Source organism: Microcebus murinus, chromosome 10 (genome assembly GCF_040939455.1).
Source record: "Microcebus murinus isolate Inina chromosome 10, M.murinus_Inina_mat1.0, whole genome shotgun sequence".
In the NCBI taxonomy this organism is placed as follows: domain Eukaryota; kingdom Metazoa; phylum Chordata; class Mammalia; order Primates; family Cheirogaleidae; genus Microcebus; species Microcebus murinus.
In genome coordinates, this window is record NC_134113.1 from 70,039,235 (window position 1) to 70,111,323 (window position 72,089).

At 39.1% G+C, this 72,089-nt stretch overlaps 1 long non-coding RNA gene across 1 annotated transcript; it reads left to right on the forward strand.

Annotated features, from left to right (window-relative positions):
- The first annotated feature begins 12,478 nt into the window (after nucleotides 1-12,478).
- On the forward strand, nucleotides 12,479-54,762 carry LOC105880989 (uncharacterized). Its single transcript, XR_012921332.1, has 3 exons — nucleotides 12,479-12,605; nucleotides 42,020-42,218; nucleotides 53,188-54,762. It is a non-coding gene; the product is annotated as an uncharacterized LOC105880989 (long non-coding RNA).
- The last annotated feature ends 17,327 nt before the right edge of the window (nucleotides 54,763-72,089 follow it).

Here is a 72,089-nt window from a genome sequence, read left to right on the forward strand (position 1 = left end):
TGTGTGGCGATAGGAAGCTGAAATATTTACCATGGCGCTGACAGACAGTATGATTTTCAGAGGTGATGTTTGAGATGTTGTCTATTGTTTACCTAAGCCATTTTCACCTCTTCTTTCCAGCTAACAGAATCCTAGCTTGTACAGATAGGGACTTCACCAGGGATGAACCACAATGAATGTAAACCTCTAAACTCTTCCCTCTCTCTCGGATGTGACGTGTCTGATGATGGGCAGGTGACCTAGTTCAGTGTCAACATGGAGAAGTCTAGAGAGGGCCTCTTTTCCTGACTAAAATGACAAGACTACATAACAAGGAAAGCTTGTTATGTAGCTTCATACAGAAAGCCCTTCTTTCTGTATGGAATATGGCCCTGGTTCTTGAGGGACAACAGAGATTTTGTGACATGAGCAAAATTCCCAAGGATGAAAGCTAAAGATGATGAAACAGAAAGATAGGAAGGACCTGGTTTCTCGGTGAACAGCTAAACCTACTGTAGCAATTGTCTGCCACTTGAATTCTTATAATAAAAGAAAAATAACCCCCTTATTCTTTTAAGTTACTTACGTTAGGTTTGCTGTTTCTTGTAACTGAATGCCTGATGTAGGTGGGTTCTTCTGAAGTTTGTTATAAGACTCTATTGCTGACATGGTAAGCAACACGAGCCATGGGGTTGGCTCAAAAGTAGACCCTGAGACAAGAATTAGGGTGCAAGCAGTTCATTTGAGTGGGGAAGGAAACATTTGCAAGGGGTGAGAGAAGAGAGAAAGGAGGAAAACAGGCAAAAAAGGGCACATTATCAAGACAGCTGCCATTATGGAGAAACTCTACAAACTAATGGAAAACACATGCCTCAGGCATAAGGCATGTGTTGGTACACGTACTAACTTCTATCATTCATTAGTTGAGGGGTGCTCCCAGGAAATGGGAGTTCCCTGGAGTGTCTGTCTACCATGTAGGGAGAAAACTGGGCTTTAGCAGTCAGGCAAAGCCCTCAGGAGAAAAAATACAGGGACTAGTAGCTAGAAGTCCAGCTAGCAGACACTGAAAATCTAGGAGATATAGAAGGGGCACCAAGAGCATCTGCTATGGCTAATGAACTGTTATTAGAAATAAATACAGGCCGGGCGCGGTGGCTCACGCCTGTAATCCTAGCACTCTGGGAGGCTGAGGTGGGTGGATTGCTCGAGGTCAGGAGTTCGAAACCAGCCTGAGCAAGAGCGAGGCCCCGTCTCTACTATAAATAGAAAGAAACTAATTGGGCAAGTAACATATATATAGAAAAAAGTAGCCGGGCATGGTGGCGCATGCCTGTAGTCCCAGCCACTTGGGAAGTTGAGGCAGCAGGATTGCTTGAGCCCAGGAGTTTGAGGTTGCTGTGAGCTAGGCTGACGCCATAGCACTCACTCTTGCCTGGGCAACAAAGTGAGACTCTGTCTCAAAAAAAAAAAAAGAAAAAAGAAATAAATACAGGTGTAGAGTTAATAGTTGCAGTCACTGCCTTTGTCTATAATAAGAGACATTTTAGAGGCACCTATCAGACAAATGTGTCTTCCTGCTGGCACCAAGTCTAGGTCCAGTCAAACTCCTCCTTCCCTGATAGATCCCCATAAATGTGTCTCATAAGTCATTGACTATATTAATTCCTACAGTTAAAAATTGAGGATAAAATGGAAAAGGCACACATTCAACATGACCTCTGGCTATGACCTTGACTTATGTGGAGCAAGGAAGGGAAGAAGATTGGGATTTGAGTGGCTGGTGAACAGACAATATTCATTTTCCATTTGTATTCACTTGTATTTCCTCCATACTATTCCCATCCTGGTTTCAGGAAGGACTACCCTATTCTGTTTTAAAACTTTACTCTTCTATCTCTCCACCTCCCTCCAATACGTTGGGAAAACCTGAATCTGCTGTCTCATGATTTTGCTTCATATTAAAAATAAAAACATTTTTATATGCTCCACTTCACCTATATTTTATGGGATTTGCATTTTTTAAAGGTGGCTTGATAGAGTTAATAAAAGTAGCACTGGACTGGAAATTTTATGAGACCTGAATTCGCATACCAAATCTATAAATACACTAGTTGAATGATCATATGCAATTTACTTACCTTCTCTAAGGCTCACTTTTCTGATGAAGAAAATCCAGGGTTTGACAAAACCAACTGTGAAGATCTAATCCTTCAGTTGACTTGGAGCTTGGCTGCCTCTCTGTTGAGTTTATTTTATTGCTTGTCTTAGATTATTTTTCCTCTTAGAAAGCTGTCTATGGAGCTAGACTAACGAGGGAGTGAGATAGGAAGCAAGCCCCACGGTTCTATTGAGAAGAAACTAAGGGAATGCCTTCCTCAAATTCAAACCCTACTACTTGCTATTCCACTGGTATAGTTTCATTTTATCATGCTGTAAAGGCTTTGAAAGTTTTACTGAGTGTCACCTTGGAGAATTAGGCTTGCTCTTTAGTGAACGAATACCTTATCAGTTGACACTATAGTAGATGGTAGTATAGTCAGAGGAGGTGATGACAGGTAGGGAATGAAGACCAAGAGAGAGAAATGAATAATGAGGCTAATGGGGAAGATGGAGGATGTGGAAAGACAGGCTTTGCTTAATTTATCTTTTTTTTTCTTTTTCTGCCCGACACCTCCTTTATGCAATGCCCATCATAGCCCCATGTCATGTTGGACAGGTGATTCTAATGGAATAATGACATGCTATGGTATTTGTGAAGGCCCGAATTCAGTTGGCAAAAACTATGAGAATAAATCAAAACAAAAAATACATTAAATTCTCTTTTTCCTAAAACACAATTTGACTTTCATACTGAATAGATCCACATCTATACTTTAGACATTCCATCACCAAAATTTGATAGTAAATAAATTAACTTTTAAAAAAAAACACAACTTTCAGCAAAATGTATACATTTGTTAGTTTTAAAGTTATTGCCTAGTTCTCTCCTTTGATTATATAACTCCTGTCATTTTATATCTAAACCAGCTATATGTGCTTCAAAAGAGAATAGCCTGCTATTTAGGGCTTCCCAGCCATTGTCACAAGATCAGACCACCACTCAGCATGCTGTCACTCAGACAGAAAAGAAATGCCATCTTATCTGTGCAATTTGTCACCTGAATAGCTCTCTGAAACTGCTTTGCTTCACAGCTAGAGTGGAAGTTAATCCATCCAACAAGCCAGGCATCATTGTCCAAAAAAGGCCAGCTTGATGCACTCAGAGACCACAGGCACGTATGCAGCAGTTTTCTGACAGCCACCTTGATATCCTTCCAGCACCGTCACATTTGCACATGATACAAGGAACTCACTCAAGAACTGGTGGTAAATCTGTAGGCCGCCAGAAATTCCTATCTGCATTGAAAGAACAAAACCATGGAATGTCTCTTGGATCCAAGTTCTATTTATGCAGTTGGTGTGAATTTTTATTTGGCCTCTGTCCCCCAACTATAGTCTGAAATCTTAGAAACATTTGCTTCAGCAGGACAGCTGGCTCTTCAAATAGGAACACTCTCGAGCTCTAGGATCATGAATGTGGCATTTGTTTATTTCTTCAGAACAGCCCATCTGGATTCTTTACACTAAAGCAAGAGGCAAGCAGAAGACAAGTGAAGAGAAAGTAGACCCCCCCACACCCAGGAAAGGAAGCCCCATTTTCAGTCTGCCTGGGCAGTAGATTCACTCTGAGGCTGAAGGTTCAAGGAAGGACCCCTCACTTGCTGTGGTTGCGTATAAACAAATATTCACCTTCTTACATACATTTAAGTTGATATAATAATATTTTGACACTATTTTTTCTAAAAAAAAATTGTACAACTTGAAGAACCACAAACTTAGTTTCACCCCTTTTTCTGGGGAACCCTAGCAACTCAAAATGTCCTTTGTCACAATCTGATTCTTAAACTCCAATTTCCACATTGTCGTGTAGAAACAATAAGCTCTAGTGAGCAACTGAGTTGTAAAATTATCTGGAGTATTTTTTATTAACAGCAGTGATTGATAAGCACAATTGACAATCTAGCAAATCTTTAACACTTAAGAAAAGATATTCTTTATATACATTCATTTTACTTTGCTTACACAGATGGAGGCTTTTAAAGAATGTTACTTGTGAAAGAAATATGATTTTTAGATTATGTTATCCTATTTTATGTCATTAGACACCTGAGAACTCAATTTTATAGAGATTGGCAATATGGTTTTTATAAATATGTTCAGGTACTTATCTCCTAGACTATTGCAAATGAAACAAATAATAATTATAAATTTATCACAAAGTAAAGATAGAATGTAAAGAAATATATCAAAGGTAAGTTACAAAGTCTCAGTCTATCTTTTCAGATTGATTGTCAAATTCATCCTGGTGGGGAAATGATTAGTAAAAAAAAAAAGACATAATATCCTGACATTGAGCATATTTCATATTGAACAAGACTGTTTAAAATTCTTCACAGAGCAGGTTCAGGCTGCATTTTAATTAAATGCCATGCAGAAGTGCTCAGCTTTTGAACCATGCGATATTCCCAGGACAATAGTAAATTTCCAGGGAAAAATTGAGCTGCTATAAAGTTATTTCTGAAATTGTCATCTATTCTTTATTATTTCAATGTAATGACCTTGCCACTCAAAAAACATCCATGGAAATATTTTCTTCACTCACAAGTGATAACTTTGTTTGATAGCAAATGTCTTGACAGCATAATAACTAATATTTGCATCACATTATGTGATATTTAAAATGATTTCCTCATCATTCATCTCATTTAAACATCATATCAACCATACCAGTTTCATTATCCTTGGTTTTCAAATAAGAACACTGAGCCTCAGAGTGGTTAACTAATCCTAAATCTCAAATCACAGAGCCAGAATTTTAATCACAGTTCCAAAACTTTCTATTAAACCCCAAACTGCCTTTTGGTTAAATTATGCATAATCTTTTAGCAAAAACCAAAATGTTCAAAGCTTGTTGTCATAAGCACTGTTGACAGTTCTTTTATAAGGCTGTGTTATTTTTCTCCTTCATTGCCTCAAGTAGCAGGGCTTTAAAAATCACTTTTATTTCCACTGCTGATAGAGAAGTACCAAATGAAAAGAGCCAGGAAGCATAAAAACAAAATAAATGTCATATAACAATTAAAAGTCATAATTTTAGTGAAGCAGGGAGAATGGGGAGTTATTGTTTGGTGGGTACAGAATTTCATTTTTCCAAAATGAAAAGAGTTCTAGAGATGAATGGTAGAGATGTTCTAGAGATGAATAATTGCAAAGGAATGTGAATGTATTTAATGTCACTGAACTTTACATTTAAAGTGGTTAAGATGTAAATGTTATGTGTATTTAAACACAATTGAAAATAATTTTTAAAACATGAACAGAGGTTCATCTTTTAAAAATTTTGAACTGTTGAGGAGCCAGGACTAACTATTATACTAAAGGCCCTTGGAAATTTCTTTAAAAACTAAAAAGAAACTACCATATGGTCCAGCAATCCCACTACTGGGTATTTATCAAAAAACAACAACAACAAAATGGAAATCAGTACATCAAAGGGATGCTACACCCCTATGTTTATTGCAGCACTATTCACAATAGCAAAGATATGGAATCAACCAAATCATCCATCAACAGATAAATGGATAAAGAAAATGTGGTATATATACATAATGTGATACTATTCAACCATAAAAAGGAATGAAATCACATCACTTGCAGCAACATGGATGGAATTGGAGGTCATCATTTTAAATGAAATAAGTCAGGAACGGAAAGATAAATATCATGTTATTACTCATATGTGGGAGCTAAAAAAGTTGATCTCATAGAAGTAGAGAGCAGAATGGTAGATACCAGAGGCTGGGCAGGGTGTGTGTATGTGGGGGAGGGTTGATGAAGAGAGGTTGGTGAGTGGGTACAAACATACAGTTAGATATAGGAATAAGTTCTAATTTTTGATAGCAGACACCACTGGCTATAGTTAACAACAGTGTATTGTATATTTCAAAATAGCTAGAAGAGAGGATTTGAAATGTTCTCAACACAGAAATGATAAATACTTGAGGTGATGGAAACCCCCAAACACCCTGATTTGATCATTACCCCTTCTATACATGTAACAAAATATCATATGTATCCCATAAATACGTACAACTATTATGTAGCAATAAAAATTATATAGAGTAATAGCACAAACTTATTGCTTAAAAATTTGCACAGGTACTCAATAGAGATTGGGAAGAAGAGGCAGCAAAGCAATAGTGGTTACTTCTGGATCAAGGGTTAGTAAAATTATTTTGTAAAGGGCTAGTTAGTAAATATTTTAGGATTTGTGGGCTTCATAAGATCTCTGTCGCTTATTCCTCTTTGTGTGTATGTGTTTGTGTATTGATGGCAGTGGTGTTATTTATAACTCCTTAAAAATAAAAAAAATCATTCTTAGCTGGATTACTCACAAAAACAAGCCATGAACAGAATCTGGCTCTCTGGTAGACCCCTCAAATGATGGTGTTATGGGCAATTTTTATTTTCTTCGTCTATGCTTTTCTACATTTTCAAAATATGACACAATGAGCATGTAGTACATTTCTATAAATGGAAGATAAAACTTAGCCTTATGTTACAGTCTTAAAGATCACTTCATAGTCTGTGTGTAGTATCTGTTCCTTTCTCCTGAGAAGATCATAGAATTAATAGGGTATGATTATCATCTATTGTCCTTAAGGACATTACCCAAGGTCTGAGCCCCTCTCTCTGAGGAGATGGACGACACTGAGGTAGGAGAAAACAACAAATACTGACAGAATGTCCAGTGCAAAGCCCCTGTGGAGGTTGTACTGGTTTGCCTCCTGAACGCCATTAGGAAAAAGAAAAACATGGTGACTAGAATCAACTTTGAACCTGTGGCAAACGAGATAAGGATGTTGTGATATCACTAAGGGCCTGGGGGAAGGGGCTGGAGCAACAGCCCCGCCATGTCTGCAAGGGGTGGCTGCGAGTGGTGAGAAGGAAGCCAGGCCAGGTGAGGGAAGTCCAGGGACTTCCCGGCAGGCGGATGGCGGAAGCAATGGGCACAGCACCTGACTTGGGCTGAGCATTGCCTTACCTCACAAATATGCCGTCAAAGAAATAAACCAGAACAAAACCCTTTGACTGATCTCTGTCTCCTGGTGTCAAAACTTTCTTCCATTGTGATTAGAATACGGTCACTTCAGAGAGGGGAGTCCCTCTAGTTTTGGTGGTGTCTTGTCGGTCACAGTTCATTCTCCCGCTGCCCTCACAGAAGGTATGGACAACTCACTTTATTTTTAGTTTATATGAGTTTATTTTCTCTTCTTGAATCTCCTCATAAAGCTTCTCCTCAAAAGTTTTTCTTGCTTTCCTTTATGTTCTATGCTCAGTCCTCATTTTCTATTTTTTCTAATTATCCCAATACAAGTGATCAGAAATTCTTATACCCTGGGAATGAAATTCCTGTGCTTGCCAATCAAGTTTTACACAGACCCTTTTCTGAACACCTGAATTCCAGGGAAGGAAAATGTGACGAGAATGGAATGCTGTCTTTGAGAGCTTTGGGGAAGGTGAGAGTGATCCTCATGCTTTCACGGGATGCAGATGATGATGCAGATGTCTCTCACAGCTGAGAGTTAAATGACCTGACTGGGAAGATGACTAGGTGTTTTACTCTTTGCCCCCACAGACTGTTTGTAATATTAATCAAAATAATAGAGAAGATATTTATCTAGAGTGTCAGGTTTGCAGAGTCATGGCTTGTTAGCTGTTGAATTCTTACCCTTCAAGGGAGATGGGAGCATTGCCTGAAATAGCTCCTAAGTACATCACCCCTTATGTGCTTTGGTTGTGTAGGATCTGCACTAATCAAAAATGAGCTTTGGAAATGCTCCTGTGATCAGAGACTTTGGAGAGGATCGTGTTAATATGAAATAAATTAAAGCAGCTTCTAACCAAAGACATATCCTCATTTGTCTTCCTCTCTGACCATTCCGTTCCCATTAAATTGAACTCTCAATGCTTTTAAAAGAGCTTGCTCCTGGTCTTGCACTTGAAGAACATTCCTTTTGTCATTGCACTCTGGAGAGAGAGGGAGACGGTATTCAAGGCTAACTTGAGCAAATGCATCAGCCCCACAATCCTGCAGGCATGGGAGCTGGAAAGCTCTGAAGTGCACTGAGAACCCTAAGTGTAGTCTGATGGGCTGTGCTCAGGGTTTTACAGGCTCATTCACAATTTGGAAGTCATTATCTCAAGCACATCTCTGTTGTCATCTCATTAAATAGCAGCCTCATGCTCTGTATTTTTTTTCTTTTTCTTTTTTTTTTCACTTTGCAATAAAGCTTTGAAAGGGAAGTCAGTTTTATTCCTGACAGATACGCCTACAGAATAGACAGCACTTTACTACCTTTCTTTTCAATTAATCGCGGCTGTGCTGGCCTAATGGGACTGTGTTCTCTGGCAATGCTCCAGAGGACCCCAGGATTGACCCCACCTACCTGTCGTTTCCTTGGTGGTTTGATTATTTCCCTCTGGTTTCCCCTGGCAGCAGCAGCTCTATTAATTGGAGCCACCTGCTTGGTTGCATGTCCTCTTTTCCCCCAGAGGAGCTGCAACTCCACGTGCTGTTCCATCGTCAGCTCGCCACTGTCTCTGTTCAAATTAGGTTGCAGAAGAGGAGCACGGTGACAGCCTAAATTCAAATTGATCCTGCTATAGGTTTGCAGAACTTGCAACCGGAGCAAGCACACCCATAGTGCCCTGTATTACAAGTGTGCCTTGATTTAAACAAATTGAAGCATGCAAAAGTATAATGTAGAAAACTGAAAAATCCAAGGTGATGGTTCTTAGAAACATAATCTTTGAAATTGAAGAAACTTAAAAGCCACTTACTTCAACCTTTTATCTAGTATATGAATTCTTCTTACAAAATCCCCTGTAAGTGGCTCACAAGATAGTAATTGGTGCATTCAGTAACAAGGAACATATTCTCCCAAGAAGTAGTCCATGCCATTTTCAGAGAGAGAATGAGATTTCTTCCGCATGCTAAACCTAAATCTATTTCCCTATATTCAGCCCATTGGCTTGAATACCGACACCTGCGAGGATATAGAAAAAGAAAATTTCTCTCCCAAACTTCAACTATTTAAACACAACTGTAACGCTCCACAAATATTCTTTTCTCCAGGCTAAATATTCACAGTGTTTTCAACCTTTCTTTATAATATCATGATTTGCAGATCTTTGCTTCCTTCATCATTCTGGCTGTTTTTTCTTCTCTGACAAAATTCTCTCTGTTAAAGTATGAGTTCTAGAACCAAACCAGTGATCTGAATGCTGCATGTAGAAGGAACTGTATCATTTCCCTAAACCAGAAACTACCTTCTATGACTGTGGACTAAGATCTTATATGGGTTAGAGAAAGTCATGTTTGTTGTCCCAACAAACAAACCCCCAAATCTCAGCTGCAGTAAAGTTTATTTGTTCACCCCACAGTTGGATGAAGGGCTAGAGACCATTCTCTATCTTGTAGCAAAGCCACGGGGTCCACCTGGCCTCCAGACATATGCAAGCAGAATATGCTTACAGCAAATCTCTCCCTCCTGCTCTCTCTTTTACCTTTTCCTTCTCCCTCCTCCTCTTTTTCTTTTTCTCTTCTACTAATTCAATTAATCCTCTCAAGAACCCTGTAAGGAACATGCAACTATTGCCCACAATTTATTAAATGAAACACTGAGACTTGGCAAAGTGAAGTGTCTTCCTAAAATCATCCATTTAGTAAGTGGAAGAGCCAGTCTGAGACCTCAGCCTGCCCATGCCTGCCAGTGTTCTCAATAACTGCACAATGGGGAAAGTGCCCTTTAACCATGATTGGCAGCCAATTCATCACTTTAGAATTTTATTCTAACCTTAGAAAATCTTCTCCTCCCTTTTCTAATAACTGATATAAAATAGAATAGAGGAGCCTCATTTCTGTTGACAGCAGGGACCTAACACCTCTCTCTGTGTCAGTAGTTCCTGACTCAGTGGTTACCCTACACAGGTGCTAGGAGCCAAACACAAGGCACGCACTATGTGTATGCTACAGGTATCCGGGGCACAGAGGCCAGGTGGCCTTTCCAAGATGAAACTCATGTTTCCTGGCTCAAGTCCCAATCCAACCTCAGAACCTGGAAGTATAATGGCACTATTCTATATGCTTTTATGTAACTCAGTTCTCATGACATTTGTTTGCAGTACGTACGATAATTTTTTTCATTTACAATAAAGGAAAGTTGGTCTTGGAACATGCTAAATGACTTGCCTGTGTTCACGCAGCTAGTAAGTGGCAGAGCCCATTTAAACCTGGCGTCTTCCTCCTCAGCCACTCTACACTTTCTTCAGTGTAGCCTATCAGCAAATCAGCACTATTTTCTTGGAGATTTTCAAATTCAAGTCATCAAAGAGCTCTAATTATAACATGTACACAGCTTTGCCTGCAGGTCCATTGAAAATGATTCACTGATGATCTTCTTTTATTTTCCAGGGACCCCTCATCTTTGGAGATCATTCCCAGTGCCATAGTTCTATTGCTTCCTGATGACAGGTGCCATGGCCCTTGGATAACCTCTTCATAACACTCTTGTTATAAAAAGGAGCCTTCCTATCCTAGCAAGTGCAACATAAATCACAAGAGGTGTTTGCTCCCTACGGTTAACTCACCTCCTTTGGAGTCAGGCTGCCCCTGAGTGGCTACCAGGGCCCTGACCTGCCTCCAGTTGGGGGGCCTCATACTCACCAGCACCCTTATGCTCCTGGCTGTGAAAAGCATGGTGGGGCATAGTGGGGGAGGAGTGGTGATTTGATCCCTACAGCCTAGAAAGCTTTGCAATTGAAATTTAGGAAACAGTTATTCAGATTAAGGAGACTGGCAAGACTGGACAAGCCACCCAGCTGGGGTTACCACAGTGCCTGTGAAGTTAACCTCCTAATAGAAACAAACTTCCAAATCTAGTAAGCAAGGTGTGTCATCTCAACTCAAGAAGAATAGCCTTGGAAGTCAGTCACACTGACTGCCCACTCTGTTCACAGCCCTCTGCAGCCAGAGAAAGGCTGGAGAAAGTGCTAGAAGCTTCCTCCTCATTTACCTCCTTCTCCTGCACAATCACTCATCCACTCTGAGCTGCTTTGTTCCGGTACCCAAGGAAATCAAGTGGGTACAGGTTTTCCACCACATGAAAAGCTTTTGCAATATCTCTGAGTTCTGTATCTCCTAAGGAAATGGGCCTGTAAGGGAAAGAGACTTTTATAGAACTGTGAAATACTACATCTTGAATGGATGCACAGAATTACCTAATGCAATGCCTCATCTTTAGATGAGGAGACTAAAGTCCTTAGAGGCAACAACTTGCTGAGGCCACGCGCACATGCACTGTTTTTCTTACCACTTGTAGGCCAGGGAGGGAACTGCATTTTTTTCGCTCTGTGCCATTGTTTACCCAAATATGAAAATAAAGCTACTGACAAACTATAGAACAGAATCTGTTGAAATTGTTTCTCTGAAGAGTGGTAACAGCTCTTTGATGATCCGGAGGCACTTCGTAAGTCCAGTTTATCTAATGCCCAGAGTGTATTTGCAGGGTAGCAATTAAGTGTCTCCAGTCAAGGAACAGGGCTAACCTAATTAGCCACCAATGTCACCAAATACATGATTTAGGTTGGCAGGCAGGGGCTAGCCAGCCTAGCTATTGCTAGCCAGCCACCGATAGTAGTGTGGAGTACCCAGTGCAGAGGAGGGGACTTACCTCAGTGACATTTCAATTAAACACATCATCAACTCATACAGGCACTTGCAAATATGAGAATATAAATTTGAAATATGATACTTTCTTATAGGTAATTTTAGAGTTGAAATAGGAAGCTGAAACTTCATGTAACCACTGTTCTGTCCCCAGTGTATTCCTGGGATCTATCTCAGTGCCTTGCACTCAATACTGTTTACTGAATAAATGAAGCAGTGAGTGAAAATATGTTCTTATAAAAGCAATTACTGATAAAGCTACACAAATCTGTTACCTCAAATTCTCATTTGGTTTTAACTTCCCCATTGCAATTTAAAGCCTACCTTCATTTTCATGCATATCAATATCCCCAGCAAAGAGAAACCTGCATGAAAAAAAAAAAAAAGAAAAGAAAAACTGTGCATTTCCTCCGTGCTCCAGACTTTCCAAGTAATCTTGCCATTTGGAAGCCTATTCATAGTCTCTAAAGTACCGAAAGGCCTTGCAAAATGCTCATAGGTGAAACAGTAGAAAGCATCTAGAGCCAGCTGGGAGGGAGCCTTCTGCTTCCAAGAACAAAATCACACATTTGACAGGTGCTTCCTGTTTTTTCAAACACCTTGCCCACCTTCTGCCCACCAAGCGTGCATTCTGCAAAACGTGAGCCCAACAGGAAGCTGCCTGCAAATTCAGGTAGCTTCTCTGACTCTTAAAGAAGTCTTGCATATACTTTCAGAAAAATGCCAGCAGAGGCTGTAGTCATTTGGGAAGGAACAAGACTGGAAGAAAAACACACAGCAGACTAGCATAAAGAGGGTGAGAACATTTTTCTGTGAATATGTTATCTGCAAATTACATTTTTAAACAAATAAATGTGTTTTCTTTAGGCTTTGAGCTCCTGTGGGTGGAATTAGGAGAACTGACTGCAGGTGGGTGGTGTTTGTCATTTCTCCCATCTGAGGGAGGGGGAGGAAGGAGGAAGGCCAAGGTGGGAGTGCAGGAAGGAGGCCCCCAGGGCTGGAATGTCCCAACTGAGCTCAGGGGGGTGGATTACTATAAGAATTTTTCTGTTTCAGGAAGCTCACAAACCCTTCCTGAGGTTTCAGAATCCCCCTGAAATGAGCATGGAGAGCACTGATTAGGTTGTGGTAGTGTTCACAGTAAGTTTTGACCGTACTATTCTCAGGAACTTCTTCTTAACATAGTCACAGGTAGAAAAGTTGGGATGAGAATGCTAAGGACACTGCACTCATTTCAAATAAATTCAGAAAAGAAGTTGTTTAAGTGACAAGTGCCAGGTCACATATTATAGGTATTTGGATAATCTTGGGTAATAGATTGATTTTTGTTAATATAATTAAAATTCACAATAAAGGAAATTGGTAATGTCTGCTAATAGTACTGGTTCAGTTACCAATATGTGTTCTTATAGTTGCTTTTGTTTTGTTCCATTTCTTTCCAATCCACTTTGCCAAATTAAGTTAAATTGTGTAAATGTTATTGTTTATTAAATCTACTCTTTGATGCTCTTTTTTTTTTCCTAACATGAAATTAAAATCAATAGCCACAAAGTTAAGCTTCTTCCAGTTAACTATAAGAGCTACACAGAAGAACGTTTCTCTGCTGGGATTCAAATAAGTATCGTAAGCTATTCTGGTCAAAAGTGGTCCATGTAAATCCTACATACGACCACCCTTAGCAGTGAATTAAGGGAACAAATTTAAGAGCAATTAACTTTGCTTTGCTTGTATAGTAACAAAGTTACAAACACCTGAACATCTTACATAACAAATGGAAACCTTCTAATCCTTGTTAAAGGAAACTTTATACATCTAAGGGTTTGAAATACAGTAATGATTCCCTTAAACTGTAAAATATGTTCAACACTAGAATTTATTCCTCTTTCACTTGCCTTATGTGTTTTGATGTAGCACCATGTCACTGTGTGCGAATACCTGTTGAGGACCCAACATGTTACATGCTACAGATTTAAATAAGTCCCTGTCCTGAAGGAATCTGACATCCCCTCAAGACATAGATGTGCCCTGGTGAAAAGATCACCAAATAATGGCAGAGGAGGACTGGAGTTTAGTCTTGGTTCTGTTATTTACTAAGCATCTCAGACTTTCAATTTTTTCCTTAGCAAAAGGAAGGAATTATACTATGTGTTCTGCAAAACCTCTTCTAGCTTTAAAATGTATTGATTCCTAGGTTTTAAGTGGCAAATGAGTTGCCATAATAGTTCTGAGAGGGAAGAGACTAGATAGTGTTGGAGCATCTTGGAAAGGCTTTGTGGGGCTGAGAGATGTGGGCTGAGTCTGGAAAGGGACCAAATCTAAGAAGGCAGAGATGAGGGACAGGAGGTCACGGGGCACAGTCAGGAAACCAGGGGATGCTCAAATATGGCTAGATCCAGACAGACCCACAAGGCACATCTGAGTATCACAGAAAATCCTGTCCATTGTCACCTTAATGAGAGAGGGTATTAATTAATGGTCACTTGTGGAAAAATTTTAGTAGCTGAGACTGATGACCCAATGAACATGGCGTCCTCAGAGGAAAGCCAAGATGGGCTTGATTTTAAACTCTGAACTCTTGCCCAAGGTTCTTCAGTTGCATACAGATGAGTCTTCAGTTAGTACTCTCGACTGCAACTATGCCCTCAATTGACCCTTCTTTTAAATAGCTTGGTGTCCCTTAAAGAAGCTAAGAAAATAAGGGTTCCTGAAAGAAAATTATGCAAAATCATAGGATAACAAGACCATTTGTCTCTGAGCATTGGAGGGACTCACTAAGGGTAGAGTGACACTATCCACCAACTAGGAAAGTTGTGGCTTCCTACTTTCAAGTAGGTCCATATGACTCCTGCTCTTTGCCCTTTGACCCCATGCTGTTCTCTCCACCCGTTTCTTTATGGTCTCTCATGCCTCCAGGCCAATTCAGCCCCAGGGCTAGCTGTCTCCAGTGTGTCATCTGGGGTTACCAGGCCCATCATTTCTTTGTTCATCTGGTATATCCTTTGCTGTCCAACAATCTCACTGTTTGTTCTTCCCAGTTCTACTCCTGAACATTACAGTGGAAAGTTAGAACTGTGCTAAGTACGTCCCCCATAAATTTGTTCTTTTAAAACCCAATTGGGCTATCATTCCCACTCATCCACTGAAAAAAATTCCCATAATCACCTGTAAATATTCACCACTATTCATTTTATTCTTCAAATTCTTATTGCCTTGCCTTTTACTCTATGAAGATATCCTCCATCTTGTCTTCTTGAGGATTTGGATATTACCTCATATAAATTCCCTCAACATTCCCCACTGTTTCATCTCGTGTTTATGCTGTAGCTTCATCCAGGTGCCTACTTAGCTAGCATTTAAAAGATGTTTATTATGAGCCAGGTCCTTGAGTATATACTATCATTAAATCTTTTCAACAACTTTATGAGGTAAATATTTATTTCACAGATGAATAAGCTGTGTGCCCAAGATCACTCAGCCAATAAAGAACAAAGCCAGGATTTGAATTCAGGTAGTCTCAGTCCAGAGCCCCTGGTCCCAGGTTGGGGGTTAGGTGGGCAGTATGTGGTGGGGAGGGTCCCAGGTGGGGGTTAGGTGGGAGTATATATAACCTCATATCCAAGACTAACATGTCTCTTCTACCTCAAACTTCTATCCCATCTTCACTCACCTACTCAAGAAACTTGCATCAGTTAGCTTTGGCTGTGTAACAAACCACCCCAATCTTAGTAACTTAGAACAGACATCATATATCATAGAACAGCTGAGATCAGCTAAGCCTGTTGCATATGAGCAGAACTATCTGCATAACCAAAAATTAACTTCCACATAGAAAACAGTGATAATTAAATAATAAGTGAAATAGTTTAAAAATGTGCAGGAACCACTGAAATTGCATAGAACTGAGGCAAACATGAGAAATGTTGGCATATGGCAATAATAAGAAAGCAGACTGGCTTTTCGTCTGTTATATTTTTCTTTTTGAGTTCTCTACAGACCGTGCACCCCCTTATTACCTGTGCCCAAGGGAGACACTCCCACTACCCAGCCCTGGTGCCCCAGTGCTCCAGAATCCATGTCTCTCTCCTGAGTCTTAGCAAGGATGCAGAACGTTTATACTGTAAACTTCCATCATCATTTTTATCTCATTATGTTAAAAAACAAAAATCAAATTTTAAAATGCCTTAATTTGTCCTCATGGACTCTGGAGCCAGGTTTCAAGGTTCGCTGCTTAACTAAACCTTTTTGTGTTTCCATTTCCTCCTTTGTAAAATGGTGACAATAAAAGCCCATATCTCATAGGATTTAGGGGGCAGAGGATTAAATGAATTAGTACATATGTGGTGCTTAGGTATATGCCTGGCACATAGTAAACACTCAAAATTCATCCATGCTTCATACCGCTGGGTTTTGTCGGATCTTATTCTTCCATGCCCCACTCCTCATATCCTAGAAGCTGAGTCATCTCCAGTCTACTTTCTTCTTTTATATTCCAATTATCACTTCCTAGTTGTTTCATTAGTTCCCGATTGTAGTATTATAACAGTCTCCTTTGTCCTACCCTTAATTTGTTTCTACATTCCCTGAACATTTACTTAAAAGTCAACTGTGTGTCAGGCACTATGCTAGAGATGGAAGCAATGAGCCTTTGGGAACTTGCAATCAAGCAAGGGAAGAAAGATTCACGAACAGAGAAGGAAAATAAATACATTTTGCAGATGCCATAAGAGAAGTTTCTGCAGGGCACAGTGATGGAACAAGGGAGAAAAAAGTTAGGAATGCCTCAAGATAGAAGCAGCAGGAGATAAAGGAAAGTTTCATGGCCTCTGGAGTCAATCCAACCTGGACCCCCATTCCAGTTCTGCCACCTCTTAGCTCTGTGAACTTGCAAAGTTTGCTTTTTTTTTTAAATGAATATCTCAAGCATAGAGAAAAGTATCTAGAATAAAATAATAAATATTAATGTACATATATCAGCCAGCTTTGGTCAATGTTAACATTTTCTCATAGTTATTTCAGATTTTTCCTAGGAAATAAAGTGTTAAGGATAGACTTTAAGCTAGTTATGTACCACCTTTCAATCAAATTCTCTTCCCCACTCCCTCCCTCTTTCCTCTCTCTCCAGGAGTAAACACTATTTTGAATTTGATGCTTATTAATGTTTCTATATTTATTCTCCATAGATATCTATAAATAATATGCAGTATTATTGTTCCTAAACTTTACATGAATGGTATCATACTTTGTATCTTTTCATATCTTGCTTTGGCATTAACCACTAAATTTTTGAGGTTTATCCATGTTGATACACATAATTTTTTAAAATTATTTGTGCTTTTATTTTTGTTGTTGTTGTTTTCTTCTTTTTTTTTATTTCGGCATATTATAGGGGTACAGATTTTAAGGTTTCAATAAATGCCCTTTCCCCCCTCCCCCCACAAGTCTGAGTCTCAAGCATGACCATCCCCCAGATGGTGCACATCTCACTCATTATGTATGTATATACCCGCCCCCCTTACCCCTCCCACCTGCCCAATACCCTATTACTGTAGTTCCTATGTGTCCACTTAGGTGCTGCTCAGTTAATACCAGTTTGCTGGTGAGTATATGTGGTGCTTGTTTTTCCATTCTTGGTATACTTCACTTAGTAGTATGGGTTCCAGCTCTAACCAGGAAAATATAAGATGTGCTATATCACCGCTGTTTTTAACTTATTTATTTTCACCATTATATAGTATTTTGCTGGATAATTATTCTAAAATGTATCAATCTAGTGTCTCTCTCTCTCTCTCTCTCTCTCTCTCTCTCTCTCTTGAGTCTTGTTCTGTCACCCAGGCTAGAGTGCAGTGGCGTTATTACAGCTCACCACAACCTCAAGCTCCTGGGCTCATGTGATCCTCCTGCTTCAGGCTCCCAAGTAGCTGGGACTATAGGTGCACACCACTGTGCCTGGCTAATTTTTCTATTTTTTGTAGAGACAGGGTCTTGCCATGCTGTTCAGGCTGGTCTCATATTCCTGGCTTCAAGTGATCCTCCCACTTCACCCTCCCAAAGTGCTGGGATTATAGGTATGAACCACTGTGCCTGGCCATCTATTCTCTTATGAGTGGACACTTAAGTTGTTTCTAATATTTCTCTATCTTAATGTTGTAACAATGCACATGCTCCTTCTATACATGGGTCAAAGTTTCCCTAGGAGCTGTCGGAGGACAATATATTAATACTTTTAGCTTTACAAGATATTATATAACTGCTCTGTGCTTTCCTAACACTGTGTGAGAGTTTCCAATTCTCCACATCCTTGCCCACACATGGTATTTTAATCCTTTTCAATTTGATAAGTATAAAAGAGTCTATACTAGTTTAATTTGCATTTCTGTGCTATAAAAGACTTTTATGTGCCATTGTATAGAATACTAAAGTGAAATATTTATTTCTCTTGCTACATTCTCCAGTCTAATTTCTTTTAGGACTAATGTAATTCCTTTTAGTTTATGGTATTTGGGCTACCAAATTAGTCACCATTTTTCTCTGAGTAAATATATCTCAAAGCAGGTGTTGACTTTGCACAGGAACAAAGAAAGGTAAATTATTCACATAAGTGGAAATAATATCACTGTGCCAAGTTCACGGTTCAGGAAACATCCCCTGATTTTTCCTTCCAGGTTTCTTTCCCTTTAGTCCTCCCACCAGTTGATAATCATCATCAACAGCCAAAATACTGCATGTAAAATTATATTTGTGATATTCGCAGCTTGGCTTACGAAAATGAAATAGCTGAAAACCTAACAAAGGTGTCCTCTTGTCACTTTCCTGCCCTTGTGCAGTGGTGAGGGATTTTCAGACACGATTAGGTCCCGTTAGACTTGAATCACCTTGGAAAAAGTTCAGATAAGCATCCAAGTTCTGGGGCCTTTTACAAAAAAAGAATTTCTTTTTCTTTATTTTTTAATTTCAAGATTTCATTGGGCAGATAAAGGATGCTCCATTTCTTTAGGAAACTCACTCTCTGTTATTATGCAGTTCATGATGTACTTTCCTCTCTTACTCAGACAGGATTTAGAAGAGCAATCTGGTGTTCATCTCAGTCTAAATAGCAAAACATCCAGGACTGTCAGATCATTAACTAGAACAGTATATAGTTATACAGCAGACATCATAATGTCTTTTAAAAAGGTCATTAAGGAATCTTGAATGATCTGAAAAATGTTCAAGAGATAAGGCTCAGTCAGTGGAAATAAACTATATATATGTGTGCATACCAATAACAGTCATATATCTATCTTTCAATCTATTTATCATCCATCTACCAAGACAAAGGAAATACACCAAAATATTAACAGTCATTATGTTCCAGTGAAGAGACTATGAATTATTAGAGACTTAAATATATATTTCTGATTTTCCAACAGTTCTACGATGAATGCATATTATTTTTGTAATCATAAATGTTAGAACAAAAAGTACTTTTATTAATAAAAAAATATAATGTGATAAAAGTTCTAGGAAGCCTTATTCTTACGGTATAGAAGCTTGATGCAGAAATTTAATATATACAATTATTTTTGTTTTTACTTTCTCTTTATTTTTCTTTTTGCAATCTTTTGCTGAGTAGGCTCTGATGAATAATAATGGAATTGTAATTTTCCAGATTATTTTTTTAAACATATACTCAATAAATTCAGACATGTACCAGCAAGTTTAGAAACCTGCTGGTGTTTATTTCCATGATAGACAGAGGTCTTGGTAAAAAAAGAAAAATAAGGTTATTATTTTCTTAGGGTTGATGGTTGTTACCATCATGTCCCCCCAAAAAACCCACCTCTCATGGCATGGCAGAATATTTTAACCTCCAAGTATTGGGAGGCATTCCAGGAAAGGAAGGCATTCATCATCACACCACGGAAGAGTTGGAGTAGACAAACCAGATTGGGATTGTCCTTGGGGCTAACCAAGAACTCGGTTGCAATTTCATATGGTTGACAACAGACTTCCTAACCCTCCTTCAGAGAAGAGCCACGGCCCTCAGGAAAGGAAGCTATAAAAGAGAATTAGTTATTTGCTTTTATTAACCAGTGTTGATATAAAGCAAATGAGTCACAAAGCACCCAGTCTCATTAATATCCACTAACGCATCATTACATCCATCTGGAAGCACAGTAAGGAAGAAAAACAGTAGGTGGGTGACATTGTGGGGTTCTCCTCCCCCTCTTGAGTTCCTGTTACATTGGAATCACAATCATACATTTATTTCCTAGCCAAACAAATTCAGAGATTTTTAAAATATGTTGCCATCTCTTAACTTGTTAAAACCCCTATCTACAATTGCCTAAGACCAGAGGGAGTATTTTAATAAACCTTACAAAGCAATTGAGCAAGTGTTTATGAAATGGCCACACAATGTGTCTAGCACTATGCTAAACATTGTGAGGCTAAAGAGATAAGACACTCCCTCCAAACAATGATCTTAGGATCTTGTTTAGAAGATACAATAGACATACATGTAGCGCATGAACAACATTACGTATTCTAGGAGGTGCAGTAGGATGATGGAAAAAGTGATCTATTGTGATTTAAAAGTGTGGATTCTGGAATTAGGTCCTCTGAATTCTAATTTCAGTTCCTTTTATTATTGGCTGTGTCTAAGGGACCTTGGGCAAGTTGCCTAACCTCTTTGTGCCACAGTTTGTTCATTGATAAAGTGGAGAAATTAATATCTGCTTCATAAAATAAACTGTATGCAATACACTTAAAAGAGTATCTAATACATAGGTAGAACTCAAGAAACAATAGCTCTTATTACTGCCAAATGTCAAGAAAACTAGTTTAGAGAATACATATGATACTTGTAAAATATTTATTGCTGACGTTGGACTAGGCTTTTGACAGAAAGTGATTCCTTTTAGAAATAGTGGGGTCAGATTTTCAAAGAAAATTTTCAGGTTGCATTTTATAGAAGGGCTGGTCCACTGCAGTGTTATTGTCTATCCAACAGGTCTCCTTCTACTCTACTCAGTTCCTTGTGATGAATACACAGGGCGGCAAGTAGACAAATAAAAGGAGGATGCAGAATGAACAGGATTTCCTTCTTTTTCAAATGGAAGCTAACAGAGAAGCTCAGGCAGCTCATGTCTTGAGGAGAGAGTATTATAAGGTGGTTAATAGCATAAGACCTTGATTTGATTTAAAAGTCAATATTGTCCATTGCTTGCTCTGTGACCTCGGCAAATCAATATGTCTGGTCTCAATATCTTTATTTTAAGATGGTAATAAAATTATGTCTACCTTGTATTAGTCAGAATTGGCTAACCATCATAACAAATAAACCAAATCTTAAAGAGTTAACACAATAATAATGTATTTCTTGCTCAAGTCAAGAAAGGGCATTGATTCAAATGATGGAATAAGTTCTAAAGTTAGCAGGATAAAAATACTACATACAGAAATTATTATTTCATATACATAAATAATAGTTAGAAGATACATTGATTATAATAGGAAAAATTCTGATTTATAATAACAAAGAAGATTAAATATTTTGGAATAAACTGAAAAGGAAGTGTGCAAAAGCTATATGAGAAAAATATTCTTGAAAGATATAATAGTAGACTTCAACAAACGGAAAGACATTCCCAGTTTTTCAGTAGCATGAATGGTTAAACATAAATTGTTGATTCTTTCTAAGCTAATTTGTAAACTTAACACAATCCCGATAAAAACATGAATAGGCTTTTTTATGAAGGTAGACAAGCTGACATTAAAAATCATGGAAAAACAAACAGTCAAGAATAGCCCAGAAAACACTAAAAAAAAAATGAGGGAGAAGGACTATCTCTATCAGACATTAAAATATACTATGAAGTCTTCATAATTATTAATAAAACAGTGTGATACTGGTGCATAAATAGGAAATCAGGCCAAAAGAATAGATCATAAATCCCAGAAATAGACCCAAGTACATATGAAAATTTAGTATATGATAAAAGTGGTGTCACAAAATTACTGGGGCAAAAAATTTGACCAGTTTTGGAACAAGTGGGTAACTATTTGGAGTAAAAAAAGCTGAGATCCATACCTCACACCATACATAAGCACAAACTCCAAGTGGAACAGAGATATAAATTTAAAACGAAAAAATAATTTTGAGAAAAATACTAGAAGAAAACATGAGTGAATTCCTCTTTAATCTTGGTATAGAAAAATATTTCCTAATTATAGTCAAAATCCACAGGCAATTAAAAAATGATTGACAACTGGCTACATAAAAATAAACATTTATCTGAATGACAAAACATACCGTAAACAAAGGCAAAGACAACTAACAAACTTTGAAAACATGTTTGCAACATCAGTCTTTCTATAAAGTACAAATATTGCTAATATACAAAGAACTCTTAAAAATTGAGGAGGATTTTAAAAATAACATTGAAATAGGGAAAAAACAAGACCAGATAATTCACAAAAAGAGATATAAAAATAACATTAAAGATAGCAAAAGATGCTTAGCCTCATTTATAACTAACTAAATGCAAATTAAAACTATACTAGTATATTATTTTTCACCTATCACATTGGTAAAAATTTAAAACTATGACAACACAGTCTGTAGGGGAAAAGGCATTCTCCATACATCATTGGTACAAATGCAAATTGGTACAAGCCTTTTAGAGGAAAATCTGACAATACCTAAGAAAACTATGTATGCACTTGCCTTGTAACTCAGCAATTCCACTTCCAGGAATTCGCCCAGAAGATACCTCCGATAATACAAAAATACATTAGTACAGGGTTATTAATTGTGACATTGTTGTTGCAAAATATTGGAAACAACATAAACGTCCAAAAATAGGAGAGTGGTTAAACAAATTTTGTACTTCTATACAGCTGTAAGAGAAAAATAATTAGAAGAACTCTATGAGCTACCTTGGATTGTTTTCTAGGATATATTACGTTAAAAAAAAAAAAGGCAAAGTCCAGAAGAGTATCTATTATGTGCCATCTTTCATGAAAGAAAAAGAAATGAAATATACATATATCTGCTCATTTGTGCCAAAAGAAATATAAAAAGTTTAACCCAAAATCTAAGATTGCTCATATATAGGGATGGGGGGCATGAAAGGAGTAATGGGGGTGGGAAAGGAACACTTCTCTGAGTATAACTCTTTGTACAGTCCGACTTTCAGAAACCATGATATTGTTTTATATACCAAAAATATAAATAAATGATTAAAATCAAGCAGGATGAGGGGAGAACCCAAAATTCAATACTATCTTATTATGATAGTTTCTGGATTGTTTTTTTTTTATTTCGAAGTAGTTTCAGACTAACAAAAAGTTTCAAAAATAATACAAAGAATTCCCATGTACTCTCTATCCAGTTTCTCCAACTGTTAATGTCTTACTTACCCACAGTTTAATTTTCAAAATCAAGAAACTAGTGTTAATACTATACTCTTAACTAATCTACATACCATATCCAACTTTTGCCAATTGTTGCATTAATGCCCATTTTATAATCCAGGATCCAGGTTATGATTAAGTTATTAGTGATTAAATTCAATTTATACATATTTGGTAAGCATTCACAAAAGTGTTATTGTGGGCTTCTCAGTATATCATACCATGGGGTTCATTTCATTGATACTTCTTATTATTGGTGATGTTACCTTTAAACACTTGGTTAAGGTAGTGTCTACCAGACATCTCCACTATAAAGTAACTATTTTCACCTTTGTACTTAATAAGTATTTTGCAGAAAGATGCTTTAGGACTATGCAAATATCCTATTTCTTATCTAGCCTTCAGGACTATGTAAATATCCTAAAGTGTATTATGTAATAAAAAACTATGTAATAAAAAATATTAAAGAGAAAAGTCATTTAAACATCTTTCCACCAATGGTTACAAAATTTTATTTTAAAAGAGACAACTTTATTCTCAAAATAAAAATGTTAAATACATTTTGCTTTATGAAAAGCTAAAAGGTATACAAGGAAAGATGTGTGTATTACATAAACTCTCCCCCACTTAATATTGTCCTTGTCTCTGACTCATTTCAATTTTCTAACTACTGCTCATATATTCAGAGGATATGATCTGGGTAATGAGGTAATTTTTTTGTAAATTAAGCCTAGCGATAGTTTTACCTCAGTGAATTTTAGCATCTTAGTCTAATTTCATGTACAGGTATATACTTTTGTAGGCAACAAATTTTAGAAAGCTTCACTTCTGTCCAAAAAGATCAGGTATTAAGACCTGGCATCCCTATTCTATAAAGGATAGGCCTGTTTTACAGACCACGAGAGTCATGATACTCTATGCATACCTCAAATTTTTAGTATCAAATAAACTATGTTGGAACACTTTCTTTAAAAAGTGTCTATATACATATTTTTGCAAAATGTATATATATATTTCAAAATGCATATATATAATGTATATCTGTATATATACATTTTTCAGTAAGTTGATAATTATGATGAATGCTTTATATTTTTTTCAAACAAAAGGTCTTATATATTCATTACTGAACTAACCTAGTGCAGAGCATAGAAGCAAAGAGAAAAATCATTTCCCAATAAAATGTGTCCAGCTGCCAGATAGTGGTGATGTTTTTAGCTTGATATGGTAAGATGCTAGTGACCCTGAGACAGTATAAATATGTGTGCCATCTCACGTGCAAGTCCTTATAGACCCAGCTTGGTCCTTCTCTGGTTGTACATGATCTTATTACCAGTAGTTGTACCTGATCTTATTGTTGTAGTTGTACCTGATTTTATTGTAGTTGTACCTGATCTTATTACCAGTTTTTATTTCACTGGGAAATGGGATGATTTTGCTTTTGTTTCTTGGCCAGGAAGTTCTTGATCCTGAAAGACTTGTGAGAAGGTACAGCAAGGAATGGAGTCAACTGCACACACCAAGATGGCAGAGAAAGGGAAAGAGAGCTATCTTTATTTTATTTTAATGAAATGTTTTGCTTTTGGAGCATTCAAAGAAAAATGCAAGAGGTCACCTCCTTTTACCACCAGAGGGCATGAGACATTACAAAACAGAGTAAACAAAGCTCACTTGCTTGTGAGATTCTCTGATTTCATGGTTTGAAATCTGTAGGTGGCTACTTCAAGAAATGAACTCATGTAGAAGATAAATAACCTATGTGCAATGAAGATAGGAAGAGGTTAGAGGGAAAAACAATCATTTTTTTTATGAGAATGAAATCCTAAACCATGTTCTCAAAAGTGCTCACCTATTTACATCTGCTAATTACATTATTGATTTATGTTAAGCATTGAAGTCAGTGTTAAATCGTGATGTTTCTTTTCCTGGTGATGTCTGAGAAAAAATATTGGCTGCTTATCTAGAAAAAAGAGGAATAAGCTAGCCCAGCGTTAATGAGGCCAAGGCCTTGAGTTCCATATGTGTGTGGGTCAGTAAAGCTCTCTCCAAATCAGAGCCACACCCCTCTCCTACAAAGGCAATGGCCTAGTGGGTCCAGGGGGCGTGGTGAGAGCACATGCGCACAGCACAGCTCCGCGCTGCCCTGGGGAATTGAGAATCACAGTGCACGTTCCACTGAGGTTGGGTCAGCGGGCTCCCCCAGACACAGACAGTATTTTGATCTCGGGTTTAGAAATTATTTGGAGTCAGAGAATTCAAATTGCTCCTGTTCCTCTGTCCACCCTCCACCCAATTGTTTCCCATTTCACTTCTATTTTCTTCCCCACCTAAGCTCCAACACTTTATTTCTTTGATCAGCTGCATACATAAAAAGGGTGGTACATTATTGATTTTAAAAATTATTATTTATAAAATTATTATTTTAAAAATGGTTTAACAATTATTTCAATTCTGCCAGTAGTTTTGCCAACACAGAAACAGTTTGGATGGGCAGGTGATACTCTTCTTGGATGTGGACCTGAATGGTCTGTTCCCATCCTCCACATGAGCTGACACCTTACCCATCACAGTGAGATGAGATCATTTTCTCCCCCTTGCTTAAAAATCCCCGACTCATCTCATAGATGAGGACTGTTGAGGGGAACTCTGCATCTTTTGGAATTGATATGTCACTATAGTCAAAACAGCCCTCCTTGGTTTAAGGATGATCATGACTGACGCTGCATTTGTGCAGCAGAAAAAAACAGCCACCTGCCTTCACATGCTGCTTCCAGATCTCTCTAGACAGGTCAAAGTAAACTGGAGAACTGAGATAATTATCCTGACAATTTAGCCAAAATACTCTATAATTATTCTAGATATAAAGGCTAAGTGTAGGAAAGGTGGATGTGCATTATTTAGTATGTTGGTCTACACTATTCTAAGATATTTGAGATAATCGTTCTATTTCTTCTTCACTTTTCTATAAAAATCCCAGATATAGCTTCATTGTATTAAATGTTTTATACTTTCCTAAAATTGCTAATGTCCGTTATTTCATTTCTACTACCCTGTGGCCAGCTTTTTAATCAGTCTTTTGTTATAAGATTTATTTTCCTCTTTAGAAATGGGTGGTGCTGAGCCCCAGTTGTTCAATGGATACATGAAAATCATCTTCTGAATCTTCCAATTCTGACTATTCTAATTACCATGATATCTTCAGGAGCATAAATGCAGTTGAGTGGGTTCCAGAAGAAAAGCTTAGACATATCATGTTTTCCTCGACCCAGGCCCTGATCAGTGTGGGCCCATAGAATTGGATACTATTATTTTGCATTGAGCACCTGACTAACCTGTGTGATGACACACAGAAATAGAACTCACCTTCTCACCTTCTGTCACACTCCTCTGTGTGCCCATGTGCCTTTCAGCGGTCCCCCACCACATTCTCCCCTTCCTGCACTTGGGTAGGATGGATTTCTTCCTTGAATGCCTGCCTTGCTCCAATCATTAAGTTGGGAAATAGTTGGAGCTATGTTAGTTTACATGTACCATCAGTTTGCAGGCTTTGCTGACATTCAAGAACAGAAGGCTGGGATATGCAGGGAGGAGCCCTGCCCTATGGAACTGGATTGACTACGAGATCATGCTCCCTCACACCTGGGTGGGCAGGATTTTGCCCCTCAAGTGACAAGGGTAAAAACTGTAACTACTGCTTCTTAGAGAAAGATCATAAACGCCCACCTCACTGGGTACCAAGGCGTGGAAACATACTTTTAAACTGGTCAATATTAGGTATTTAAGTCTCTTCGTTTTCGAATGGGCTCTTGTATGATGCATGTGCTTTTGGATAAATGCTGAATCTTTCCAGCTTCTTCTATTTTCCTTGCTCTTTCCAAAGATGGAGCAGCTGGCACTGATGTGACCATGGTGTCAAGGGCAAGGTGTGCCGGAGCCCTCTGGATCCTCAGTGAATGGTCTGGTCCTTCCCCAGCTGGGGTGTCACTCGATCCACATGGGTCTCGGGGCATTTTGCTGGCACCACTTCTGGTCCTGATCATTTGCCTCTGTTTGTGCCTTTCCACACTGAAGCCTTTTTGTGTGTCCTCAGACCTCTGCCACTTCTCTGGTCTTAGCACCAGCGCAGCCACTCGTGAAGGCTTAAGGGGCCTTCCAGAACCCACAGGAGTCAAAGTTCACCTCATGCATTTGGCCCCTCAACACAGAGAAATCCTCACCTGTTGACAAACAGACTTTCAACACAGCCCTTTCCTCCAAGAGTGCTAAACAGTGGTAGGGGAAACACTGGACTCGTCTTTGAACTTCTCTTAGCAGGATGCATGTACTAAAAGCCTGCTTCGCCAATTCTCTTTCCCGTCTCCCTACTGCAGTCCATTGCCATCAAAGGATAAACATCTCACTTCTTTTTAATACCTATAAGGAACTTCTTTTTATATCCTCTTTACCTATCTTCTTTTTATATTCTTTCTTAGGTGGCATGTGTAGTCTCCTTTCCAAAAGACATCGTGGTGCACAGGTTGCATAAAGAAAAATCTAGTTCACCCACAAAGAAATATGTGTCTGGAGAGATTCCAAAAATATTAACCCTGTTACAATTAATTTCTCTAAGTCTCAGTTTCCTCAGATAAGAAAAAGAAAAATAGGGTTAATAATACCTGGGCCTATTCTCTGTCTCCCTTTTGAAATCAATTTGGGTTAAAACTGCAGGAAGTGGCATTAGTGCAGAGGTGTCTGTTTCATGGAGGGTTTGCACCCTCAGAAGGCCTGCACTAGCATACAATTCTGCCTACCCACTTAGCCATGAGACAGCATGGGCTCATTCTCTCTCTCTCTCGCTCTCTTTCTCTCTCTCTCTCTCTCTCTCTCTCTCTCTCTCTCTCTCACACACACACACACACACACACACAACCATACACACACACAAAGAACCATTTTCCCCTTGCACCCTCCTCTTTGGAAATGTTTTCCAATCTGTGTTAGGTCCAAACAGCTAAAGGATGATCCTCAAAATTTCAATATAATTACAAGTCCAATATGTTGACTTTTCTTAAATTGTTCAAAAATCCTAAAAAATGACAAATAATTATTCATTTAGTTATTCCATAAATTATTCTGGGTGCTTGGATACATCAGTGATCACAAGAGACATGGACCCTTGCTCTTGTATTAGACAGGGATGGAAAAGGGTAGGGAGAAGGGCGCAGACAATGAGCAATGTACTGAGTGAATAGTATTGTATTTATTTAATATTAATAACAGAAAAAGCAGAACACAAATTAACACAACAATTAAAATACTTGTTGTTATAGTTTTTCTTAGCATATAAAAAATAATTGATTCATATATTCATATTTTTCAATTAGCTTATGCCATCCTGGAGTAGAAAAGAAATATTATCTTATATCAGCTAAGATTACAGATTATGGGTTACTGATCAATTAGTTCTCAGTCAGGACCTGGGGCCTGGCAGATGCTTCCAGAGGAATTCAGACTTCATCTAGTAACCATCTCTCTGCCCTCCCCTCCTCCCTCCCTCTTTTTTAGAGTCAACAGTTTTGGGGGGTAAATCATTGGAAGGAGAAGTCAGTGACAAAAGACAAGGACAGTGGTTTGTTTGATTAGAGTCTGAGAGATTCTGGTTTGTCACGCTACGGAGTTAGATTTTTACCCAGTAGGTGATCATTTTACCCAGTAGGACTAAAGTGACAAGGTGGTTTTAAGAAATGCCCAGAAAACTAATCAGCAGAGTATAATTACAAAATAATTTCAAAAAAAATTAATTTATGCCACCAACCTTTCTTTCTTATAAAAAGAGTTCTAGGAAAATGTTAAAGAAGGAAATTTTTATGTGTCACAAAACTTTTAAAAATAAATCCTTGATACAATGTTTTTATAAACTGAGTCAAGACCCAGCAAAAATACCATCTCATTGTCTCAGTAAGATGGTATTTATCCATCTCTGTCCCTCACAGGAAAAGGTATCAGACAGAGCCATGTGCCATTGTCTGGGCAGAATTCTTAGATGGCTCCATGATGTCTGCCCCTGATGTCACCTCCATGATGACATTACAGGTGAAAGTGAAGGTATAATTGCAGATACAATTAAAGTCCCAAATCAGTTGAAAAGTTAATAAAAAGCCAGATTATCCTTTGGTGATCTGAGTTAATCAGATCGAAGCCTTTTCAAAGAGGGTTTTGAACTTCACTGAGTCAGAAGGAGAGTCTTCTGCTGGCTTTGAAGAAACAAGCCTTGGTTCTACAGCTGGAAGGAAATGAATTCTGTCATCAAGCCCGTGAGCTGGGAAGAGGGCTATGAAACGCAGATGCGACTCTAGCCCTGGCTGATACCTCGATTGCAGCTTTGTGAGATCCTGAGCAGAAGATCCAGTTAGGTGGAGCCTGGACTCCTGATCCATGGAAACTGGGAGATAATAAGAGTATGTTGTTTTAAGCTCCTACATTTGTGATAATTTGTTATAAAGCAACAGAAAACTAATACACTGTTAGAATGACAAGGAAAAATCACATGGAATCTATACTTATCTGTAAAAATAGTGAGGGTGATGGTTAAAGACACAGATCCTAAAGACAGGCTACATGGGTTCACGTCCCAACACCACCACCTATTTGCTGTGTGACCTTGGGCATGTTCCCACATGTTTCCATGCCTTAATTGCCATATTATGAAATAAGAATAACACAGGGCTTAACTCGTGGAATTATTCTGAGGATTAAAGGGCTCAATTTATGCAAAATCCCTACTAGAGCAACCAGCACACAGTAAACACTCTATAAAACATTAGCTATCCTTATATGATGCTGCTCAACTAATTATCAGTGGATGGAGATATCAAATACTTTCCTCATATATGCCCTTAGCAAATAAGAATGCCATCCTATTATATACATTCCAGGCATTGGGTGAAGAGATCAAATTTATTACTGTGTTGAGTTTCAATATAATAAATTTCAGTCAGAAAAAAATAATGAATAAAATAATGTAAGAAATATGATCTCAATTTTAAGCTACAAAAATTGCTGGTAGAGACCTAACCATGTATGAAAATCTCTTAATACCCTCCCATAAGATTTAAGATCAATAATAGTTCCAAACTAATCACTGTAACTCCTAAACAGCTGCTGAAATCTTGTAACTGCCTTATGCTATTTCCAAGAAATTGCACAATGCAAAAACTCTATAAAATAAAATCAAGTAAAAATACTTTGGGCAAGACTATTTAGCTGTGATAGAGAGAAAGATGGACAGGCAGACAGAGATGATTGATAGATAGGAAGGAAGGAAGGAAGGAAGGAAGGAAGGAAGGAAGGAAGGAAGGGAGGGAGGGAGGGAGGGAGGGAGGGAGGGAGGGAGGGAGGGAGGGAGGGAGGGAAGGAAGGAAGGAAGGAAGGAGGGAAGGAAGGAAGGAAATAGATGAATTGGAGTCCTGATCATAGGATGATACATCATGAGTTCCCTGGGTCAGATGGATTAAATTTTAAAGAAATAAGTGAAGTTTCTTCTGAGTCAATAAAAACTGTCGAACTATAACCTTTTTTTTTTAATTCAGGCCAACTGAAAATGGAAAATCTTTTCCCTTTCTAACTATAATTAAAGTATTTAACTGGGCAAAAAAAACAGTTAGTTGTGGTTATGAAGTGCAGTATTGCTAAAGACCATACATATCAGAATTGCATAGAGAAACTTTTGAAAATTAGAATTACATAGGCTTGATCCCTGAGATTCTGACCTAGAAGGTCTTGAGTACAGACACAGAAATTATTCTTAAAAAGCTCCTCATTAGTTAAGGTAAGGTAAGCTGTATTAACAGATTTCAAAGTGTCAGTAAATTAACATGATAGAAATTAATTTCTTGCTCCTAAGACAGTTCAGGATAAAGTTGGTAAGAGGCTCCTCTTCCTGGAGTCATTCAGTCGCCCAGACTCCTCATCTGTGGCTCTTTTTAATCAGTGAAGGTATCTATCAGCAGAAGAGATGAACTCTGTTTAGCATTTCTCAAAGTTGGGTGATATACCTGCTTTAAAGAAAAATACTTTTCATTAAGCCACAAGAATATATCCACAGTTCCCTGGTCATCAGACTCCAATTTGAGGAATACACCCCTAGTCGAAATAACTCATATCAAAATGTGTCTCTGCATGCCTCATCTTCTTGGTCATCTCCATCAGTTTTCAACTTCCCCAATTTTAAACCTCACCCCTTACCTGCTTGCCACACTCACACATTTTTTTGTGCTGTCTTCCCTAGTGAGCATCTCAGACCATGCTCCCCTCCATCTGACTTCCCTGATCCTGGCCAACTTTCCCTCTTAGGCCTCCTTCTAGTTTAATGAACTTTACTGACCTGATAAACTGCTCAGAGCCTGGCTCCCATGTGCTTGGCTCTCAACATGGTAGTCAGTGTCCTAACTTCTGTAGGTTCCCTCCTTCTGTGTTCTTGGGCTAGACCTGCAGTCCCCATCCCCCAGGACTGCAGACCGGTCCATGGCCTGTTAGGAACTGGGCCACATAGCAAGAGGTGAGCGGTGGGTAAGTAGGCGAGGGAGCAAAGCTTCATCTGTATTTACAGCTGCTCCCTGTTGCTTGCATCACTGCCTGAGCTCTGTCTCCCCCCAAGCCCATCCATGGAAAAAGTGTCTTCCATGAAACCAGTCCCCAGTGCCAAAAAGGTTGGGGACCGCTAGTCTAGACCACATATAAGGGACACGAGAGGAAAAGGACATTTAGGGTAACTTCCATGAACTGGACCTCAAGGAATCATTTCATTTATTACTCATGTGCTCTTGGGAAATCACTAGATCATTGCAGCTTCCTTTTCCTCCTCTACAAAATGGGGATGGCAACAATTTCCCACATTCATTTAGTAGTCACTGTTCATCTAGTTCCTTCCTATGTTCCTGGTTCTCTGTCAAGGATTAGATGTATTATTTAATCTTCACAACATTGCTATATGGTTTGTTTTTAGAGAAAACGGAGGCAAAAAAAGGTTAAGTAAGTGGTTCAGTCAATTTGGGTGTAGTCCTTGGATCTTCAGAATTTTCCAGTGATACTGACTCTGTTGATTTACTAGTTTCCTAAAGCACAGTAGCAACAGAAAACTGTCTTGACTAGAGGCACATAAAAAATTGACACCATAGTCTTTTCGTGCACTCAGTTTAGCAGCACTTGTGTGGTGGTTCTTTTCACACAGGCTATTTTGCAGAGTCATATAACATATACTTCAGCTTGACCTAGTTTAATCAAACTGTGGCTTGTGGTTCAATTATTCAACAATTGATTACTAAGAATTTAAATAGTTTTTAACAACCACTATCAATGCAGTCTTTCTTTTGTGGTCTCTCTCAGAAACTAATGTTGCTATTTCTCACCATCATGTATCTATACTGTATCTTCTCCCAAAACAGCTGAAAATACAAAAACATCATGTACATATACTGTATCTTCTCCCAAAACAGCTGAAAATACATAGGGAGCTACATTCCTAAGGACATATTTCGAATGGTGTGGATTTAAAGAAGGATCATGGAATGGATCTTGATACCTGCTAATTCATGCACCAAACATCATCCCTTATGTTTATTATCTCTAGTTTACTGGTAATAGCACTGGAGCCTTGATTTTGCTCAATAATATTAACCTATATTGCTTACTTTCCACTTAATGAGCAAACGCAAGTGGAGAGAACAGCAGACCCAACCTAGGAGGGCTGGTGTCGAGAGAACAGTCAGATCACAGCATGCTGGGACTCACTGATTGTGGTTCTTTCCATAGCTAGTACCATAGAGCCGAAGCGAGAGGATCGTGCCACTGGGGTCTCACAGAGGCAGTCCAACCTTATGAGAGCCAACAATCAGCCCTGCTCTGCTGAGCACACTCCTACTCAGCCTACAAGCAGAAGGCATTTCTAATAGAGAAAGACCAGAGAGCACAGAAAAGATTCTCCAACAGATCCCATTGCAAGAATGAGCTCTTGCCTTCCAGTTTCCTGTGTAGGTTTCACAGGCCTCCTCCAGCTACCCTGGAATGTTAGAATAAGAAATCTGCTTTGAGTTTGAAAAAGTTTGATGTTCCTTTATGTGGGAGTGTTAAATTCATCATAAGTAGGGGGAAAACAAGCCAGCCTCCTGCTCTCAGTAATGTAATGTGGAAATGTAGCACATCCTACTCTGACATTTCTTTTCTGCCTCCCTTAGCCCTAGCCACTAGACTGTGGTTTACAGGTTGTTTTGTTCTTTCTTTCTAATTGGTTTTATTCTACGTAGCAAGTGTCTAAATCACTTTACCCAAGAATCTAATATTTTTGAAGTAATAGGAGAAGCTGGTGTCGGCGACCTGCCAGGACTGGATAGATGAGTTTGTGAATGTTCCACCTTCATGATTTGCGCCATGGGAGGCCCTCTCCTGTCCCACCTGCACTCAGGGGAGTTCCTCTGAGTTCTGTCCATGGCAGCCACTGGCCCAGGAAAAGAAAGGAGTAAATGCAGATGCATTATCCTCAACAGAGAGGCTGTTATTGAAGGAGGGAAGAGGCTATACTCAACCAAGGGAATGCTGCCTCCACTTCTCCCTAAAGTAAGGGCAAGGAAGGAGCAAGCGTGTGCAGTCAGCTTCCTTCTCCTGAACACATTTCAAGGGAAGCCAGGTCAAAGCCACAGCCCTAGACGGGGCCAGAGGTTGGAGTGGGTGAAGAGCTGGTTTCCTCCGGTCGGTTTAAATTCTGTGAACCCAATTAAATTTAGCAAGCCTGTGTGTAGACATCACTAATGATACATATTATCATCATTTCACAGGCACAGCACAGTTCCAGCCTGTGGGCACTTTAATTAAGGAAAGGCAGCGAACAGTGCGTAGCGCAGGGTGGGCAGGCCTTTGCCATCACACGAAGGAGGATGACCACACGTGTGTTATATAAAAGCCATGACAGCTTTGCTCTTTCTGTGCTACACCCCCTTTTGGTTTTGTTTAGCTCGACTTTGAGGATAGAGAAGACATGAGGTGACAAAAGAGGGAGGTTAAATGGCATGAGGCAGAGAAATGAAAACAAAATAGAAAGGAACTATCAAGGAGGAAAACGGGTAGAACTGGCATGGCCAGGCTCTGTCCGGGATATCTCAGCTTCCCCACAATGCAGACGCTTTTGCCATTTCGCCTGGGATTTATTCCCTGTGCACAGCTGAACGTGAAATGGCTGTCCTGTGTTATTGGATTGGTTAGGAGCATGTATTTCTAGCACTGAGACAAACATTTCTGTGCAATTTGGACCTGAGAGCCAGGGTTTAGGATTTGGGATTTATGGGGAAACAACCCCAACCCCACTGCTTCCCAACATGATAGTAGAGGTTGGGGCTGTGGGGTGAAGCATTGCATTGTACCCCCATCCCCCCAGCCCCCGCCTTCCTCTGCAGCAGCTACACAAAGCTGAGCAGGAATTCTCAGAGTCTTCAACAGAGGAATGTGCACTACTACACTCCCCGAAGGCGCTACCATAGGGCACATGTCACTAATAGATTTAACCTTTGAACTCCTCCCCTTTATCTTACCTACCACTCTATTAACACCTTCTAGAATAGTGTTAGGCAGAGTCCACTTGGAGAAACTCTAAGTAGGATGATTAATTTTATGTGTCCACTTGGCTGATCCATGATGCCAGGTACTTGGTCAGTCAGTATTCTAGATGTTTCTATGAGGGAGTTTTTGGATGAGATATATATTTAAATCAGCGGACGTTGAGTAAAATAGATTGTTCTCCATAACATGGGTGGGCCTCATCCAATCAGTTGGAGCCCTGAATAGAACAAAAGGTTGACCCTCCCCTGAGCAAGAAGGAATTTTGCTGGCAGACATCAGTCTGCCAACCTTCCCCATCAGACATTGGACTTGCCAAGTCTCCACAGTCACACAAGTCATTTTCTTAAAATAAATTTCTTTACACACACACAAACACACACACACACACACACACACACACACACACACACACACACCCTATTGTTCTGTTTCTTCAAAGAACTCTAATACACTAAGCTAATGTAAATTTGGAGAGCAGAATGGAGTCTATTTCCAGGTGGTCAGACTAATTGTAATTCGTGGCATAAAGAGCAATAGACACATACAAATTTCAAATATCCTACACAAACAGACTGAGATGAAGGGCAGTTAGAAACCCAGGCACTAAGATCAAATACGAAACATGTCGGAACAAACGTAATGAGTCTTAATCAAAGCAAAAGCACCAACATATGAAAGAAGGGACCAAAACACCAAATGAAAAAGCTCAGGACTCTTACAGAGGCCATAACAGAGGCGAGCCAGACAGGCACGACGCTTGTGGTTGGCAGTGCAGCAGAGGCTTTGGCTCAGGGCTGGGTTATGTGTTTGCATTCTAAAAGTAAAGCCACAGAAAGAGGCACATGGGTTCACATGCTTTGTGTGATAAAAGCGGAAGGAAAATTGCCAACAAGCCACCCCTGAAGCACAGAGTCTCTGGAAGCTTTGGAAGGGAAGGGTGGGAGATGAAGTCTCAGGACACTTGCTAATCTTTGCACTGAGGGTGACAAGAGGCATACGGAGCAAGAATCCCACCTTCTGGGCAGAGGCTCTGCTGTTCTTTCTCTTCTCACGTGCTGCTGTGAAGGCTCCAGAGTCCTCGTGGCTGCTGGTGGTGATTCCCAAGGGTCCCAAACGTCACCATTCTCCCTCCCTGTGTCTCTGGTCAACCCATTCATTACCTCACTCACTGATGACATTTATCTGATTTCAATACCATGTGTTCTCCTAAAAAAGACTTGATGTTTACAATAAAAACATAAGGACATATATTTAAAAGGACATATATTTTAAAAGAGTCAGAGACCAAAGCCAATAAATAAAGAGAAAAGGGAAGATCACCTTCTGTTTTGAGAAAAAAGCAGTAGAAAGAACAGCAAAGTTTGAAATCAATTCAACAAGCATTTACTGCAGACTTGTTTCCAAATCCAACTTCACCAGCACAGCCCAGCGGGTGAGAGGGGTGCCACCTACTAGCTGTGGCCTTAGGCCAAGTTTCTGCACTGCTTGGTGCCTTTGTTTTCCTACCTGTAAAATGTAATAGGAAAACAATTTCCCAGGAGTTGACACAACTTTACGTTATTGCCTATTCCTCTCATTTCTAATCTAGTGAAAATTTTTGAAAGAAAAGTCTAGGATAGGGGAAGGAAGTCAGCATTTATTGTGCACCTACTGTATGTTAACACTCTATAAGTTAACTCATTAAGTCATCATAGACTTGTGAGAAAACATTTTTATCAATTATAATGGATGAAAATGGAGTCTTAGTGGCCCCAAGGCTTAGATCAGAAGCTGCAAGTGATCTAAAATCTACTCTCTTGTGTAGCATGCCATGGAGTGATGCTCCATAGAACAGGATTCCTGGGCTACGTGCCTCAGAATCACTCAAAATGCTTGTTAAACCGAAGACTCCTGCCCTCATGGAGACCCATTTAATTACAATCTCTTGATGATAGTGGTTTTAATAAGCCATCCGCCACCATGATTCCTCTGCACACTCAAGGACCACTGGCTCATCAGTTGGGAATCAGGCCTGATCCTTATTTTGCTGTGTTCTAGATATGTGACCTCGTGCATATTACTTAACCTCTCTGAGTCACTGTGCGTCATCCAAAACATAGAGATAACAGAACGTCATAAGGTTGCTGCAATGATTAAATAATAAACGCCAAGTGCCAAGTTCAGGGTCTGGTACACAGTAATTATTATCTTTTCCTCCACATGACAGTAACTTTATTTCCTCTCTGCTTTCTCATTCAACTTCACAGTCCATGATATTTGATTTCTGGAGATGAATTGAATGTGGAAGATGAAGGAAGAGGTGCCACAAATTACTCCCAAGGCTCAGGTTTAAGCAACGGGCTGGATAGTGAAGTCATTTGCCAAGAGGAGGCACTTAATCACTCTCTGAGGACAGGGCCAGGATCTTCATATTTCTAGAAATCTCCCAGGTGACTCTGATAGTTGACAAGAGTCAATCTAGAGATGTGGCATACAGAATAATGGTTACGTTTAATGTTTAATAATTTTATCTTTCTTTGGAGGTAGCTTGCCTTGCTGAAATCTTGTCGCTTACTGGCTATATCACTGGACATGTTAATTTTGTCTTCTGTAAAATGAAAATAACAATAGAACCTACCTCATAGGGCTATTGTAAGGTGTTAATCTCAGAAAATAGTTTGAATACTTCTAAACTGCTATTCTTAGGTCAGTCAATTGAATAAACTGATGATTTCACAACTCTAAGCTTTAGCTCTTGTCCTCCCCTTTGCTTGATGTGTTCATCTCCCCTTTTTCCATGTGGTAATTTCTCTTCAGAGATAGCTTTTCTCTTCAGAGATAGCTTTCTTCTTACAGCTCCCTCAAACCACCATCTGCCCCAGTCAATCATCCGGGCCATCTCCCTGCTGGCATGGGCTCACAATTGTCGCCGGGTATTTCCACTATAGAACTGAACAAACTGTGTTAGAGTTTCTTAGTTATTTTTTTGTCTCCTGGACAAGACTTGGAACTTCTGAAGACTGCTGACCTCATCTTCTATAAGTTTATAACCACAAACCTAAGCTGTTGTCATAGCTTGAGGCCTAGAAAGAATTTGTTGGATTTAATTGAATTTCACTAAATTAAAAGCATGACACCCTCAGGGAACTCATCTCACAATCTAAGACTCTTGCTTAATTAATGTAGCATACAAATGCAGATACAGCAAGCTACACTCAGTGTATATTAAAAAATTCACCCTAACGGCTATATAGGCCCAATCTTAAGCCTAAACCAGTCATGCCAAACATAACACCTTTCTTATCTTCCTCTCACCTCTGCTTTGCTCTTCCTGAACAATGTGGGGCCCAGGCCTTTCTGAGGAACAGAAGAAGGGGGTTGGAGTGGGTGGGGAGGAAGAGACACTCCTACAACTTTAGAAAACCTTCCTTCACCCCACGAAGGTGGAGAGAACTGCTGTATGTGCTGTATGGACAAGCATGCTAAGGCTGTTTGGGTCCTTTCTAACTACGTGGCTGTGTATAGAAGGTCCAAACACCCATAGAGAAATAACAGCGATATCACAGGCACAGCAAACCATGCTGGAACAACTTTTGTAAGAGGACCCATGGTAATTCCTACTCTTCTACAAAAGCAGAATTTGAACTTTCTCATACTAATGCTTGTGGAGCCTTCAACTCCAGAAAGTGTGCAGGAGGCACTGGCCATACAGTTTAAACCGCAATAATTTGATAAGGGGGTTGAGTCCCTGAGAGAAAAGTTGAAAAGGAACTTTCCACTCTATTTTTTAATCTCAAGGCAAACAGGCCTAGCAGGAGGTGATTTGACATGCATAAAAGGACAGTCTTTGGAGCCCAACAGACCTGAGTCCAAATCCTGACTCACTGACTCTTTAGTTCTGTGATCATTGAAGTTAATGATGATGATGACAATAGCTAACACTTGCATATGCTTACTACATGTTGGGCTCTGTTAAGTGCTTTACATATATTAACTTATTTTATTCTTAAGAAAAATAGAACCCATGAGGAAGATAATACCATCGTATTTTACAGTGAAGGCATCTCAGGCACAAAAAGGTGTAGTAACTGGTACCGGCTGGCAAACGGCACGGTCAGACTTCGAACCCACGCAGTCGGGCTCCAGACACCCACACTGGTACCAACTGGCCTTCCCTGCCTCCCACCTGCGCCAGGGGCTCAACGTCTGACTTTCAGAAACTATGATGAGGCCTACCACAGTGGGGCCTAAAGGAGGTAATGTAAGAAAACCCCTCACCACCAGAGGGACACCCGGACTAGAGTAGGTGGCTTTAATTTCAACTTGTACATTCATGATGTACTATCAGATTTCTAAGTAAATTTCAATAAAATTCTGTGTTATCTAGAGTGCCCAAGCATCGCAAATGTATGGGCAGACTGAACAACTTGGAGACTTTAAAATTGACATCCTAGGATCTTTGATTTGATCCAGAAGCAGTCTTAGTCTGGGAAGCCCGCCATCTCAGTATTTCTAAGTGAACTATGGCCTTCGTGACAGGACAGCAGCCACCAGTGTCTATCACACAGCTGGGGGTATCAGTCAAAAGCTATGAAAGCCCAGAAGGAGACCAGTGATTGAGAACTGGAGGCGCCAGTTTGCTAAGTCCTTCAAAGATCACCAAGACATGTCCAGGAAGAAAAGAGGGAAGGCCAAGCTACTCTGCATCATCAGAGCCAGAAAGGCATGAGAACGCACACAAGAGTAGAAACAGGTGAATACTGAGCCGCAGCAGGGGTGAATGAAGGATGCCTGGGAAGTGGGACTTGGGAAAGATTGCACAGGGCCTTGAATGTCACACTGTGGAAAGTGGACTTCATTCTGCAAGCTGTGGGGAGACATCGAGAGGTTTTGAAAGGCAAGAACATCACCAGGCCTGTGCTTTAGTAAGAAAATCTGTTTAGTGTTCCGTGTGGATTAAAATGGAGAACGCAGGTAATCAGAGAGACTGATTTTGATGTACAGACTACAAGGGTCTATTTGGTTTTCTTGTATACCAATATATTCAAAACATACACTGAAACATACCAATATATTAAAATATTGAGGGAGAAGGGCCAAAAGTTATCTGTCACTGGACTAAACGTGAAAATAAATCTTTACAGCCTCTAAGGAGGATTAAGCTAAGAATTTGGCATTGTTAACGAAACTGCCTCATAACATTTCAGGCACACAAAGAAATGTAATTGTAGAATTACACACATATTTCCACCAGAGAACGGAATCTGGGCAGAGCGAGTGAAGTAAACAAAGTGTTCAGTGCTTAAGAACACTTCACCTTACTCTTCATCAAGAAGAAACAACCTTGTTTCCTTTGAATCAACTCTATATTTTCTTAAAGAGAACTGGTGGGAAACTCACCTATTGATATGACAACGAAAACAGCAACCCAATAGGAAAACTGGTGTTACATCAAAGCGGCACTTAACTATACTTTGGCCCACACCCCCCAAACAGTAAGGTGAGAGCTGTTCAAAGAATCAAGTCTGAGTAATAGAAAAGAGTTCACCACTTCCCCATTATGCACATTTGAGCATGGGGGTGGGAGGCTGGGGGATTTAATCGATTGTCCACACTGCTCATTTGTTCTCCTGCCAAACACCATTTCTCCAAGTTCCCTACCAAGACCCTCCTCCTAAGTGACGCATCCCTTTATTGGTCATCCTTTCTCATGTTGGTCCTCCTCAGCAATTGTGTGGACTGTCAATCTGTTTTTCTCAAACATGGCCTTTCAACTTCTCCTTGTATCTTTTATATATACATAGTTTGTTTTCCCAATTTAACTACAAGTATTTTTAAAAATGGGAATATTTGAGTCTATTTCTGTAATTTTTTTCAACAACAGCGATAGTGACAGCAAAGACTTTTTTTTTAATGCTAACCATGCGTTCAGCATTGTTTCAACAGCTTTATTCGCATTAACTGATTTAATCATTACAATGATGGCATGAGGTCAATACTGCTGTTTGTCGGTTTGCACTTAAGGAAACTGAGGCATAAGAAGGCTAATTCACTTTATTACAGTCACATAACCAGTAAGTGTCAGGCAGTTTGACACCAGAGCTGTGCTTCAGTGTATCCTTTAACATATACTATTTTCTTGAATTCAAATTCTGAAAGGAAAACAGAATTGAAAATCAGAGACCCTAGCTAGAAATGACAGATAAGATATGGGATCAAGCAAGGTTTGGCTTTAAAAAAAAATAAAGAAATCACCTTCACAAGGTGTCTGCAGGATTTTGTGGCCCATCACAGCACCAGGACATCTTTGACATCTATACCAAGGAAAACATGGCTTTGGATCCTTAGATGGAATCCATTGCATGGCCTCTATCTTGATGTACTGTCACTGGGATCTAAAGATTAATGTGAGTGAAATAGATACAGTGGTAGTAAGTAGAAGAAACATTCCCAAAAAAATATACCAACTCCTTTCTGAAACTGTGAATTCTCCTACCACTTTCTGGTTAGCTACTGGCTGTGGTTGATGTATAAAACAAGAGAGGAATGGAGTGACCTCCACAGCCCCAGAGTTCAGAGCACAGAACAGGACATCATCAGATCTGGAACCATTCTTTGATACCAAGTGCCCCTGTCAACCACACCGTAAGTACCTGTCTTGCTTTGGGTCCTTTAAGTCAGCACAGTATACCCCACTGGCAAGCTGTGAATGCTACAGGTACTGTCTCAGTTTAGCTCTGATCTTTTAGCTTTGTGTTTTTATTTGGTCTACCACCATTGTGTTTCAACTTCAATTTCTCCAGTATATGACTCTGTTTTGGTATCTCCTCTCCAGCTCTCAGGATCCCAGGATACTCTCTTCTCTAGTTCTATCCCTATGACCACTTGGTTCACTTGACCAACTACCCATCTTCTCATGGATGGAGAGTTTGACCATAGGTAACATCACATCAGAGAACAAACTCATCTCTACCTTTACTCATCTCTACTTTTACCTCACCCGTAACATATCATGTATAAGGCTTATTCTGGGCATAGTTGGTGGTATGGAGGTTTTTATACATTTGAGATCCTATTTGGTGAGCATATGGTAACAACATAAAAAATGTGCCATCAGACCATTGTTCAACAATTTACAAGGATAGCTACAACAATTCTTCCAATTCTTGTGCATATGTCTCTTTGGAATGCAGCTTTGCCAGTCCTCCTATCAGGACATACACTCTATTTCCTCTCCCCTCGATATAGGCCGGCCCTGTGACTTGCCTTCACCACAGAAAGCAAAAGAAAGGACATCATATGACCTCAGAATGCCAGTCATCAAGCCTTTCTGCTTTTGCTTTCAAGCTCTTGCTGCCATGAGGACACCATATAATGAAGCCTGGACCAGCCTCCATGAGGATGAGAGACTACTCCCAGCCATCAGAGTGAGCCAGCCTCCAGCCAGGTGAGTGAGGCCATCCAGCCTCAGTGAGCTGTCTGATGATTTCAGCCAGATGAGTGGCCCCAGGCAAGACTAGCAAAAGAATCGCCAGGCTGAGCCCAGCCCAAGTTGCTAAGGCACAGCAATTTAGGAGAAGATAAATTGCTTTTTAAAACAGGTTTTCTTATGAAGAAATAGCTTGCTGATAAGAACTCCAAATCCTAATTGAGACAAGAAGACCAATACCTTTTTATTATCATGATTCAAACATATTTTCTTTTTTTTTAATTTCAGCATATTATGGGGGTAAAGATTTTAAGGTTTCAATAAATGCCCATTTCCCCCCCTCCCCCCACAAGTCTGATTCTCCAGCATGACCATCCCCCAGATGGTGCACATCTCACTCATTATGTATGTATATACCCGCCCCCCTCCCCCCTCCCACCTGCCCAATACCCTATTACTGTAGTACCTATGTGTCCACTTAGGTGCTACTCAGTTAATACCAGTTTGCTGGAGAATATATCTGGTGCTTGTTTTTCCATTCTTGGGATATTTCACTTAGTAGTATGGGTTCCAGCTCTAACCAGGAAAATATAAGATGTGCTATATCACCATTGTTTCTTAGAGCTGAATAGTACTCCATGGTATACATATACCACATTTTATTAATCCATTCTTGGATTGATGGGCACTTGGGCTGTTTCTACAGCCTTGCAATTATGAATTGTGCTGCTATAAACATTCGAGTGCAGGTGTCTTTTTGGTAGAGTGTCACTGGATCATTTGGGTTGATGCCCAGCAATGGGATTGCTGGATCAAATGGTAGATTCACTTGTATCGCTTTAAGGTATCTCCATATTGCTTTCCACAGAGGTTGAACTAGTTTGAAGTCCCACCAGCAGTGTAGGAGTTAAACATATTTTCTTAATAGTCATCATTAAAGCTTTATATATCTAACTGCACACCCACTACTACCACTATTATACTACTGCGTGCACATGCACACACACACACATGCACACACACATTCTTCAATCTTTCACCTACTTGCTCATGTGTTCTTTAGGGCTTTTCATTTCTGGGTGTCCATATGGTTGTATTTCCAGCTCAGTCCATTTAACTAACTCCATTCCCATAATATCCAGCTTCTCATGTTTATGAAGAATAGCTATCCCTTACTATGTGCCAGGAACCATTCCTCACTATCCCCTTACCAGGCAGATCACCATTACACTGTTCATTTTATATGTAATATAACTCAGGTGCCATAGATGGTCATCCCACTAATTTCATGTACCCTCATTTAAGTCAACCTGCCAGCAGGTTTTGAAACACAAGATTATCCCTTCCTTCTTAAGATATTTTCTTCACTTGGTTTCCAACCATCCACCCTCCTGATTTTCTTCTAACTTTGGTTTCTCAGTCTCCTTTGATGACTCTTCCTCCACCTCTCTTAATGTTGTCATGTCCCAAGTTTTTATGTTTCACATTATTTTTTTGTATCTATAACCACTGAACAGGTGACTTTATCTAGCCAGCCCTAAAGTTCAGAATCAATTGCAAGATAGAGATGGGAGTCAAAGAGAGGAGATAAAAATGTTACCTTTATTACCTATTTTTAAAATGTTTATATCAGAGGATATGGTTGAGTCACTGACTAACCCATTCTAACCCAGGAACACTTGGACAACCACAGCCCTCCTCCAGGGCAAATCAGCTCATGAAACACTCACAGCATGGAGGGTTAGAACATATATATTCTCTAAAAGCAGATATCCCAAAAAGAGACATGAAAATGAATGAAGCATGAATATTGGGTTCTTTCTTCCAACCTGGCCAATCCTTCCCTGGGGAAGTAACTCAGGGAACAGTAAGAAGTTAAGATTGTATCACTGATGGACATTCCTCATAGGAACATAAAGACTGGAGAATATATTTTCTCCCTATAACAAATACCATCTTTATGTTGATGACTTTCCATTATGTGTCCAGCCCCAACATCTTCCCTGAACTTCAGAATTATATGTCCACACCTGCCTACTCAGCCCCTTTGCTTGAAAGTCCAACAGGCATTGGAAACTCAACATGTCAAAGAGAAAATGCTACATTTTTTTTCACTATCCCTTCACTTCTGTATTAGTTTGCTGAGGCTACCATAACAAAATAAGGCTGGGTGGCTTAAACAATAGAAACTTATTCTCTCACAGCTCTAGAGGCTGGAAGTCCAATATCAAGAGCCAGAAGGTCTGGTTTCTCCTGAGATCTGTCTCCTTGGCTTGCAGATGGCCACCTTCTCACTGTGCGTGCACATCGCTGGTGCCTCTCTCTTCGTATAAGGACACCAGCCACACTGAATTAGAGTCCCACTCTCCTGATCTCATTTAGCCCTCTAAATTAGAGTCCCACTCTCCTGATCTCATTTAGCCCTCTGAATTACCTCTTTAAAACCCCTATCTCTGTAGCCACATTGGGGATGAGGGCTTCAGTGCAAGAATTTCAGGGTAGGGGCACAATTCAGTTCATAACAACCCTTCTCACAATCTTCCCCCTTTTAGGAAATGGCACCAACATTGGTTAATTGCTTAGGCAAAATTTTAGGCATCATCTAAAATTCTTCTTTCCCTCACACCCCATATCCAGTCCATTAGCAAATAATGCTTACTCTACCAATTCCATATCCCACCATCTCCACTATAGACCCCAGGTTCTCTCATCCTCTTCTGCCTGCTCTACTGCAATAGTCTCCTGAGTGGTTTCATTTCCTCCTTTCTTTTTTTTTTTTTTTTTTTTTTTTTTTTTTTGAGACAGAGTCTCACTTTGTTGTCCAGGCTAGAGTGAGTGCCGTGGCGTCAGCCTAGCTCACAGCAACCTCAAACTCCTGGGCTCAAGCGATCCTCCTGCCTCAGCCTCCCGAGTAGCTGGGACTACAGGCATGCGCCACCATGCCCGGCTAATTTTTTATATATATCAGTTGGCCAATTAATTTCTTTCTATTTTATAGTAGAGACGGGGTCTCGCTCTTGCTCAGGCTGGTTTTGAACTCCTGACCTTGAGCAATCCGCCCGCCTCGGCCTCCCAAGAGCTAGGATTACAGGCGTGAGCCACAGCGCCCGGCCCATTTCCTCCTTTCTTGACATGCCTCGGTCTGCTTTCTATACATCCACCAGAGTCATTCTGAAAAGTGAATCAGATACCATTGCTGATTTGAATGCTCCTGTGACTTCTGGGTACATTTAGAGTAAAACCCCACTATCACTGCCTACCTCTCTATCCTTACTGCACACCACCCTTCCCCATCATTCTCTCAATTCTAGGCACCGTGGCCTCTTTAATTTTCTTAAAGCATGCAAAGCTCATTTCTGTGTTACAGTTGTTATATGTGGTCCTTGCCCTTCTCCCTATAACTCTCTGGAATTGTCTTCCCTTTTCATTTCATTGACATCTCTGCTCAAGTGCAACTTCCTTAATTGGGCTTTCCCTGACCTCCCTACTTAAAACACATTTCACTCCAGGACTCTCAAGTCTCTTATGCTCCTTTATTGTCCTCCAGTGAATTTACAACTGCCTGAAAGTATATTGTATTTTTATTTGATTGTTTGTTTATTGTTAGTCTTCTTCAGGAGGCTGGAAACTTCCTGAGGCTTTTGTTCTCTGCTGTAGCCCCAACACTGAGAATAGTCCTAGACACAAAAGAAGCACTCAACGCATACTACTTGAATGAAAATAATTCATGTAATCTAAATCATTCTAATTTGCAAATTTGGTCATGCCACTTCCTTTTTAAGCCCTCCAGTGGTTACTCATTGTTCTGTGGATAAAATCTAAGGATTTTGCACCGTGAACAAGACCCTACTACTTTTCAGTTTTATCTCCAATTACTTCCACCATGCAGCTTCAGCTCCAGTCCTTACTAACCTTTTGAAGGCCAGAGCTCTGCTCATTCATCTTGGAATCCTTGGATTCTAGCACAATACCTGGCGCAAAACAGCTACAAGGCATCTGGCACTAGTGGCAGGCATTATTATATAATAGAGATATTGTAAAGAGTCTTGATTTTACTGGCTGCTTACTATGCTGATAAAATGGTGGTAATAAAACTATCCCCAGCTAACTCACAGGGGTTTTAAAAATCAAATTCAGTTAACAAATGTTTATAGAGCACCTACTATGTGCTGGGCACTGTCCCAGGTGCTGAGTAAAATAGACAATGATTCCTGCCTTACGGGATTTATGCTCTGTAAAGGAAAGACTACACACACACACACACACACACACACACACACACACGCGCGCGCGCGCGCGCACACGCACATGCATACACATACACACACACACATACACACAGATAATAAGTACAGTAGAAAGCACTCAATCAAGGAAGGAGGAGGGGAGTATCTGGCACTGTGCAAATGAACATTTAATATTTAGTGGTCAGCAAAAGCCTCACCACGATGATGGCATTTGAATAGAGACTCAAAGGGGTTGAGGGAATGAGCTATGTATTTGGGGAAAGAACATTCCAGCGAGAGGAGACAATAAATGCAAAGGCCCTGAGGCAAGAACATGTCTATAGTGCTCAAGACCATATTCTGGGCCATAAAATGTCTCAATCAATTTGAAAGAATTCAGATAATACAAAGTATGCCCTTAGACCCCAATTGAATTAAATTAAAATCAGTTTAATAAATAAAAATAAATAACAGAAAGCATCTGTGGATGATCCCCAAATATTTGGAAACTGAATAATACACTTCTAAATAACCCATGAATCAAACAAGAAATCAAAAGGGAAACTAGAAAGTATTTGAATGGAATGAAATTGAAAACACAAAATATTGAAATTTGTAAGATGCATCTAAATTTATGAAACTAAAATACTCATATTAGAAAGAAGAAAGGTTGGAAAGTAAAGACCTCAGCTTCTATGTTAAGAAACTAGAAAAAGAAAAGAAAAGAATACTCAAAGTAAGGAAAAGAAAGAAAATGATAAAGATCAGAGCAGAAAACAATGAAATTAAAACAGAAAGTGATAGAGAAAAATCAATAAAATAAAAAATTTCCTATTTAGAAAAACCAATAAAACTGATAAACCTCTCACAAGACAGATCAGAAAAAGAAAGAGAAGACATGAACTACTAATATTAGGAATAAGAGAAGTGACACTACAAATTCAACCAATTATAAAAGGAAAATAAAAGAGTTTTATGAACAACTTTATGCCGATAAACTTGACAACTTTTACAAAAATGTACAAATTTCTTGAATAACATGAGCTACCATAGTGTATTCAAGAATTGAATAGCCCTGTACCTATTAAGGAAATCAAGTTTATTTTTAAAATTCAACCTATAAAGAAGTCGAATGAAAATACTTTCCACAAAGTCAATTTGAGGCCCAAATTATTTCACTGGTGAATACTACCAAACATATAAGCAAGATACAATACTCATTCTATACATACTCTTCTAGGACATTCAAGAGGAGTGAATACTTCCCAACTCATTCTATGAGGCTAGCATTTCTCTGATACCAAAACCAGATATTATCAGTAATAAGAAACACAGACCAATATGTCTCGTAAGCACAAATGCAAAACTTCTTAGCAAAATTTTAGCAAGTTGAATGTGACAGTATATGAAAAGGACTAAGTGGGGTTTGTCCCAGGAGTACGGTGGTGGAGGAGGAGCAAGGAGACCAGTGAGGCTAGAGTGGAATGATCCAGGGAAGTGACTGAGATCCAAGAACTAAAAGGATATGTTCCGATCATCTGATGTAATTGGTTCTGACGACCCTGAACTAAATAATCAATATTAATAATGAGAATTTTAGGCCCCTTTATAGATGGACAGGGAAAATTTAGGAAGAGCATGAATACCACAGAGAGAATTGTCAACCTCATTATAAGGACTTGGATTTTTAGTCTGAGCAAGATGTAGGGAAACCATCACAGGGCTTTAAGCAGAGGGATGATATCAACATTTGACTGTTTAACAATCTGTTTTGTTGAGAACGTATTTTAGTAGAATAAGGCTGAAATCAGGGACACTAAATAATAATGTGCAAATGAAAGTATTCTGTAAATTATCAATGATTCACATACTAATAATTACTCAAATATTGCAATAACTTAGTCATTCTCTGTCATTTCCCAGTGCACCATTGCTGACAAGCTGCTCTACATATACTTCTGACCTGTTTAGAAACGATAGTCTTTTGATAAAATACATCACGGGGGACAGAACCCTCTGAGCAATGTGGGGAACACTGCTTGGCAGTGAGGTGGTCATTGAAGCACAGTGGAGTTTCACCAAACCCTTTGGTGAAAGGGTTTGGTCAATTTTATTATCAGAAACAAAATGGTATGCTGAATGGTAGGAACCTAAAATAATACAGCATTCCTTGATGTGATTCTCTTGGTCCTAACTTGGTTGTAATGCCAGAAATACACAATATTTACATTTTTTCCATGGAGCTCCTTTGAACCAGCCACGTGTAGTCATTTTTCTCCTGACAAACGTTACCAGAGACCCTGTTCAGGGTCTAATTCCTACTCAGACCAGAGTGAGCCAGAAGCAGCTCCATCTACTCCTGGGAGCAATAATAGGTTCTCAGAGCCTAAAAACATTGGAAATGATGTTCGCCTACAATGGCCAGAGACAATTTAAAGCTTCCAGGAAGTGGAGAACCAGAAAAACTAGGAAAAAAAAAAGCAAAGCATACTCAGGTAAATGGAAGTGAGAATCAAGGATTATGTTCCCAGTAAGCCTGCAGATAGGAAGTATGCACTAGAGTTTTCTTTCTTTTACAAGGGATTTGTGATATGCTCAGGGTAGGGTGGCCATTTGTAGTAAGTGGTTCAGAAAGGTGCATAATCCAACACATGCTTAATTCAGTGTTGTAGATCATAGTGATTTGATTTATATTCCACACCTAAAAGAGCAAGACAATAGTGAGAATATTAAGCTCCTTTGCAGGTGGAGAGGGAAGATTTTTTTGGAGGAAGTCAACACCATGTAGAGAATCGTTGACCTCATCCACAGTTAAAGTTAGTTCTGCTGACATGTAAATGTTTTTCATAGGTAGACTCTGCAGTTTCTATTATTAGCATACAGGCTTCCACTCGGGAAAGTCCAGCTTGGCGGTACCATTTCCGTCCCACTCACAAAGTGACTTATTCATGCTGCATGCTCTAGGGTGATATTTTCTGTTATTTGGGAAACTACATATGTTTATCTGTATAGAAGCAAATGTGATAAACCAACTAACTCGCACATGTCATCTTGAGATCTTAGGAGGAAACTACTGCCTACAAAACACACAAACATACACCCGACTGGTTTTTAGTGTTTGGAGTTTCACCAAGTTCTATTAAATGGCTTTTAAATGTTTGAAACATATAAAATATTTCCTAAAAATGTATGTATCAATGTGTTTCCTATAGAAACATTTGTGAAATAGGACTGTTCTTAAGTAAACACGTGTTGAAGTCTATCCTCAATACTTAGCACTCAGACAATTAAAACAATGAAAACCTTAACTCCCTGGACTCAAAGTCCCCAATTTAGTGAGGGATAGAGGGATATGCAAGTAGTTACAATTCAAAGAGACAAGGTATCAGAGAAGTATAAACAAAGCACTTGGAGTTAACAAAAGGAAGTCACTAACTTCCAGGGTCTTTGGAGATCTACAGAAAAAATATGTATGACCTGGAGTCTGACAGATTTAAAAGAACTTACGATGGGGAGAAGCAGAAAGAGTGACATTTCAGGCAGAGGGAATAAAGGCCAGAAGTAGAAAAGCATGTTAAGAATGACATACCATATTGAAGAAGTCTTTTGCATTCTTGGTACTGTCAATATCTAGCATCTAATTATTGACTAATTTCAGCCTGTTCCTTGTGGTTAAAAATGATATGATCATTTTATTCTTAGAAATTATGATGGTGATAATAATGATGAGAAATAGGATATTGCTATGGAACTTGACCAATGTGTCCATGTGGCTATGCTACTTAATTTACTATATTAATCAACCTGCCGCAATTTTCCATTTTTAAACCTTTTCATTTCTAAATGTGTACTCTGAGGAAGTGCTATCATACATCATGACTATTAGTTGTGCTTGAAAGACTAAAGATTTTCCTCTTTGACTATTCTAAATATAGCAGTTCTTCCAAAATCAATTTATATATCCAAATTAATTCCTGCCAAAACTCCAGTGGTACACACACACATAAACACACACACATGACAAAACTGTTCTAAAATAAATCAGAAATATAATAGAGAAGAAAAAATAAAGAAAACGAGTACAAAGACTAAGATTGGACTAATGCTAACAGATATATGTTATATAGCCTCTGAAATAACAGCAATTTGTTACTAGGCTAAAAATATACAGAATTTGTAGCCCAGAAATGGAATCTATTATATATAACACTATAGTTTCAGCAAAGGAGATACCACTGATCAATGAAAAACCTGAAGGTTTAGTCAACAGTGCTGTCTGAAGGATCAGACAGCAATTTGGGAGAAAAATCAATGTAGAGCCTCATTTCATTTTATACACCAAAATACATTTTGGATAACTGAAGAAATAAGCACAAAAAACTAAACAAAAAAAAAAAAAAGAAGTGAAATATTTACCAAATTCTGGAGGCAAAAGGATTTACTAAGCTTAGAATTTATAAAAGGTATAAGGGAGAAAATTAAAGATTAAATTACATAAAAAAATTTAAAACTTCAATAGCTAAACTCTGAAAATCATGAGACTAGTATCAGACAGTGGCAATGCCTACAGAAAATACTAAAAACATTAGTATCTTTATTATATTATGAACTTGTATTAACTGACAAAAAACTTCATAAAAAGGAGGAAATACAAATAAATATAAAATTAACTAAGTATAAAAGGAAAATTAATAATAATTATATTTATTGATTATATAACTGATCAATAAGCATACAAAACCTGTATATTCATTATTATTAGTTATAGTGAGAATATAAAATAAAACAACATTGAGATATAATTGTTGTGCTAATATAATTAGTATTTTTCTAATTGATAATAATGTAAATACAAAGATGATATAGTGGAAAGTTCGCGTTTGGATAATTGGGCAGTCATTAGTTTTATCTTCTTGATTTTATTTTTTTTAAATGTCTTCAATGATGATTTATTACTCTTATAATTAAAAAAATTAAAAATGACAACAAATATCTATAGTAATTAAGAAAAATATCTACCTCAATTGGAGTGAATTTATAATCCTGTACATTGCGCCAACAGGCATCAGAACTTCCACTGACTGTTGTCAAAGAATCTGCTTAAAAACAGGAAGATCTTTCAGTGAATAGGGTCATTTCCATCCATCAGCATCTGCAGAGGAAGCAAAATGAAGAAATATTGGTTGCCTATCTGCTCAAAATGCTTAACTAACAAAATAGGTATTACACGGCCATCATGAGTCAAAGGCAGAATTACTTTTTTATAGAAAAGAACTTGCTTATGACTGAGACATGTATATTCAGCAGGGATGTACTTTACAGGATTCTTGGCAGTGTGATTGAAGAAGCAGTGTTGCTAAATTACTAGGAACTTTGCCTAGAGGTGAATTGCCTGTGTGATAAGTGCTTCAGAAAATTTTATCACCTATTTTTTTCTTTACAAAAAGAAAAAGAAGTATGTAGAGGCATTGAAGTTTCTTTCATATAGTTTTAAATGCAAACAATACAATGGCTCAACTGAGGATTTTTTACTTTACTGTGGGTTTATTGAAACATAACCCCATAGTATGTTGAGGAGCTTCTGTCCTTGTAAGTCCACCTCTACACATGTGTCAGTGGTGGTGGCGGTAGTAGAGAAGGGGGAGCATTATGAAGGTGATTCTTTTATTTTTTACTTTATTTTTTTTTTTTGAGTCAGAGTCTTGCTCTGTTGCCCAGGCTAGAGTGCTGTGGTGTCAGCCTAGCTCACAGCAAACTCAAACTCCTGGGCTCAAGCGATCCTTCTGCCCCAGCCTCTCAAATAACTGGGACTACAGACATGCACCGCCATGCATGGCCAACTAAAAATCTACATATTTTTAGTTGGCCAATTGATGTTTTTCTCTTTTTAGAAGAGATGGGGTCTTGCTCTTGCTCAGGCTGGTTTCAAACTCCTGACCTTGAGCAATCCTCCTGCCTTGGCCTCCTAGAGTGCTAGGATTACATGTGTGAGCCACCACACCAAGCCATGAAGGTGATTCTTGACGGCTCACTGAAATCTATATCATGATGGCTAGAATGATAAATGTGTGTGTGTGTGTGTGTGTGTGTGAAGGTACATCCTCATTCTTTCAAATGTATGTTTTGGCTTGTGATTATCTTTCAAAACAATTTTCAGAGCAATTTCTGTGAAACCATGAATAAGTCAAAAATTCATGCCATCTTTGAATATGAGTTCTGTCATGGAACTAATGCAGCACAGACAGCTCAGAATATCTACGAAGTGTTTGGGAAGGGTGTGGCTAATGAACACACAATACATTGATGGTTTGAGAGGTTCTGTTCTGGTGATTTTAATCTTGAAAATGACCCACATTGGCGACCTGAGACCAAGGTGGATAATGATGAGCTGAAAACTGCAGTGGAAGCGAATCCATCTTAACCTACTTGTGAATTGGCAGCAAGGTTTGACATTACTATTCCAATGATATTGGACCATTTGAAACAAACTGGCATGGTAAAGAAGCTGGTTAGATAAATGGATTCTGCATGAATTAAACCAGCGTCCCCAGAGATATCGCCTCAAAGTTTATCTTTCTTTGCTATCACAATACAAAGGTGAGCTATTTCTACATTGTATTGTTATGTGTGATGAGAAATGCATTCGTTTTGACAATCACAAGCATTGGCACAATGGTTGGATAAAGATGAAGTGCCGAAACACAGTCCAAAACTGAATGTTCATTAAAAAAAAAGCTAATGGTGTCTGTTTGGTGCTCCAGAGCTGGTATTATCCACTGCAGCTTCATGAAACCTGGTCAGTCGATTACAGCTGATGTCTACTGCAACCAATTGGATGAAATGATAAGGATGCTTGCGATTAAACAGCCGAGACTGGTCAATAGAGAAAGACCAATCCTCTTGCAAAACAATGCTTGACCACAGGTCTCACAAACAACACTGCTCAAACTATAGCAGCTGGACTTGAAAATTCTTTGTCATTGACTACATTCACCAGAACTTACACCAACTGACTACCACTTCTTCCACGCTTTGGACTACTTCTTGCAAGAAAATGTATTTAATTCTCAACAATGTGAAAATGCCTTTCACAATTTCACTGCCTCTTGCTCTCCAGGCTTCTTCTCTGCTGGCATGAGCAAGCTACCATTAAGATGGCAAAACTGTGTTGATAGTTTAGGGACATACTTTGAATAATCATAGTGTTTCTTTTTTGAGAAATAAGAAACTAAGCTTTTGATTCAAAATTGGAGGTTTCCTAATTAATGACCTGATACTATGTTCAGATTAGTATGCTGCTACGAAAAGAAGAGACAAATCATTAGCATCCAGAAAAAGATTCAATTATCTATTCAATTATCAAATCTGATATATGATGAAATGAACATTTTCTATACAGTGGGGTAAAATTTAGACTGTTTAATAAATGGTATTAAGATTGTTGATCCAGCTAGAAATAAAAACAAAATTTAATCTCTACCACACAACTAAATGAAAAATTTCAAATAATTTTAAAATATATATACACACATATACAAAAATTTGGTTTCTTACTTGTGTCTTGGCCTTTTTCAAATCAATATATATAGATCTATCCCATTCTTCTTCAATGGCCTTTGGATGTGACGATTTGTTCAACTAATTTTTTTGATGGACATCTGGCTTGGTTCCAATTCTTAAATGATGCATTCACAGAAGCACAATTACCAGACTGAAAAATCTGAAGCATTTAAAATACTACTAGTTATTGCTATATTCCTGGCACAAAATTATAGAAGAAATTTCTCATGTGGTTTCCTTTTTAAAGGATTATTTCCTGTGATTCATGGATGTCTTTATTTGCTCACTACTGTAATTGATCTGGAGAACAGGCACTAATTGAGCACTTTCTTTGCTCCTGCCATTGAACTAAGGACTGGATCAGGAGGCATAGGAATGGTGGAGGGATACAAAAGAAACCCCTTACCCTTAGGCTCTTTCAAAGAAAAAAGTAGGGAAAAATACAAATTTTTAAGTACTATTAATACATTGGGTGATGCTGCCTATTATATGTGTTTTAGAAGAATCAAAGATAAAATAGATAAAAGATTTTTAAAAGATAGAATTTGGCTACTTTCTGCAACTATATTTCTCCAAAATTATTATGACTTCAAAGCCATTTGGAACTTAACATTTATGGTGGTTATTGTTGATAATAACACTCATGATAATTGACTGGCTAAAGTAAATTCTTCTGCACCATAAGAAAATTCAAAACACATGAATGATCCTAAGACAAAGCTAATGGAAGGGAAAGAAGAAATGTAACCAAAACTTATTAACCATGTACAGTCCCATGTGCTAGGTTCTTTGATTACATTCTCTTCTATTTTATTCACCTCTGGCTTGACTTGGAAGGAGGATACTTTGCCAGGCATTCTCTAAAATGAGGGACATTTTTAGGGGCAGGAGATTTAAAAAGAAGAGCTAGCATCTACAGAAACCCTACTATATGCTAAGAACTGTGTTGGCATCTTGAGGCACTCTGCTCCCATTTTATACATGCTCTGTCCCCTACAGTGAGCTCAAAGATGTCTTCTAACCAGATATCAGAGTAGGAAGTACAAAGGACAGAACAGAGTCCTCAGGGCACAATCTTAAAGGTTTAGAAGTTTTCAAGTGAGGAGCAGAGGTTAAAAGTGCATGAGAATGGGCCTTGGCTGACAGAAGACACAGAGCTGTAACTTTTTCAATCCATGTTATCAGGTCACTATTATAAATCTGTAAAAATTAATCTTAGGTCTGGTGCTTGGCATGTGGAACATGTTAATATCTTTTCAAATTAACACATGCCTATGGACTCTAAGGACTCTAACATATGCCTAAGGATCTAAATAGTAGTACAATTTCTCCAGGCTTGGAGTCTTTATTATTTGTACCTTTCCCTGGAGCTAGAACTTGTTCCTGCAGTGAATCTTTTGACTGAATGCTGATAATATCTCTCTACCTCACTTTCCACTTGGGTGGATCAGGACCAACAGTAGATTCATAACCACACAGGCCTGGAAATATGAATGGGTTGGAGCTTTCTGGATCAATCATCCAGTCTTGAAATAAGCTTTCATGCAACTAACAAGAATAGCAAATATGTGCTGAATGGGAAACTATGTCAAACTTGAACAGACGGAAGAAAACTTAATTAAATCAGAGCAGATTTTCAAAGTTTAGAATATGGTGTGTTGTAGTCCTGATTGGCTGACATGAATGAAAGGACCTGCCTATTAGGTTAATAACTAAATCTGGGCTTCTCTCTACAAAGCTACCCAGCTGGGTCCTACTGTTTGAACTTCATATGCCTCAGCAACCTCCTAATAAAAGACTGCCTATAAATCAGATTAAGTGTCTTAGAACCCTATGGTCTAGAAAAATGAAGCAAAGTGTAGCAGCTGGGAGAAACAGGATCCTATATATGGAACAGAAAAAGTACCTTTAGAGATACTGTAGTACTCTACCCAGCCCATCCTCCATCCTCATGGCTGCCTCTCAGAGCATCATATTTTCCACTGATGAGTTGCAGATTCATAAATGTAGTGGAATGCTGAAAAGAATTGCTTGATAAGACTTCTTTAGAAAATTCCTCATCGTACTGCGTTTGTAAGGTGAAGGCCTTATCTTCAGCTCCCTTGATAGCTCAAATTTCCCTATACTTTCAGTTCATGCCTGCTATGTCTTTAATCTGAGAACACATGCACTTTCCCCTTCCAAGTTATTTCCTTGCAGATGTCACAACGGAGAAGAGCTGTCAGAGGTGGCAGTAATTATACTGTCACAAAGATATCACTTTTTTCTTCTAGTACTGGAAGGCAGTCAGGAATAAACCATGACGTTAGTCTAACAGGAGATTTATAACTACAGGTTTTTAAATCTCATAGTAGAAAATGAAGAGGGGGCAATGGCATGGCAGGTGAATGCATTTGGGGTGTGTTATAGACCCAAGCAAGAATAAATTGCTTACATCTGTCAGAGTAGATGGATCTGGAAACAGTTCAAATCTCAGGGCTAATGTGATCAGAGTAAGTTATCCTTCCCACAGGTCTCAAGCCTATGTTTTGTTCAGAAAAACTTGCAATGAAAACGAATGACCAATATTAAAAGATTAATACAGGAAATAATGATAACACTTATAAATTCCAATTTCTCCAGTGAACCTGTATGTCAGCATTTCTTGCATCAAGACTACTTGCATCATAATTATCCCAGAGGCTTCTTAAAGCAACAAAAACTGAGCACACAAACACCTACTTAATCATAAGGGAATCTTCACCTAAAATCTCCACTCCTGTGATGTAGATCTAAAGTTGAGAATGATGATTTTGCTCTCAGCAACAAGAATTGGAGAGAGAGGAGCTTGTGAAATGGCACTTTTATCTAAGAAAACTTATTGACTTTGTTGCTGCTTCATTTGACTCTTGTGTAGCATCTGAGAAGTAGCAGGTGCACCGCTCTGATAACTAAGAGAGACGGCCCCCCTCTTCACCACCCCGCAGCACACACTGCATAAACTGCCTCCTCGTTTCCATCCCCACTCCGCACTCCCACCAAATGGGCCAGGGAGCTTAAGCCTCAGCCAGGCCTCTGAGCGCTCAACACACAGTGGAAAAGCCAGAGGAGCGAAGCTGGAGATGGTGGCTGGGAAGCCCAGAGTTCTCTGCTTCCTCCAGGGTGAGGTCATCAAAGGCAGCTTTGTGTGAATGTCGACATTTTTTTATTTTTTGTTTTTATTTTTATTTGATGTGCCATAGAAAACTAGACAGTCCAGAGATGAAGAGGAACTGGAGAACGTTGGAAACAACTACAAATATTGATGATCAGTTTGAGATTGGCAGCTTCTCAACTCCCGGTCTTTATCACCAGTCACAGCTCTTTTATTTTAGATGTGCACGTGCTTTGCAATAATGTTTTCCAAGCTGTGCCCTAGAGGTTTCTCAGATATTTTTCTAAAGTCTTTGTGGAAGGCCACACACATACCCCCTCATTTATTGCCCGCTATTCAACTTGAGCAGCTTTGATGTGTTTTACATAGTAAGCTTCTGTTTAAGATTGTATTTTAAGAATTCCACTGCACATCGCATCCAAGTTTTGACAAATATTTAGATTTAAAGAGTTACATTCTACCCTAAGTAACAGCTCCTGCCCTGTGCCATATTTATTGGGTGACTTTAAGCCACAGCAGTGTTTGGTACAATAGAATTTCTTTTTGTAAAACAAAGATAATGTGCTTTCTTCCTTACAGGATAAATGTGATGACAAATAAAATAAAGCCGAAATTTACTCAGAAATAAATGCTGTACATTAAGTGTTATAACCACACATCAAAATACCATTTTAGATTGTGGTTTCAGGGTGTTAGGATAATTGAATCCTGTTTGCTTAGCTGGCTAATCTACCCCTTTGGTAAGACTGGTTATATTTTTTTCTGTACAGAGAAGTGAAGAGAGAAAGTATTATTTACTCCATTCATTAATTTAGTTTTTTAAAAGATCATCCTAGTTACTGTATGGAGAATAGATTAAGATCTGCAATGGGAAGGGCTTTTAGGCCCCTAGTGCCGTCATCAAGACACAAGGTAAAAACCTACGTTGAAAAGCAAATTTATCTTTAAAATTTATAGAAGTAAACAAGTCTCACATGCATGCCTACAAGATCTACTTTGTCCTACCAAAGAAGAGGGGAAAGCGCACAGCATAGAGACTCTAGAACAAGATTGTCTTGGTCCCAATTTCAACTTTGGTCATTGTGGGACCTTGCCTGGACAAGTTAATTGATTCTTTATCTCTGTTGGCTCATCTTTAAAAGGAAGCTCATAGTAGTACCTGCCTCAAAGGACTGTCAGGAATAAAGGAGCAAGTATATGGGAAGTGTTTAGAATGGTTCCTTCCAGGCAATGAGTAGTAACTGTCTTTGGGGGCACAGGAAGGATCTAAATGGGGCAGTGTGGCCAATGGCCGGTAGAGGGCAGCAGAAGAATGAGAATAGAGGAGGTCAAGCACAGTGACAGTCATAGAAAGATGTACAGTCTCCTGAGGAAAAAATGGGGAGAAGGATGCCATGAATCGTACAAAATGGAGGCGGACCGCTATGTCATTTATAGCCTGGCCTGGCGACTCTTTCTAATAGTTCAAGATAGCAGTGTAGACAAAACCAAGGACTTGAATGTGTCTAGTTATAAGAAGAAGGGTCTAGGTGTTCATCTGGGAACACACTTTCTGGAAGGCTCACTCCGAGGCTAGCAAGTCAGCCTGGGCTGCTGGCGGGAGCTCAGCTGAGGCAGCAGGCCAGCCACGTGGGCCTCCCCACGTGACCAGGGCCTCCCCACGTGACCGGGGCTGCCTCCCAGCGGGGGAGCTGGGTTGCCAGGGTGACCATCCCGGAAGCAGCGTCCCTTTTCATGGCCTAGCCTCAGAAGCAACGTGTATCCCTCTTATCATATTGTAATAGTTAAGAGCGTAAGAAAGGCCCGCCCTGTTTCAAGGGGACAGGGCATAGACCCCATCTCTTGATAGGGAAGTGCCAAGACTCTAGAAAAGTATACAGAACAGGACATTTTACTGTAGCCATTTCTGTAAAATACAACCAACCCCAACTTGGTTTCCTAGAAATTCATACTGGATTCTTTCTGTCTCTCATTTTCACATGTCCTCACCAGTCTGGCTGCAAAATCCATCCCAAACCTGGTCTCCACTAGTCCCTAACTTAGCCCAACCCAACGTGTTTCTTTACCTGGGATACAGCAAAGCCTACTAAGAGGCTTCCTCAACACCAATTCAACCCTGCATAGCCTGTTATTTGTATAGCAGCCAGTGAGAGCTTTTAAAAAATGTAAAACTGGTCCTGTCACTGCTCATCTTAGAACCCCCCAACAGCTCCCAGTCATGTTTAGAATAAAAGCCAAACACGTAATGGCGGCCCACAGACCCTCCACATTTTGGCCATGTTTAGCCTTCTCATTGTCTCAAGGCTTCACTCCAACACCTGGCACATTTTTGTCGAAGGTTTTTTTGGTCTCAAATCTCTTCACATTCATACTGTCCCACTATTTAGGTCTCTGCTCAAACATGACCTTTCTAGACCACCCTGTAGAAATGGGCATTAGCCCAGTCACTTTCTATTCCTCACCCCTCCTTTATTTCCCTTATGGTATTTAACACTGTCTGAGATTATATTGTGTGTTTGAGCCCTTGTTCATGCTCTGTTTCTCCCTCTAGACAAGCACTCTGTGGCTTTGGTTTTGTTTGCTTTATTAACAGTGCTTTATTGCTTTATTAACAGTGCTTAGATTCATTCAACAATTAAGTTGCATATTGAAAAAAAAATAAAAGAAAAAGAACAAACAAACACTATGTCCTTTCAGATTGGTGGTGGTGTAAACTAAGATCTATTTTCACTATAGTGGACATGTGTTTGTGCTATTAGGTCGGGACTGTCTTTTCCTAGTACCCTGGGGTTTTATTGACTCTAGTTTGGGGAGATTGGTTGTTTTGAAGGCTTAAGGGGGGCTTAAGGGAATTTCAGCTTGAGCCTGGGTGTTTCAATGCTGGGGTTCAGTCATGCCTGAGCGTGTTTGGTGAGTTGGTGGTGACAGGCCTCAGAGAATTCGATTCTAAAGAAGTCTTTGGTTTTGAACAGAAGAAAAGGAAAAGAGACGGTGTGGTTGTGGTAGAGAGTAGGGAGGAGGGAAGCGGGGAGAGGAAGAGAATCTGATGGCCAAGTGAGCATGTTGTCATTCTTCTGGGCTTCTCAGCAGAATTGGATGCACTTCCTATATTTGGAGAATTCCCACCTTCTTTGCAGCTCGGACACTGGTCTGTGACACAGGCCCCAAACTTACATGCACCTGAGCAAAAGTTTTAATCAGAAGCATGTTTTGCAAAGAAACAAGTGCCACCTACAGTCCTGTCCAGCGAGAATGGTAGCTCCTAAATTCAGTTTTCAGAGGGAGGGATGGCCAAGGTCGTGCCAGGTCTCAGCCCCAGCAGTGACTCCGTGCCCAGCGGGGGCAGCAGAGCTGTTCGCACTGGCACAGTTCCCTAGTGCTCCTCCCTGAGCACTGATCCTGGCTGGGAAGCCTCCCAGACTGGTTTCTGGCCTCCTGGGAAATCTTACAGTCTTTAATAAATTCCTTTTCTGCTCATAACACATTTTAATTAGTTGCAATTGGCTGGGCATAGTGCTCACACCTGTAATCCCAGCATTTTGGAAGGCCACGGTGGGAGGATCACTTGAAGCTAAGAGTTTGAGTCCAGTCTGGGCAACATAGTGAGACCCCATCTCTATAAAAAATTGAAATAAAAAAAATTAGTTGCATCTGAGAACTCTGACAGGAAAAGATGGAGTATTTAATTCTAGTCTACCACATTGATTAGGCCTGAAACTTACGAAGAAAGGAGCTAGAAGCCAAACTGGCAGGAATTGTTTTCATAAGCAATTTTTTGAGACAGTCTGAGTTTGAACAGCAGTACTTCGCACCCCAGGCATTTCCCCAAAGTTCTGTATCAAGCAGGAAAATGAGCACTTGCCCACATTTCTCTGGAGCACAGTGGTGTCCTGGATCCATGGACGCTCTAGTGTAATAGTCTTCAAACATCTTTTAGAAGATTAAATTCTTTAACAATGAAATCCAACAACAACCCCTTCATGAACCAGATAAAAGTGGGCTGCTCTGGTTGACATGGCACTTAGAGCCCCTAAAGCTGGGGTGGCCTCATAGACGCCTGTGCCCACTTTGACATCAATCCCCACCCCGGACTCCATGGTGGTGCCTGGCAACAGGCTCACAGGACCTGCGACACCCAGCAGGAAAGGGAGGATCTCCTGGGAGATGCATACCAGGAAGGTAACAGGTCCCAGGTGAGCAGATTTATCTCAGAGCACATGCCCCAAGGGCTCCAAAAAGGCTGATGGGGAGGAAAATTTATAGGGACTCTGGGCTTTGTTTCAGGAAATGAGGACAAATAACTAGGAGGATTTGAATATTCCATATTATTTTCTAACATAAGCTAATGAGGCCTGGGGAAAATTTTAGTTGCATATCTCCTTACTCAGCTGTGTCTTATCAGTGGTACATTCTGCATATTTAGGTTATTTAAGTTCCCTTAAAATTCCAGTAAACTGGTTCATCAATTTCTGTTGTAACCTCGGTCTTGTGGGAAAGCACTTTAAGTTGATTACAACTGCCTCTCCACCTGGCTATCCAAGGGCTGCCCATGCTCACAGAAGATGGTCTAGTTAAGGAAGTGGGTTGGAAACGAGACAGGAAAGTGAGGTAAGGCCAGGGTATCCTATGCTGTAGGTGCAAAGACCTCACAAATGTAGCAGTTATGCCTCAGCCAGCAGTTATGCCTTTTATATGATTCCTTCAGTAGTAGAAACCAGATGCTACAACTAGATGTAACCTGCAGTGTAAGCTGACGAGCCACATTTCCAAAGTAAAAGGTGGGTGAGACACTGAGAGAAGAGAGTGTGGGCACCGAGCTAAGACTCTGAAGTCTCCCCCTGCCTTATCACAAAGTCCAAACTCAGCAGCAAGGCCTAATCCAGCTCCTGCCTGCTGCTAAAATTTTCCTTTAAAAATAAAATATCCCAGTTGCCCTGATTTGATCATTATGTATTTTAAGAATGTATCGAAATGTCACAGTCACCCTGAAAATAAATACATCTATTATGTATCAATAAAAAAATAAAATGAAATAAAATAAAATGTTTTCTACATGCTAACTAGGCACTGGCCACACAGAAGCAAATGCAGTTTCTTGAATTTAGGGGGTTCATCACTCATTCTTGCCTTTCCATGATTTGTGTTCTTGGTCTTAAATACCTTTTTCTACTGTTTCTCCTCCAAGATAACTTTTGCTTTTCAAAACTGGGGTGCTCAGACATCCCCCTCTTCTGTCACACTGGATGAGGTGCCCTTCTCTGCACGACTAGGCACCTTGGTGCTAATCTGCATTATCATGGTGGTGACACTGTGCTGTAGCTATCATTGACTTGACTGTTTCTCCTTTGATTATAAGATCCTTGAAGATAGGGTCTCTGTGCTTCATCTTTATATTATTATTGCTTAACACATGCTATGCTTGATACATATTGGTTCTCAATACATTTTTATTATTAGAATTATTTTAACTCAGGCTAAGATGTTGAAATTAGAAAACATTCTAGCCCTCTTAAGCAACTAAATACAATGGCCAAAATAATTGATCAACCAAGTTTACTGCTTACCCTCTAGATTAAAATCTTAATTCAAACTTGAACTACTTTAATAGCCTCCTGATTGGATTTTCCAATTCAAGTCTCTACTCTTCAAATCCATCTCACATTAAATATCAGATTCCTGTTCCCCCAAAATGTCACTTTGTTCCATCATTCCTCTGCCCCAAATCCTTAAGGAAGACATAAAACTTTATAAACAGTGGATGGTAACATCCACTTTGGAAAAAAAAATCTGCATTATCTCATAAAGGTGAATATCTGTATACCCTCTGACTCAGCAATTCCGCTCCTGGATGTATAACTTGTAGAAACTCTTGCACAGGGCATGAGTAGAGAAGTACAAGAATGCATATAGGAACATTTTTGTAATGTGAAAAAACTCAGCTACCTGAATGTGCTCCAACAGAATAGAAAATAAAAGGTGGTAGTGTCACAAAAGGGTGTATCATACAGCGGTAAAAATAGACTACAGTGACACAGACAACATGAGTATGTCTCAGAAAAGTAATACAAAGAAAGCAAGCTCCAAAAGCCTACAAATGGTATGACACCATTTTAATAAAGCTCAAGACAAGCAAAAACTACACAGTCACATACATACACATGCTAAAATTATCAGTTAGAAAATGCAAGAGAATGATAGTCCCAACTTACAGAATAATGGTTGCCTCTTGGGGAGAGGCAGGAGAAGAAAAGCTCATGCTACAGGCCATGCATTGTTAATACGCTATTTTTTTAGTTGGTAGGTAGGGTCATGGGTATGTATTTTATTATGTTACTTTATTCTCTTGTATATGCCAAATATTGCACAATAAAAATATTTAAAGAACGACAATAGAATCAAAGTAGTTAATTAAAATCATTAGGGAATGGTCAACTTTCTGGAAGTAACATAGATTCTACTATCATTTAAGGGAAGGCTGCCTGGATTCTGCCTTTTCCTCTCAAGTACTAGAGACTTGCTCTTGCCTGGCCACGAGTGACTCACACTCACTAGAACATACATGAGCTGGCAGAAGACATAATAATGCCAACAGATATGTTTATAATAAGAAGCAAGACACTCACATACTGGAAATATCGTCTAGCATGATTAGCACATTCGTTACCTATAGTCAAACTATATAGGAATAATCAGAAGCCTCATTACTGACTTTTCATGATAATTCTCAGGCAGAGGGGCTGACTGGTATGGTTTTAGCAACATATCACACAACAGTGAAAATAAACTGCAGCTACACAGAACAATATGCATATATCTTAGAAACACAAGGAATGCAAACAGAAAGCTGCATATTCTTACCTGTGTAAGCAAACTTGCATGGAAATCAAAAGTTTGCTTGATTAGCATGAATTAAAAAATAAAAAGGATTAGGCAAAATGAGAACACAGCAAAACAAAAATCTAGGGTCCCGAAATCTTCATGGAGTCTGTACACCAGAGTACACTCAATGCCACACTTCTGCTGCCTGGGACGGGCATCATTCATTCACCATTCGTGGGGCATGATGCTTCTTTCCAGGGATTGTCTCTGATCCTTTTTGCAGCTCTCCAGACAGCCACTGTTCATTGGTTTGGCACAAGAATTATTATAAAAGCTACTGTTTGTAATCCTGGACTAACAGGATTCCAATCCTGTCATCAAAGGCCTTCCAAAATAAGACCAGAAACTAACCTAACTCCCTTAGCTCCATTTAGAGTGGTCTACTCACTTCCCTCTGAAATATCCCATCCTATTCCCACGTGCCCATCTGTCTCATTCAAGTGCCCCTACACGCTCACACAAGCATATACATACACCAACCTATAATGTCCTATCTTTCTTTTCTGTCCTGCTTGGATCCAACCTTTTCCATAAAGCTTCCCTGATCTTCCCAGCCAGAATAGCTGTTTCCCTCTTCCAAAGGCCTGATATTTACATGTCCTTTGACACTCACGGTCTTGCATGGGTGGTTGTATTTCCAAGTAGTTCTGTGTTATAATCCATATGGTTTTTAAGCTTTTTAGAGACAGAACTACACTTCTTTCATTCTCTGCAAAACTAGCATGGCTTCTCACACTGTAACTGTTCATTGATTTTTCCTGTATTTAATACCCAACCTGAAACATGAAAAAAAAAGTTTGTCTCTTTCAGTATAATAAAGTCCCATGTAATCATTTGCCCTAAAAGAACAGAAATAAAGAAAAACAAAACAAAAAGTGAATAAATTAGAACAGTTCAGAATATATATGTTCTAATTGCATTTTTAATCGAATTTTTCATTAGTATGTTAGTGTTGGTGTTGGGGGTGGGTTTGGTGGATACCAAATTTATTAAAGCAACCAGGAGAGGTAATGGGTGAAGTCCTAGAAAATTTTTGCATAATTTCCCTATTGTCTGTCTTATGTATGATGTATTTTGAGTGAAAATATCGGGATAATAAATTGAGTAAAAGGAAGTTATACTTTTTTGCATTTACAAAGATTTATTATATTTAATGTTCGCTATAGAAAATTTTAAAAAGTATAAAATATAAAGGAAAACAAACAGGAATCCCCAGAAATCTTACCGCCCAAAGATAACCACAACTTAGTATACATTCTTCCATTCTTTTCTAAATGCATGTGTGTATCCAAAATGTATACTGTTTTACATAAGAAGGTCATGTCCATTTATAGCTTGCTTTTCTACTCAGGAATCTATTGTACAGATTTTCTTATGTCAGTGAATATTTCTACGCATCATCCTCTCCAAGATGTACATTGTACTCTGTTGTATGTGCATTTGGTTTCAAGTGACAGAACCCCAAGATGAATGGACTTTAACAAAAGAGGAGGCTGCTCAGACTCTGGAGTCCAAGAAAAGGTAGAATAATTGAGGAAAAGCAAAGATGCATTGGAACCTCAGGAGACACTAGAACCAGGGACTCAGACAACATCGAGACTCTGTTGCCCTGATCTGTATTCTTCCTCGGGTCCATGTGGTGTTCTTTCACTGCAGGGTGGCTTTCCCCACGCAGCAGGAAAGGTCACTCTGACTGTACTGACTACGATTCTGGAGCCACAGGGTTCACAGTCTCAGGACAGAGGCTCATTCGTTACTTAATCTCCATCCCCTGCCCATTAGCTGTTAACATACGGCCCATTCCATCTCCGGCTCTCTCAGATGACCGTGTACACTTTCTCGTCTCTTCTCCTACCTCCAGCACCTGGAGCTCAGTCCCAACCGTGAACTTGCTGTTTCACCGAGAAGCTGACACATCAGGAGTGAACTTCCACTCACTCCTCACCCACCTGCATCTGCGCCCATAAACCCACCCTGTGCTCTGGACCCTTCCTGCTTTCCTACTCAACCATACGCTCCGACCATTGTTTCAGCCTCCTCCTTCACCGTCAATTTTTTCCCAATAATGCATTATTCTCATTAGCATATAAACATTTTTGCCATCTGAAAACAAATTCTTAACCCCCCCCACCCCCGACCTCTAGTCCCAATTCTTTGCTTATCTTGAAAGTTGAAAGCAAAACCTAGTGAAGGGGTTGTCTATGCTTATTGTCCCAGTTCTTTTCTTCCCACTCCTTCCTTGAACCTCACCTGGTCAGGCTTCTGCCCCGACCAATCCACCGAAACTGGTCTGCTTAAAGTCAGCTGATGAGCAGTCTTAATGCCATCTGCAACCTGAATCCCCCTTTGCCCTGGAGCATAACACAGTCACATGTTCCAAGGGTTGGGATGTGGACATCTCTGGGTTTGCTATTCTGCCCACCACAATGCACAATGCCAAAGTGACTTGAAGAAGCATCACCTATCCTCTGTCAGTATGAAAGGGCCTCCTCATCACTACTCTGCTGGCTCTAGGCCTTGCTTTCCTTCATTTTGCCAATTTGTCAGGGCAATGGCATCATAGATGGTCTTTATTTGCACTTACCTGGTTACTAATGAGCCTGACCATCTTTCATATAGGTGGGCTTTTTCTTTCTGTTGCATACTTTTAAACGTCTTGTTTGTTTTTGTAAAAGCTAAGAGATACCAACTCTTTGTACATATGCTATAAATGTGTTTTTTTCCAACTCATCACTTGTCTCTCAAATTTCTTCATGTTTTTTCTTTCCAATAACAATTTTTTTTTGTTATTATTACATAGTCAAATCTGTCTATTGTTTTCTTAGGGATTCTGGGCTTTGCTTTCTATTTAGAAAAAAATCTTCTCTACTATGAGAAAATAAAGCTGTACTGGATTTCTCAGTGTTCTTGTAAAACGTTCTCACTTTCTGAGACTGAAAATGCATATGGAATAAAGACAGGGAATGTTTGCTTTTCACTTTCCCTAGAAGGTTTTTACTCTGTTCATATCATGAGAATTGAATCTGTAGCTGTTTATCTACTTTGTTGTTCTGATTCAAGAAGGCCAAATGGTTACAGCCTGGACTAGTTCCCTACGTCAGGCCTCAGGGTGTCTAGAAGATGGGAGTACGACCCTCCCTAGGCATTTACCCAGAATTTGGACATAGTTCTAGGTCATAAAAGTTGGATCTCTGGCCCTTGGAAGGAACTATTTACATTCCAAAAGGTTAGAGTAAGAACCTAGGATCCTTTCCATACCTTCTCTAAGAAGCCAAAGGTTTTTTTTCCTCTCTCTCCTTTTGGGGGAGTGAGTACTAGGGGTGGGGGTGGGAAGGGGATGGCTGTTCCTGTCTCTCTGCTATATATAAATGCAGAAGAGCCATTGCTCTGTCCCTGGCCAGTTGGAATATCCAGCTACTTTTGTAGGAAATGCAACCTGGCTTCTATCACATCCCTCAGGGGCAAGGCCTGGGACACAGGACAGTGACTCACTCATTATTTACTGCAAGGCAATTATAAGACATCTGTCTCTCAGCCAGAATGTTTCATATGCACATTTAGCATAAAATTAATAAGGAGGAATGGTTAAAACACAACAGCCACTCCAAAGTTATGAAAATATTCTATCTACTCCTAGCAATTTATAGTTTCATTTCATCCATTTAAATATTGATCCATCCATACTTGATTTGGTGTACAGATGGAGTGAGATACAGATTCAGGCTTTTCCTCCAATTGCCATGACTCCAGCTCTGGAAACAAGCAGTTTTGCCTCAGTGATTCCAAGTCTCAGTGGAGTGGGAAGTATAGGCAGAGACATTATAGTCCCATTTTATAATTAGGAAATCCAAGGGACAGAATAGTTAAATGACTTAAGTTTAGCAAGAAATATTGGTGAGCCAGGACTAAAGTTTTGGTCAAAATCCCCTTCCCCACCTCCCAGACTCCTCTCAAAAGAGTATTTTTATGGTTTCTTTCTGGAAACCAATAGCTTGTTGTACCTAAAGACAATCTAGAAATAATCAGAAGGTGCTGATGCAGCGTGATGTATAACCTTCATGGCTAGTCTTGAACAGAACACGGTGTCGGTGGCACTTCCCCTTGCTACAGAGTCTCAGAATCAGTTCCACAGTGACTCCGTGCATTTTTCCTATCTATAAACTCTCTTCCAAGATCTGTGATAAAAATTTAAGAAATTTATAAATAAACCACTATGGTTACTTAAATATCAAATTAAAGAAGAAAGCCAGTGTTAACAAAAGTTTTGACTTCTTCCATATACAAAAAGTAAGCAATTTAAAAAATAACTAACCTATGAATTATTTTTCTCCAAAGATCATTATGCAATCTCGCCCAAGGAGCTGGAATTTTCCCTATGACTGACTTCATACAATCATAAACACTTTATTTTTTAATTTTTAATTCTTAACAATGTATTTAACAGATCAGAGTGACTTGTTTACATCTCTTCTTGAAGAAACACCTATGGTTTCAACTGAAACGGAAAAAAAAAATCGGAAAATGTTCTGGCCTCAAGATGAATGCGAAGTTTGTAGAGGATCACTTACCAAGCAGAAACTGAGAGATATATGTACTTAGAAATGCCACAGCCTGTCGAAGGGCCACTGGCAAGATAAGTTATGGTACAAGTGGGGACCCACCACCCATAGGTATCTCTACGCTGCCTACTTATCTTTAAGTCACAAAGATAGGCATGCCTGATAAGGTTCTGTTTTTGTTTTTCTATTTGTTCAGGCAACATTATAACAATACTAAAAAATATAAAGTTAATGGGAAAAGATGCATGCATACTATCCTTATAATGTCATAATATTTTTTTATTCTTTTTTTTATTTCGGCATATTATGGGGGTACAGATTTTAAGGTTTCAATAAATGCCCTTTCCCCCCCCTTGCCCCACAAGTCTGAGTTTCTAGCATGACCATCCCCCAGATGGTGCACATCTTACTCATTATGTATGTATATACCTGCCCCCCTCCCACCTGCCAAATACCCTATTACTGTAGTACCTATGTGTCCACTTAGGTGCTGCTCAGTTAATACCAGTTTGCTGGTGAGTATATGTGGTGCTTGTTTTCCCATTCTTGGGATACTTCACCTAGTAGTATGGGTTCCAGCTCTAACCAGAAAAATATAAGATGTGCTATATCACCATTGTTTCTTAGAGCTGAATAGTACTCCATGGTATACATATACCACATTTTATTAATCCATTCTTGGATTGATGGGCACTTGGGCTGTTTCCACAGCCTTGTAATTACGAATTGTGCTGCTATAAACATTCGAGTGCAGGTGTCTTTTTTATAGAATGTCATTGGATCTTTTGGGTAGATGCCCAGTAATGGGATTGCTGGATCAAATGGTAGAATCACTTGTATTGCTTTAAGGTATCTCCATATTGTTTTCCACAGAGGTTGAACTAGTTTGCACTCCCACCAGCAGTGTAGGAGTGTTCCTCTCTCTCCACATCCACTCCAGCATTTATTGTTTGGAGACTTTTTGATAAAGGCCATTCTCACTGGAGTTAAGTGATATCTCATTGTGGTTTTGATTAGCATTTCCCTGATGATTAGAGATGTTGAGCATTTTTTCATATGTTTGTTGGCCATTCTTCTGTCTTCTTTAGAAAAGTTTCTGTTCAAGTCCTTTGCCCACTTTTTAATAGGGTTATTTGATTTTTTTCTTGCTGATTTTCGTGAGTTCTAAGTATACTCTAGTTATCAGCCCCTTATCAGATGCGTAGGATGCAAAAATTTTCTCCCATTCTGTAGGTTGTCTGTTTACTTTCATGACCGTTTCTTTGGCTATGCAGAAGCTTTTTAATTTGATCATGTCCCATTTATTTATTTTTGTTGCTGCTGTGATTGCCTTTGGGGACTTCTTCATAAACTCTTTGCCTAGGCCGATGTCTAGGAGAGTGTTTCTAACATTTTCCTCTAGAATTCTAATAGTTTCATATCTTAGGTTTAAGTCTGTTATCCAGCGTGAGTTGATTTTTGTGAGAGGTGAAAGGTGTGGGTCCTGTTTTAGCCTTCTACAAGTGGCTATCCAGTTTTCCCAGCACCATTTATTGAAAAGGGATTCTTTTCCCCAGCGTATATTTTTATCTGCTTTGTCAAAGATTAGATGGCTATATGAGGATGGTTTTATATCAGGATTCTCACATCTGTTCCACTGGTCAATATTCCTATTTTTGTGCCAATACCATATTGATTTAATTACTACAGCTTTGTGGTATAGTTTGATATCTGGCATATTAATACCTCCCTTTTTGTTTCTGTTGCCTAGAATTGCTTTTGATATTCAGGGTCTTCTTTGGTTCCATACCAAGTGTAAAATTATTTTTTCTATATCTGTGAAGAATGCTGATAGGATTTTAATAGGTATTGCATTGAATCTGTAGATCAGTTTGGGTAGTATAGACATTTTAATGATGTTGAGTGTGCCGATCCACGAGCATGGTATGAATTTCCATCTGTTTACATCCTCTGCTATTTCCTTCCTCAGTGTTTCATAGTTCTCCCTGTAGAGGTCTTTTACCTCCTTGGTTAAGTATATTCCTAGGTACTTTAATTTCTTTGTTGCTATTGTGAAGGGAATTGAGTCTTTGATTTGGTTCTCAATTAGATTGTTGTTGGCGTATATGAATGCCTCTGATTTCTGTGTATTGATTTTGTATCCTGAGACTTTACTAAATTCATTGATCAGTTCCAGGAGTTTCTTGGTTGAATCTTTGGGGTTTTCTAAATATAATATCATATCAGCAAACAGTGAAAGTTTGATCTCTTCTGCCCCTATTTATTTCTCTTTGTTTTTAAATCATTCAAGTAGGATCATTGAACATTTGTATTTCATATTTGTTTATGTGTATATATTTTATATGGTTGTAATTATAGAATATAAATAAAAATGTTTTGCTCATTTTCACTTAGCATTTCTTTGAACATTATGTTTTCCATATAGTCATATTTTATATTCGATCATTAATTCAGTGGAGATAAAATAGTCCATTTAGTTATAACATATAATTTGCTTAACTGTTTTCCTTTTAGTTCATTTAAATTGCTGTTAGGTTTTTTGCTAATATAAGAAATGTTATAGCATACATTAAGCATCTTGGCCCATATATGTCCTTTTTAAAATTATTAACTTAGAATAAATCTCACGTCAGAACTCACACTACACAGTCAAAAGCTCCACACATTTTTACAACTTAATACAAAATTATTTCCCAAGGACTGATACTCATTTGCACAGCTGTCAACAAGGTATAAATATACCCATTTCCCTGGTAAATAAATACTAATTTTGGATTTTGATAGTAATTCTTTTGAATTTTTAAAGTAATTCTTCATTATCTGAATCAATCTCTTTTTTTTTTTTTTAGTAGTAGCAAATATGAATGCTTTCTCAAATGCTTATTATCTGAACTTCTTTTTTTTTTTTTTTTTTTTGGTGCCGTGACTCGGATACGAACCGAGGTTGCTGCGGCCACAACGCAGAGTACTAACCACTATACGATCACGGCCTGAACTTCTTTTTAAGAGAATTTTCCATGTCCATTTTTCTGTATATCTGTTGAAACACTGTTGGAGCTCTTATAAAGCTGTATAAGCTTTTTACATACCACTGAGCAGAGTTTCTCACCCTTGGCATTATTGACAGTTCAGGCCAGATAATTATTTCTTGTGGCGGGCTGTTCTGTGATTGTAGGACGTTTGAATAGGCCTCTACCAATTAGATGTAGGAGCAACCTCCCCCAACCCCCATCAAGTTGTGACAACCCAAAATGCCTCCTGCATGCAAAATTGTCCCTGGTAAAGTAGCACTACCATAGATTGTAACAATCGAAACTAGAAACACTGCCATAAACCATAATGATAGCTATTAATTATTGAGCAGTTGCGTTAGGTCAGATACTGTTCTAAGTGCTTTATCTATGTTCATGCATCTATACCTACAACAATGCTACGAGCTAGATATTTTTCTTACAGAAACTGAGGCACAGATGATTTTAAGTAATTTGAACATTTTCACACAGGTAGTGGAGGCAGGATTTGGACCCAGTGG